We start from the raw sequence: 70569 nt of genomic DNA, 5'->3' as shown, positions 1-70569 counted from the left end.
AGCCTCCTGAGTAGCTGGGATTACAGGCACCCACCACCATGCCCAGCTAATTTTTTTGGTTTTGGGATTTTGGGTTTTTTTGGTTTTTTGTTTTTTTTTTTTTTGAGATGGGATCTCACTCTGTCACCAGGATGGAGTGCAGTGGTGTGTTTTTGGCTCACTGCAACCTCCGTTTCCTGGGTTCAAGCGATTCTTCTGCCTCAGCCTCCTGAGTAGCTGGGATTACAGGTGTGTGCCACTGTGCCTGGCTAATTTTTGTATTTTTAGTAGAGACGGGGTTTCATCGTGTTGTCCAGGTGGGTCTTGAACTCCTGATCTCGTGATCTGCCTGCCTTGGCCTCCCAAAGTGCTGGGATTACAGGTGTGAGCCACCACACCTGGCCATTTGTTTGTATTTTTAATAGAGACGGGGTTTCACCATCTTGGCCAGGCTAGTCTTGAACTCCTGACCTTGTGATCCACCCACCTCAGCCTCCCAAAGTGCTGGAATTACAGGTGTGAGCCACTGCACCTGGCCTAAAATAACCAATTTCTCCAATTGTGTCCTGTTGCAAAAACAGACTCTTTTTTTGGAGGGGGGAGGGGCGGGGACAGAGTTTTGATCTTGTCACCAGGGTGGAGTGCAATGGCATGATCTCAGCTTACTGCAACCTCCTCCTCCCAGGTTCAAGCAATTCTGCCGCCTCAGCCTCCCGAGTAGCTGGGACAGCATACAGGTGCCCAGCACCATGCCTGACTCATTTTTGTATTTTTAGTAGAGATGAGGTTTCACCATGTTGGCCAGGGTGGTCTTGAACTCCTGACTTCAGGTGATCCACCCGCCTCGGCTTCCCAAAGTGCCGGGATTACAGGAGTGAGGCGCTGCGCCTGGCTAAAAACAGATTCTTATTGCACTTATGCCAATAACTACATTGCCATAAGTTAAGAATACTCACAACTAGTTTCCAAATTTTGGAGAAATCAGGTAGAGAGAAACAAATATGCTCTAAATTTTGTTCACTTTACTCAATTGTTAAAAGCTATAAATAGCTAAAAAGAAATTTTTTCTTAACTCTGAAAAACAAAGCAAAAGATTAGCAACATTTTAAGCAAATGTTAAAAAAGATTACTTCAGGCTTCTATTAGTTTAGTACATGCAGTTAACTCCTGTTTGATATTCATGAACATTTCAGCTCTTCATGAGAGTCCTGAAAGTTTTTTCCTCTACTCTAATGTCACAATCTCAAAAGTTATCAGAAAGCTGCATTTAAGAACATCTGTTAGAGTTCTATACTTGATTATAAACCACCTTCTAAAGAGGACCAAAGCAAGACAACAATTATTTATGGATGACAAAACGTCTTAGGACAGCCACAGTCAACAACACGATTAACAAAGAAATTTGGTTACCTCTGTGGCATACAATGACTTTATGTAACAATTATAATTATTAATAACATATACTAAGTCATATCCGAATTATGAGTTTCCCATTATTTTGGAACACATACCAAGAATATATTTATAAAAATACAGCCTCAAGAAAGCCAAATACCATTTCAATTTGACAATGCTTCCTGTATGATTTTTGTACCAAATAAGACAAACTTTCACCTTTACATTAGTGTATTATTAATGTTAAACCCAATTCTCAATAAAACCTTATAGACATACCTACCCAATGTCAATGTTTAACCATAAGGTAAGATTCTCATAAAACTTTTATAACGCTTTACAAATTTTTGTTAAAGAGCATATTATAAGCAGGTTTTTGCTTTAAGAAAAACATATTTTGCTTTTATTCCAATGTTTAATTTACAGAAAAACTGAATAATATCCCCTTAACTTTAGCCAATATATTCATACAGAGAATTTTTTTTTTTTAGACAGAGTCTCACTCTGTCATCCAGGCTAAAGTGCAGTGGCATGATCTCGGCTTACTACAACCTCCACCTCCTATGTTCAAGTGATTCTCATGTCTCAGTTCCCTGAGTAGCTGGGATTACAGGCTCATACCACCATGCTCAGCTAATTTTTTTTAATTTTTAGTAGAGACTGGGTTTTGCCATGTTGGCCAGGCTGGTCTTGAACTCCTGACCTCAAGTGATCCACCCAACTCAGCCTCCCAAAATGCTGGGATTACAGGCGTGAGCCACCTTGTCTGGCCCATACACTGAATTTTTTTAACAAAATTATTATTTTTTTCTGTTTTTTTTTTTTTCCAAGATGGAGTCTCGCTCTGTTGCCCAGGCTGGAGTGCAGTGGCACAATCTTGGCTCAGTACAATCTCCACTTCCCAGGTTCAAGCAATTCTCCTGCCTCAGCTTCCTGTGTAGCTGGGACTACAGGAATGTGCCACCACGCACAGCTAATTTTTTTTTTTTGTATTTTTAGTAGAGATGGGGTTTCACTATGTTGTCCAGGCTGGTCTCAAACTCCCGACCTCAAGTGATCTACCTGCCTTTGCCTCCCAAAGTGGTGGGATTATGGGAGTGAGCCACCATGCCCAGTCTACAAGATTAATTTTTTACAAACCTTCCACAATTTGCTTAAACCTTCAGCTTTATTCCATCTAACTTAATACAGTCATTTAACTCATTAATCTAGTCAAAAAAATTTACATTCCCATGACTTCTTATAATCTTTTACCAAAAACACATTTCACTTTTCTTACACACCTTGCATGTAAAACTGTTTCTTCAGTAGTCTCAATTACATGTTACAGTGTTAACGCTTAGTGACTTTTACTTTTAGTGCCAACCTTTGTAAGTTCAGGATTTTAATGATGTAGTAGGTGTGGAGCCTAGGACTCAGACAGAAGTGCAGATAAGGTCTGACTCTTTCCAGCATCTAACTCCATGTGTGCCAGGCCTTACCTAGCTGTAAGGCAGGCAAGTTGTACAGTTGAGAGTCGTAGTGGCTTTTTATGAAGCATTTAGGAGGCTTAATCACTTTTTTTTTCTTTTAGAGACAGAGTCTCACTCTGTCGCCAGTCTGGAGTGCAGTGGCGCGATCTTGGCTCACTGCAACCTCCTCCTCCCGGGTTCAAGCAATTCTCCTGCCTCACTGAGGAGCCGGGACAACAGGGGCGTGCCACCACGCCCAGCTAATTTTTGTATTTTTAGTAGAAACAGGGTTTCACCATGTTGGCCAGGAGGGCCTCAATCTCTTGACCTCGTGATCCGCCCCCTATTGGCCTCCCAAAGTGCTGGGATTACAGGCGTGAGCCACCGCGCCAGGCCGCCCCCCTCCCTTTTATAAGATAACTCTTTTTTATTTATTTTATTTATTTTTTTTTGAGGTGGAGTCTCGCTCTGTAGCCCAGGCTGGAGTGCAGTAGCACGATCTCGGCTCACTGCAAGCTCCGCCTCCCGGGTTCACGCCACTCTCCCGTCTCAGCCTCCAGAGTAGCTGAGACTACAGGCGCCTGCCACCAAGCCCGGCTAATTTTTTTTGTATTTTTTTTAGTAGAGACGGGGTTTCACAGTGTTAAGCCAGGATGGTCTTGATCTCCTGACCTCATGATTCACCCGCCTCGGCCTCCCAAAGTCCTGGGATTACAGGCATGAGCCACCGCGCCTGGCCGAGATAACTCTTTTTTAAATTTTTTTTATTTTTTTTTAGACAGCATCTCACTCTGTCACCCAGGCTGGTGTGCAGCGGCACAATCTTGGCTCACTGCAACCTCCGCCTCCCAGACTCAAGCAATCCTCCTGCCTCAGCCTCCCGAGTAACTGGGACTACAGATGCGTGCCACCACACCCGGTTAATTTTTGTATTTTTTGGTAAAGATGGGGTTTCACTGTGTTGGCTAGGCTGGTTCTGAACTCCTGGCCTCAAGTAATCCACCCACCTCGGCCTCCCAAATTGCTGGGGTTACAGGCATGAGACACTGCGCCCGCTCTATAAGAGAACCCTTAATCCTAAGGGTTGCAGACAGACGAAGATCCATTTTCTGCAACTTCTTCAGCTTGAATAGGGGCGATGACATTCCTGCCTAACTATTGGGTCTCCTGCATTTAGGATAGAGAGGAGCCCAGTCAGAAAGCATTGGTATGGTAAGGGTCATTCATAACTCCGAGTTCTGACAAAAGGTGATATCAGGAAGATTAATAAGTGTTTAATTTAAGAAAATGTTGAGTAAGCTTACTCTCAATCCTACACAAAAAGTACAACAACAAGATATTTTACAATAATAAAGCAAAGTACAATTATCCCAAGTAATCTAAATACGAAGATTTTCCATGAACTGGGCAACTACTGGAACGAAGCTGATATGGGGTTGCTGGCTGATTCCAGTGTGCCCAGAACTAGAATATTAATTCAGATTTCTACATTACCCATCCTTCTTGTTTTTTCTGAGCAGCAGTCAGAGATCACTGGTTAGTTCACAGTGCTGACCTCCTATCTCATCCTGTGACCAAGAATGCCTTAACTGTCTGGGAATGCAGCCCAGTAGGTCTCAGCCTCATTTAACCAGCCCCCTATTCAAGATGGAGTTGCTGTGGTTCAAACGTCTCTGAGAATTGTGTTTGTAGACATTTTGGTGCCTCAGTGTCAGCAAGGGTTGCTCAACGAGTTTTGGCATGACGTTCCGGAGATGTATAGAAATTCTAATTACTGGCCAGGTGTGGTGGCTCAAGCCTTTTGGGAGGCCAAGGCAGGCGGATCACCTGAGGTCAGGAGACCAGCCTGGCCAACAGGGTGAAACGCCATCTCGACTAAAAACTCAAAAAAATTAGCCATGCGTGGTGACGGGAGCGTGTAGTCCCAGCTACTCTGGAGGCTGAGGCAGGAGAATCTCTTGAACCTGGGAGGTGGATGTTGCAGTGAGCAGAGACCCAGCGACTGCACTCCAACCCGGGTGACAAAGTGAGACTCCACCTCTAAAAAAATTAAAAAAGGGAAGGCTAATTACTACTAATTTCCCCAGAGAAGGAGTTTTGCCTCTGGATGGCCTGTTAGATGGTCACCAGGTGGTCTTTGCTGTCCTCTAAATTCCTTAGATAAGGAGATTTTGCCTCCGGGGCCTATTCAGTTGTCACCAGGTGATTTTGTTCTCCTCAGTGTGAGATTACAGGAATAAGCCACCCTGCCTGTCTCCCTCTAAAATTTTTGAGGCCGGGCACGGTGGCTCACATCTGTAATCCCAGCACTTTGGGAGGCCAAGAAGGGCAGATCACCAGAGGCCAGGAGTTCGAGACCAGCCTGGCCAACATGGTAAAACCCCATCTCTACTAAAAATACAAACATTATCTGGGCATGGTGGCACAAGCCAGTAATCCCAGCTACTCCAGAGGCTGCGGCAGAAGAATCACTTGAATCTGGGAGGCGGAGGTTGCAGTGAGCTGAGATCACGACACTGCACTCCAGTCTGGGCAACAGAGTGGGACAACGTTTCAAAATAAAAAAAAAAAAATTCATTTGAGAGTGCAAAGTTGTCCTGATACCAAAAAATATGAGAACCATTGGCCTATATGAAATAAGAAAATAAATGTCCTAGCCAGGCACAGTTTCTTCTGCCTGTAATCCCAGCACTTTGGGAGGCTGAGGGGGGTGGATCACTTGAGGTCCGGAATTCGAGACCAGCCTGGCCCAACATGGTGAAACCCTGTCTTTATAAACAATACAAAAATTAGCCAGGTGTGGTGGTGCGTGCCTGTAACCCCAGCTACTTGGGAGGCTGAGGCAGGAGAATCGCTTGAACCCAGGAGGCAGGGGTTACAGTGAGCCAAGATTGCACCACTGCACTCCCTCCAGCCTGGGTGACAGAGCGAGACTCTGTCTCAAAAAAAAAAGAAAAGAAAGAAAATAAGTTTTCTAATCTCATTTTCTCAGATCGTGAATTTGTCTATTTGGCATCCATTAATAACAGGGCCACATCCATTAATAACAGGGCCAATTGTATTAACCATATTTTCTTTTCTTTTTTTTTTCTTTTTTTGAAACAGGGTTTCACTCTGTCACCCAGGATGAAGTGCAGTGGTGTGATCACTGCAACCTCCACCTCCCCTCCCGAATAGCTGGAACTACAGTCACTTGCCACCACGTCTGGTTAATTTCTGTATTTTTTTTTTTGTAGATACATGTTGCCCAGGCTGCTCTCAAACTCCTGGGTTCAAGCCCAAGCCCACCTAAGCCTCTGAAAGTGCTGGGATTACAGGCATGAGCCACCATGCCCAGCTTTATTTTCTGAATCCCACTTTTTTTTTTTTTTTGAGGTGGAGTCTCTCTCTGTTGCCCAGGCTGGAGTGCAGTGGTGTGATCTCGGCTCACTGTAACCTCTGCCTCCCAGGTTCAAGCAATTCTCCTGCTTCAGTCTCCCGAGTAGCTGCGATTACAGGCACCTGCCACCATGCCTGGCTAATTTTTGTATCTTTAGTAGAGACAGGGTTTCACCATGTTGGGCAGGCTGGTCTCAAACTCCTGACCTCGTGATCCGCCCACCTCGGCCTCCCAAAGTGCTAAGATTACAGGCTACTTTCTGTATTCTTAATGCTCCAGCATTTGTGACCTTGCTGGCTGGAGAAAGATTACCCTTCCTAGGGCCAGTCAATTCTTATAAAAGTGCTCCCTGAGAATATACCCTTTATATGAAAACTAATCAGTCTAGAGCCTATACACCCAACCATCTCCTTTATCAAACACTCATATACCAAGTGAATATTTCCCCTGCCCGAAATCAACACAGGGCCAAGTTCCAGACAACTTGGGACAGCCCCAATATCCCAAAGCCCACCAAAATTATTCAAGTGAGCAAATCCCAAACTGTTCACCTTTCTCTGCCTTGCCTGTGTGAACCCAAAATATCTGAGGAAGGTCTCAGTCAATGTAGAAAGTTTATTTTGCCATGATTAAGGACGTGCCCAAGATGCAGCCTCGGGAGGTACTGAGGACATGTGCCCAAGGTGGTCGTGGTACAGCTTGCTTTTATACATTTCAGGGAGACATGAGACATCAATCAATATGTGTTAGCTGTACATTGGTTGGATCCGGTAAGGCGGGACAACTGGAGGTGGGGGCTTCCGGGTCCTAAGTGGATAAGAAACAAACGGTTGCATTATTTTGAGTCCTTGATCAGCCTTCCACTGAATACACAATTTAGTCTGGCTCAGTGAATCTGCTTTTTTATATAAACAATAGGGCAAAGGAAGCAATCAGATATGCATTTGTCTTAGGTGAGCCTGAGAGAGGTGACTTTGAGTTCTGTCTGACCTTTGTCAGACAGAAATTTCCTTGTGGGCAAATTGTGAGGGAGGTATGTAGCTTCTTATTTTTGTAGCTGTCTTATCTAGGACTAAACTGGGAGGCAGGTTTGCCTGACATAGTTGCCAGCTTGACTTTTCCCTTGGCTTAATGATTTTGGGGTCCCGAGATTTATTTTTCTTTCACATCTATCCCACAGAAACCCCAATAAAGAATCTGAGGCCAGGCGTGGTGGCTCACACCTGTTAATCCCAGCACTCTGGGAGGCCGAGGCGGATGGATGGATCACCTGAGGTCAGAGACCAACCTGACCAACATGGTGAAACCCCGTCTCTACTAAAAATACAAAAATTAGCTGGGCGTGGTGGCGGGCGCCTATAATCCCAGCTACTCAGGAGGCCGAGGCAGGAGAATTGCTTGAACCTGGGAGCCAGAGGTTGCAGTGAGCCGAGATCGTGCCATTGCACTCCAGACTGGGTGACAGAACGAGACTCGGTTTGAAAAAAAAAGGAATCTGGCGTACGCTTTCCCCAGATCCTGCTTCTGCCTCCTGACCAAACTTGGTGCTTCTCCATGTGACATGGCATGGCATGCCTCTTGTTTCTAGAAAAACTGTGAGTTACATTAAACTTCCCTTTCAATGGCATTGGTCTCCTCACTTTGTCACTTAGTCACCTCCGTAAATTAAAATTACATGGGTACGAATGAGACAATGAGCCATATGGAAGTCTGGGAAAGGAGCAGCACAGGAAAGGGTATAGGAGGCCGGGCGTGGTGGCTCACGCCTGTAATCCCAGCACTTTGGGAGGCCAAGGCGGGTGGATCATGAGGTCAGGAGATTGAGACAATCCTGGCTAACACGATGAAACCCCGTTTCTACTAAAAATACAAAAAATTAGCCAGGCGTGGTGGTGGACACCTGTAGTCCCAGCTACTTGGGAGGCTGAGGCAGGAGAATGGCATGAACCCAGGAGGCAGAGCTTGCAGTGAGCTGAGATCGCGCCACTGCACTCCAGCCTGGGCAACAGAGCGAGACTCCATCTCAAAAAAAAAAAAAAAAAAGAAAGAAAGAAAGGGTATAGGAAATGGAAAGATAAGGAACTTGGAGAGGTCTGGGAGTCAGAAAGTCAGCCAGTGTGGCTGGAGCATAGTGAGCAAGGAGAGGAAGTAATAGGAGATGAAGGCAGGAAGACAGCTGGGCCAGAGCGTGTCAAACTTTAAAGGGACTGGGTCTTATTTGAGCGTGAGTGCAATGGGAAACCATTACAGGGTTCTGAGAGGAGTGTCATGTGCTGGCTTATGCTTTACAGGGCCCCCTTTGGCTGCTTTCTTTGAGGTAAGGGCAGAGGCAGGGAGACCAATCACTTTTCGTCACTTCTGTTCAACATTGCACTGAAGGTTCTACCCAGAGCAATTAGGCAAGAAAATGAAATATGGCCAGGAACAGTGGCTCACGCCTGTAATCTCAGCACTTTGGGAGGCTGCCGTGGGTGAATCACTTGAGCTCAGGAATTCAAGACCAGCCAGGAATTTGAGACCAGCCTGGGCAAGATGGCGAAACCTCGTCTCTACAAAAAATACAAAAATTAGCCAGGCATGGTGGTGTGTGCCTGTAGTCCCAGCTACTCAGGAGGATTGCTTGAGCCCAGGAGGTTGAGGTTGCAGTAAGCCTTGATCTGGCCACTGCACTCCAGCCTATCGAGTGCAGTCTGTAGGACGACAGAGCAAGATCCTGTCTCAAAAAAAAAAAAAAAAAAACAGAAAAGAAAAAGAAGATGAAATAAAAGGCATTCAGATTGGAAAAGAAAAAGTGAAATTATTTCTATTTGCAGATTATATTTTATATAGAGAATACTGGTTGGGTGCGATGGCTCACGCCTGCAATCCCAGAACTTTGGGAAGCAGAGGCAAGTTGAGCATCTGAGGTCAGGAGTTCAAGACCAGTCTGGTCAACATGGTGAAACCCCATCTCTACTAAAAATACAAAAATTAGCCAGGTGTGGTGGTGGGCACCCATAATCCCAGCTTCTCCGGAGACTGAGGCAGGAGAATCACTTGAACCAGGAGGCGGAGGTTGCAGTGAGCCAAGATTGCACCACTGCCCTCCTGGGTGACAGAGCGAGAAAAAGAAAAATAAAAAAGAATACTAAAGAACCTACTAAAAAAACTATTAGAATTAGTAAATGAGATCAGCTAGATTGCAGGATACAAAAATCAATGTACAAAAATTATTTGTATTTCTACACAGTAGCAGTGAACAAACTGAAAATAAAATTTTAAAAAGATTCCATTTGGGCTGGGCACAGTGGCTCATGCCTGTAATCCCAGCAGTTTAGGAGACCAAGGCAGGCAGATCACCTGAGGTCAGGCGTTCGAGATCAGCCTGGCTAACATGGTGAAACCCTATCTCTACTAAATATACACAGTTAGCTGGGCGTGGTGGCGGATGCCTGTAATCCCAGTTACTTGGGAGTCTGAGGCAGGAGAATCGCTTGAACCTAGGAGGCAGAGGTTGCAGTGAGCCAACATTGCGCTACTGCACTCCTGCCTGGGCGACAGAGTGAGACGCCGTCTCAAAAAAAAAAAAAAAAAAAGATTCCATTTTTGGCAGGGCATGGTGGCTCACGCCCATAATCCCAACACTTTGGGAGGCTGAGGCTGGAACATTACTTGGGCCCAGTAGTTTTACTCTAGCCTAGTTGACATAGTAAGACACCATTTCTACTCTAAAAAATTTTATTTATTTATTTATTTTTTTGAGATGGATTCTCATTCTGTCACCCAGGCTGGAGTGCAATGGCGCAATCTCGGCTCACTGCAACCTCTGCTTCCCAGGTTCAAGCGATTCTCCTGCCTCAGACTCCTGAGTAGCTGAGATTACAGGCACGCACCACCATGCCCAGCTAATTTTGTATTTTTAGTAGAGATGGGGTTCATCATGTTGGTCAGGCTGGTCTCAAACTCCTGACCTCGTGATCTGCCTGCCTCAGCCTCCCAAAGTGCTGTGATTACAGGCGTGAGCCACCACACACAGATATAAAAAAAAAATATTTTTAAAGAAAATATTTCATTTTGGTTGGGCCAGGTGGCACACGCCCAGTGATAGCAGCAGGATAGCTATCCCAGTGATAGCAGCAGGAGGCAGACAAATCACTAGGCAGACAAGGTCAGGTCCCTGGTGAAACCTGACCTTCAAGCCGAAGGCAGTTTAAAGCCTGAATACCATGCTATGAGTCTTGGATAAATCTACAGGCCAGATTGAGAACCTCTGTTCCCATATGGTGCACTTTCGTGATTCATCCCCACCCTTCACCTATTTTACATATACCTACCCTTTCCTGATTTTTTTTTTTTTTACAGTCATGTCCATCTTTGAGTGGTGCCTTTTTTTTTAGCCTTTTTTTTGCATACTCACAAACCAATCAGCATGCAATCCTCCATTATGAGCCCATAAAAAAGCCCCAGACTCAGCCGCACTTGTGGGTGGGGGACCACCCTCCCCAAGTCCCCTCTCAGCTGAGAGCTGTTCCATCGCTCAATAAAACTCTTCTCTGCCCTTCTCACCCTCTGGTTGTCCACGTAACCTCATTCTTCTTGGATGCAGGACAAGAACTCAGGACCCACTGAATGGCAGGTGCCAAAGGAGCTGCTCTAACACTGTTGCCCTCTGCCCTCCACTGGCTCCAGGCAGATGCCCCACGTGACAGGAAGCCACAGTGAGGCCAGGCCAGCCCTGGAGCCACGGGCCAGAGTGGGGCAGCGGGACTCAATGAGCTATAACACAAATTGGCTTAAACATGCCCCCAAACGCCCTGTTCGAAATGCTGTGGGCGATGGGAAGAAGAGAAGAGCTATGACCCTTCTGGGGGCCTAGACCTCAGGGCTCCCCAAGCCAAAGCTGTAGGATGCTGTAACACCTCCTGTGGTGGGCTTTGGGGTCGCTGGCATCTTGATTTTCTCAGGCACCACTGCATTCCCCTTGTCCAGGCACTGGTGCCCAAGGCAGAAGCAGGTCACAGCACCCCCGGCCCACCTGTGGGCTGAATGCAAGCCAAGGGCAGCCTCCGGGCCACGTGGGTGAGGTACCTCCAGATGCAAGCCCGGAGCCAAGCAAAGCCCTGTGAAGGGGGCTGCCAGCCACAGAGGTCTCCGGCTGGTGAAACAGCACCAAAAAATCCTGCATCACCAGCACTTTGAGAGGCTGAGGTGGGCGGATCACCTGAGGTCAGGAGTTCAAGACCAGTCTGGGCAACATGGTGAAACCTCATCTCTACCAAAAATACAAAAAAAATGCCAGATGTGGTGGTCCGTGCCTGTAGTTCCAGCTACTTGGGAGGCTGAGGTGGGAGGATCACTTGAATCTGGGAGGTCAAGGCTACAGGGAGCTGAGATCACACCATTGTACTCCACACTGGGTGACAAAGGGAGACACTGTCTCAAAAAAAAAAAAAAAGAAAAGAAAAGAAAGAAAAAGAAAAGAAAACATTCCATTTATTTATTTATTTATTTATTTATTTATTTATTTATTTTTGAAACGGAGTCTCACTCTGCCTCCAGGCTGGAGTGCAGTGATGCGATCTCAGCTCACGGCCAACCTCCTCCTCCCGGGTTCAAGCAATTCTCCTGCCTCAGCCTCCCAAGTAGCTGGGACTACAGGCGCGTTCCACCACACCCAGCTAATTTTGTATTTTTAGTAGAGACAGGGTTTTACCATATTGGCCAGGATGATCTCTATCTCTTAACCTTGTGATCTGCCCGCCTGAGACTCCCAAAGTACTGGGATTACAAGTGTGAGCCACTGCGCCCAGCCCACTCTCACCACTTCTATTCAATATAGTACTGCAAGTTCTACCAGAGCAATTAGGCAAGAGAAAAGAAATAAAAGCTATCAAAATAGAAAGGAAGAATTCAACGTGTCTTCATTTGCTGATAACATGAATACCCTAAAGACTTTGAAAAAACCTGTTAGAACTGCTAAACAAATTTAGTAAAGTTTAAAGTTTGCAGGATACTGGCTGGGCGTGGTGGCTCACACCTGTAATCCCAGCACTTTAGGAGGCTGAGGCAGGTGGATCACTTAAGGTCAGGAGTTCAAGACCAGCCTGGCCAACATAGTGAAACCCTGTCTCTACTAAAAATACAAAAATTAGTCGGACATGGTGGCACACTCCTGTAATCTCAGCTACTGAGGAGGCTGAGGCAGGAGAATCGCTTGAACCCAGGAGGTGGAGGTTGCAGTGAGTTGAGATTGTGCCACTGCACTCCAACCTGGGCAACAGAGTGAGACTCCATCACAAAAAAAACAGAAGTATAGAAATAGAGAGTAGAATGGTGGTTACCAGATGCAGGAGGAGGCAGGAGGTGGTGGCTGGGGAAAGGGTTGGTCTAAGGGTACATGCAAAGTTTCAGTTAGGAGAAATAAGTTCTAGTGATCTAGTGCACAGTATTATAGTTAATAATAATGGATTGTATATTCCAAAATTGCTTAAAGAGTCCATCTTAGATGTTCTTTCCACAAAGAAATAAGTATATGAGGTGACAGATAGATAGATATATAAGTTAACTTTTTTTTCTTTTTTTTTTTTTGAGAGAGACTTGCTCTGTCACCCAGGCTGGAGTACAGGGGGGCAATCATACAGAAGCTCACTGCAGCCTCCACTTCCCAGGTTCAAGTGATTCTTATGTCTCAGCCACCTAAGTAGCTGGGATTAAGGCATGCGCCACCACAGCTGACTAATTTTTGTGTTTCTTTTTTTTGAGACACAGTCTCGCTTTGTCACCCAGGCTGGAGTGCAGTGGTGCGATCTCAGCTCACTGCAACCTCTGCCTCCCGGGTTCAAGCCATTCTTCTGCCTCAGTCTCCTGAGTAGCTAAGATTACAGCCATGTGCCACCATGCCCAGCTAATTTTTTTTTTTTTTTTTTTTGAGAAGGAATCTCACCCTGTTGCCTAGGCTGGAGTGCAGTGGCATGATCTTGGCTTGCTGCAACCTCCACCTCCCGGGTTCAAGCAATTCTCCTGTCCCAGTCTCTGGAGTAGCTGGGGCTACCCACCACCATGGCGCCCACCGCCATGCCCAGCTAATTTTTGCATTTTTAGTAGAGACAGGGTTTCACCATATTGGTCAGGTTGGTCTCGAACTTCTGACCTCAGGTGATCCACCCACCTCTGCCTCTCAAAGTGCTGAGATTACAGGTGTGAGCCATAGTGCCCGGCTAATTTTTGTATTTTTAGTATTGATGGAGTTTTGCCATGTTAGCCAGGCTGGTCTCAAACTCCTGGCCTCAAGTGATTTGTCCGCTTTGGCCTCCCAAAGTTCTGGGATTACAGGCATGAGCCACTGCTCCTGACCTAGTTAACTTGATTTAATCATTCCACAGTGTATACATATAACAATACCTTTTACCCTATAACAATATACAATTATTATTTGTCAATTAGACATAAAGTTATAAAAAAATTCAAGTGACCCAGAATAGCCAAAACAACCTTGAAAAAAAGACAGCAAAGTTGGAAAACTCACACTTCCCAATTCCCTTCCCCTTTCCCCTCCCCTCCCCTCCCTTCCATCCCCCTCCCTTCCCCTCCCCTCTCTTCCCATCCTTTCCTCTCCCTTCCCTTTCCCCTTCCCCCTCCCCTCCCCTCTCCTCCCTTCCCCTCCCTTACTCTTCCCTCCCCTCCCCTTTCCTTTCTCCTTTCCTTTCCCCTTTCCTTTCCCCTTTCCTTTCTCCTTTCCTTTCTCCTTTCCTTGTTTGTTTTGTTTTTACAGACAGGATCTCTCTCCCAAGCTGGAGTGCAGTGGTGCAATTATAGCTCACTGCAACCTCAAACTCCTGAGCTAAAACAATCCTCCCATCTCAGCCTCCTGAATAGCTAGGGCTACAGGTGCATGCCACCAAGCCCAGCTAATTAACAAAAAATATTTTTTGGCTAGGTGTAATGGCTCACACCTGTAATCCCAGCACTTTGGGAGGCCGAGGCTGGCAGATCACCTGAGTTCAGGAGTTCGATGCCAGCCTGGCCAACATGGCGAAAGCCTGTCTCCACTAAAATACAAAAATTAGCCAGGCATGGTGGCGGGAGCCTATAATTCCAGCTACTCAGGAGGCTGAGGAAGGAGAATCGCTTGAACCCAGGAGGCAGTGGTTGCAGTGAGCCAAGATCATACCACTGCAATCCAGCCTGGGCAACAAGAGCAAAACTCCATCTCAAAAAAAAAATTCTTTTGTATAGACAGGATCTCGATGAGTTGGCCAGGCTGGTCTTGAACTCTTGGCCTCAAGGGATCCTCAGTCCTCAGTCTCCTACAACATTGGGATTATTCGTATGAGCCATGGAACCTGGGCCCCAATTTTAATTTATTACAAAGCTACAGTAATCAGATCAATGAGGTACTGGCGTAAGGAGAGATACATAAATCAATGGAATAGAATTGAAAGTCCAGACATAGGCTGGGCACAGTGGCTTACGCCTGTAATTCTAGCACTTTGGGAGGCTGAGGTGGGCAGATCACGAGGTCAGGAGTTCGAGACCAGCCTGACCAACATGGTGAAACCCCGTCTCTACTAAAAATACAAAAATTAGCCAGGCGTAGTGGCGGGCACCTGTAATTCATGCCACTGCACTCCAGCCTGGGTGACAGAGCAAGACTCCATCTCAAAAAAAAAAAAAAAAAAAAGAGGAAAAAAAATAAAGTGAAAGGACAATCCACAGAATAGGAGAAAATGTTTACAAATTATATATCTGATAAGGGACTTGTGTCTAGAATATACAAAGAATTCCAAGTTGGGAGCAGTGGCATGTGCCTCTAGTCCCAGCTACTCAGGAGGCTGAGGCAAGAGGATCACTTGAGCCCAGGTGTTAGACACCAGCCTGGGCAACACAGGGAGACCCTCATTTTCTTGAAAAGAAATCCAATTTAAGAACGGATAAAGGATCTGAATAGTCATTTCTCCAAGGAAGATATACAAATGGCAGTAAGTACGTGAAAAGATTCTCAACATCATGAATCATTAGGGAAATGCCAACAAAAGCCACAATGAGATGCCACGTCACACTTACTAGAATGACTAATAAAAAGACACAGGATGTAGAGAAGCTGGAACCCTCATACACTGCTGGTGGGAATGTCAAATAGTACAGCTGCTTTGGAGAACAGGAAGGTCATCTGGTAGTTTCTCCAAGTTTAAACATAGAGCTACCATTAAACCCATTAATTCCATTTACAAGTATGTACCCAGAGAAGTGAAAGCATGTCCACACAGAGACTTATACATGAATGTTCATAGCAGCATTATTCATAGTAGCCAAAAAGCTGAAATAACCAAAATGTCCATCAACTCATGAACAGGTAAACAGAATGTGGTGTATCCCTATGATGGAATATTATTCAGCAATGAAAAGGAATGAAGCGCTGATACATGCTACAACATGAATAAACCATGAAAGCATTATGCTCAGTGAAAGAAGCCAGATACGAACGATCACATATTTTATTATTCCATATATATTAACTGTCCAGAATAGGCAAACCATAGGAACAAAAAATAGATTATTGGTTGCCAGGGGCTGGGGAGGAGGTAATGCGGAAGGACTTCTAATGGATATAGGATCTCTTCTGACAGTGATAAAAATGCTCTAAAATTGATTATGTTCATATGCATAACACTGTTGAATTGTATACTTTATATAGGTGAATTTTTTTTTTTTGAGATGGCGTCTTGCTCTCTCGCCCAGGCTAGAGGGCAGTGGTGCAATCTCGGCTCACTGCAACCTCCACCTTCAGGGTTCAAGCGGTTCTCCTGCCTCAGCCTCCCAAGTAGCTGGGATTACAGGCATGTGCCACCACGCCTGGCTAATTTTTGTATTCTTAGTAGAGACGGGGTTTCACCATGTTGGCTAGGCTGTTCTTGAACTCCTGACCTCGTGATTTGCCCACCTCAGCCTCCCAAAGTGCTGGAATTACAGGCGTGAGCCACCAAGCCCACCCCAGGTGAATTGTATAAATGTGAATTTATAGCTCGAATAGGCTGTTATTAAGAGCAAAAAGAGGCTGATGGTAGTGGCTCACCCCTGTAATCCCAGGGCTCTGGGAGGCAGAGATGGCAGGATCACTTGAGCCCAGGAGTTTGAGACCAGCCTAGGCAAAGAGGGAGACCCCATCTCCACAAAAACTACAAAAATTAGCCGGGCATGGTGGCACGTATCTGTAGTCCCAGCTATTTTGGAGGCTGAGGTGGTAGGATCACTTCAGCCAGGGAGATTGAGGCTGCAGAGGGCTCTGTGTTCACGCCACTGCACTCCAGCCTGGGCTACAAAGAGACCCTGTCTCAAAAAATAAAAATTAAAAAAAAAAAAGAGAGAGAGAGAGCAAAAAGAGAGAGCTGGCAAAGGCTGGGGCAAGGGCAGCAGTGATTGGGTGTTGCGAAGTGCTTGGATGTGGCTCAGTAGTGGGTAGAGAAGATCAGGGGCCTGGAGTAGGGAGGAGCACCAGAGCCGGCTGAGCCCAGGCCAGAGGCAGCTGGGTGGGGTCCTGGGAAGAGGCACCTGTTGAGGCTCTCTCTCATCACTTTTATGGGCTCAGTGGACTCAGGAGGAAGGTCATCTGTGAAGAGTGAGCCAAGGAGGTGAGAAATTGTGGTCTGTGTCTGGAAGCACAGGGTGCATTGACTGGGAAGGAATCAGTCCAACCTGCCAGCACCCAGGGTCCACCGGAGGTCGGGGTCAGGAAGATCAACTGAAACTAGGCAGCAGGGCCTACACAACCATGGGCTGCTGGTGTCTGGGTATGGACATGGGTGGGGGTTAACAGGGCTTAGAAGGAGACACTTAGAAAATAATACAAATGTTAAATGGAAAACAGGCAACACAACTTCCACCTTAGAATCTCACCTCTGTTAGAGCATTATGCATGTGTGTTGTGTGTTGGGAGTTTTGGCGGACTGAGTTCCTCTGGACACTACCTCTTCTCTCCTCTCTGCCCACCTGCACCAACTTAGCCCATGAGAGCTGCTGGCCCACAGGAAGTTCTGGGGTGCAGACCGTGTCAGGTCTTGGGCATAGGAGCCCAGTGGCTAGAAGGGCCCAAAGGCAGCTAGAGGAGCATGGGTTGAAATTTATCCCTCCTGTGACCAGCCAGCAGGGTTTGGGGCATAGCTGATTTTTGTCCTCACTTTGCAGATGTTGGCACCTTGCTTGACTTGGGGTTCAGAAAGTTGGCACGGTGGCTCACGCCTGTAATCTCAGCACTTTGGGAGGCCGAGGCGGGTGATCACGAGGTCAGGGGTTTGAGACCAGCCTGGCCAACATGGTGAAAATTCGTCTCTACTAAAAATACAAAAATTAGCTGGGTGTGTGGCACACGCCTGTAGTCCCAGCTACTCAGGAGTCTGAGGCAGGAGAATCGCTTGAACCCGGGAGGCGGAGGTAGCAGTGAGCCTAGACTGTGCCATTGCACTCCAGCCTGGGTGACAGAGCAAGACTCCATCTCAAAAAAAAGAAACTCGGAAGTATCTGAATATGGTGCCCATGGCATGGACATGTCAGCTGGGGCCACGGCCTGCTGGTCATGGGCAGCTGGGAGACAGAGGCAGAGAGAGAAGTGTGGAGGGTCCTTCACAAGACTGTGCCTGTCAGGCTGAGGTAGCTCCTGTAAGCTCCCCAAGAATGCCAAGGAGCCAGGGGGAAGTGGCGTGGTGATCCTGGGTGGAGGGAGCATGGATGATGGAGCTGACCCAGTTCCATCTGTATAAACACATGCAGTGGGGGCCAGTGCTGCTGGAATGTTGCATGTGGAATAGCAGAAGAACATCAATACGCTAAAAGTAGTAGTTTTTTTTTTTTTTTTCTGGGAGACAGGATTACAGTAAATTTTATTTAATTCTCTTTACTTTAGCTTTTTGTTTTGTTTTTAAGAGACAAGGTCTCACTCTGTTGCCCAGGCAGTGGTGCAATCACAGCTCATGGCAGATGACCTCCTGGGCTCAAGCAATCCTCCCACCTCAGCCTCCTGAGTAGCTTGGACTACAGGCACGTGCTACCACACCCAGCTAATTTTTGTATTTTTAGTAGAGACGGGGTTTCACCATGTTGCCCAGGATGGTCTTGATCTCTTGGCCTCATGATCCGCCCGCCTCAGCCTCCCAAAGCGCTAGGATTACAGGCACGAGCCACCGCACCCAGCAGATTCTCCTAGAACTTTAAGAAGTATGAAAAGGTTGAGCCAGTTAGCAGGAGAGCGAAGGTAAGAAAATTGAATAGGGAACTTGACAAGCAGGACCGGGTGGGCCACCTAGAGCCAAAGCTCCAGGACAGCAGAAGCTCTCAGAAGGTAGAGCTATCTGAGCAGGTATGAAGAAGCAGAGAGGAAGGCTTTTCCATATACAACTCTGAGAAGATCTCCATGATCCTTGCAGCAAAGAAGACAAAACTATGGCAGGGGACCCTGGTGTAAAGCGACCATCCACTCCCACCTGGCTCTGCTGCCTGCTCCAGGGCAAGTCACCCTGCTGGGAAGGCACCAGCACTGTCAGACCAGCCCTGCCCCTTTCTCTCCAGACCTCACCCATGGCCAGGTAGACTCTTATGAAGAGATAGCTGTTGGCAGCTGTCCCACCCCCACCTCTGCTCAGCTGCCCAGTAAGATGGCAGGGAGAATGGCCGTAGCCACCCAGCCTGTTTCCAGCTCTCTCCCCCACCACATCTGCTCAAGTCACCATTTCAATAATGTGATTTTAGACATCTGTAGCCTCTCTAACCACTGTTAAACAAATTTCAGCACATTTAGTTTAGTTTAAAAATCAAATTCGGCTGGGCACAGTGGATCATGCCTGTAATCCCAACACTCTGGGAGGCAGAGACGGGTGGATCACTTGAGGTCAAGAGTTCAAGACCAGCCTGGCCAACATGGTGAAACCCCGTCTCTACTAAAAATACAAAATTTGCTGTGCATGGTGGTGAACGCCTGTAGTCTCAGCTACTTGGGAGGCTGAAGCAGGAAAATACCTTGAACCCGGGAAGCAGAGGTTGCAGTGAGCTGAGATCACGCCATTGCACTACAGCCTGGGCAACAAGAGTGAAACTCCATCTCAAAAATAAATAAATAAATAAATAAAGATTTTAACAAATGTTTTATTGAGACAGAGTCTCGCTCTGTTGCCTAGGCTGGAGTGCAGTGGTGCAATTTCGGTTCACTGCAACCTCTACCTCCTGGGTTTAAGCGATTCTTCTGCCTCAGCCTCCCAAGGAGCTGGGATTACAGGCACGCACCACCATGCCTGGCTAATTTTTGTATTTTTAGTAGAGACAGGGTTTCACTATGTTGCCCAGGCTGGTCTCAAACTCCTGGCCTCAAGTGATCCACCCACCTCGACCTCCCAAAGTGCTGGGATTACAGGCATGAGCCACTGCGCCCAGCTAATTTTGTATTTTTAGTAGAGACAGAGTTTCACCATGTTGGTCAGGCTGGTCTCTGACCTCAGGTGATCCACCCACTCGCCTCGGCCTCCCAAAGTGTTGGGATTACGGGTGTGAGCCACTGTGCCATCCTCAAATTGGTTTTTATTAGTGGTTCATGAGTTGGCCAGCATATCATCTAAGGATGTAGAAAATGCACTCCAAGGAGAGGAGCGGAGGAGATTGGTTTTGTTGAAAAGGGCTGAGGAAAGAAAAATAAAGAACAAAAAGGGAAAGGGTCATTTTAAATTACTTTCCTTACAGGGTTAAAACAAAGAGGACTTTCTTGTCAAGCCGGCTCAGGAAAACAGGGAACCTTCTGATTGGTTGCTGTGAATTTCCTGTTTTTTGGAAAACTGGCCCGTTTCAAAGTTCAGTTGGGCAATGTGGTACCTAGCATGAGTGATTCCATTCTGGTTTGCTCTGGTCCACTGGGGCCTAGTGCAGGATCTTACTCCAAAACAATGGTCTCCATACATTTCACTGAACTCCACCCCACTCAGCAGCCTGCTCGCTTTATGCCTCTAACAATAGCTCCTGTCTTTGGTCCCCCTCAGTCCAATGGGTCCCATACTCACCTCTAAGATTCATCTCCCTAAAGTGCGATAAGGCTATTCCATCCTGCTTTATTATTTTTTTTTTTTTTTGGTTTCCTATTGCTTACAATGTAAATCATGATACATCTATAAAACAGAGAGTCATGAAGACTATTTTAGGCTGGGCTGGGCTTGGTGGTTCACACCTGTAATCCCAGAACTTTGGGAGACCAAGGCTGGAGGATCACTTGAGGCCAGGAGTTTGAGGCCAGCCTGGGCAACATAACAAAACCCTGTCTGTACTAAAAATAAAAATAGCCAGGCGCGGTGGCTCACACCTGTAATCCCAGCACTTTGGGAGGTTGAGGTGGGCGGATCACGAGGTCAGGAGTTTGAGACCAGCCTGACCAACATGGTGAAACCCCGTCTCTACTAAAAATACAAAAAGTACCTGGGTGTGGTGGCACGTGCCTGTAGTCCCAGCTACTTGGGAGGCTAAGGCAGGAGAATCGCTTGAACCCGGGAGGCAGAGGTTACAGTGAGCTGAGATCGCACCACTGCACTCCAGCATGGGCAACAAAACAAGACTCCGTCTCAAAAATAAATAAATAAATAAAAACAAAAAGTAGCCAGACATGGTGGTTATGTGCCTATAGTCCCAGATGCTCAAGAAGCTGAGGTGGGACGATCCCTTGAGTGCAGGAGTTTGAGGTTGCAGTGAGTCATGATCATGCCACTGCACTCCAGCCTGGATGACAGAGAAAAAAATAAATTGTAAGATTTTTAAATAGTTTTTTTTTTTCTGATTCTACAAATAATGTATTCTTGTTTTGTTTTGTTTTATTTGAGGCTCTGTTACCCAGGTGGGAGTGCAGTGGTGTAATCACAGCTCACTGCAGCCTTAACCTCTCAGACTCAGGTGATATTCCTACCTCGGCCTCCCAAGTAGCTGGGACTTCAGGTGCAAGCCACCATGCCCGACTATTTTTGAAAAATTTTTTGTAGAGATGGAGTCTCACTATGTTGCCCAGGCTGGTCTCAAACTCCTAGGCTTGACCGATCCTCCAGCCTCAGCCTCCCAAAGTGCTGGATTATAGGTGTAAGCCACTGTGCCAGTCCCTGATTCTACAAAGAATGCATTCATGCATTCTTATTCATGGTTTGACACATTTCCTTCCTTTTTTTTTTTTTTTTTTGAGATGGAGTCTCACTCGGTGGCCCAAGCTGGAGTGCAATGGTGTGATCTCAGCTCACTGCAACCTCTGCCTCCTGGGCTCAAGTGATTCTTGTGCCTCAGCCTCCTGAGTGGCTGGGACTACAGGTGCGTGCCACCACACCTGGCTAATTTTTTGTATGTTAGTAGAGACGGGGTTTCACCATGTTGCCTAGGGTGGTCTTGAACTCCTGAGCTCAGGCGACCCGCCCACCTCGGCCTCCCAAAGTGCTGGGATTACAGCCGTGAGCCACCGCACCTGGCCCCTTCCTGTCCTTTTTTTTTTTAATGCCTTTCTAAATACTTTTTTAGATTTTAGTGCCCCTACAAACACTGTGCCATGTTTCTTTATTTCTGTCTACATACACACACACACACACACACACACACTTTGTTGTTTTGTTTTAACCTTATGAGCCTTAATTGCTGACCCGTGACTCCCAGTGGGCTATTTAACATTCATTCAATGCAATTTATTTATTTATTATTATTATTTTTAGGACAGAGTCTCACTCTGTCGCCCAGGCTGGAATGCAGTGGTGCAATCTCGGCTCACTGCAACCTCCACCTCCCAGGTTCAAATGATTCTCCTGCCTCAGCCTCCTGAGTAACTGGGATTACGGGACCCCCCAACCATGCCCAGCTAATTCTGTATTTTTAGTAGAGATGGGGTTTCACCATGTTGGCCAGACTGGTCTCGAACTCCTGACCTCAAGTTATCTGCCCGCCTCGGCCTCCCAAAGTGCTGGGATTACAGGCGTGCGCCATCATGCCCGCCCATTCAATGCAATTACCCTCTAGGCTATAATCAAATTTCCCCCATTGTCCCAATAGTGTCCCTGCCCCAGTCTAGTTAAGGAGCATGGCATTTTCTTCTCTCGTCTCTAGTCTCCCCTAATCCAGACCTGTGGAGGCTAAAGCAAGTCCATCTTTGATGCCGATCTGCCATGATGACCTCTGATTAACCCCTGTTCTGGGAAGGCCTCTAAGATTTCCAGTTTATCTATTGTTCCTTGTGTAAGAGGCCTTATTGTAATTCCTGCCCTTAGGTCATAACAGTCTTGATGTTATCTTACTTCATTTATCCTATACATCCCTTCAGGGTCACCCTTTCCCTATCACATGTAAGCTCCTGATACACAGACATGGCTTCAGCTCATGAGTTCCTATTAAATGTTTCTTTTGGAGAAACTGAATTTGTCAGCCTCTTTCTTTGACCTCTTAGCTTCCTCGGACTTTAGGGGCAGGCTTGCACAGACCTGCTTACTGAGAAACGAGACCATTTCCCCAGGACTGACGTTCTCTGAGAATCACAGCCAGTGCTGGAGACTGAGCCTCTGTGTATATCTGTCTTATTTTTTCATGATCAGATTCAGGTTGAATATTTCTGGCTGGAAATTCTTTTTTTTTTTTTTGAGATGGAGTCTCGCTCTGTCTCCCAGGCTGGAGTGCAGTAGCACGATCTCGGCTCATTGCAAGCTCCGTCTCCTGGGTTCACGTCATTCTCCTGCCTCAGCCTCCCGAGTAGCTGGGACTACAGGCACCCGCCACCATGCCCGGCTAATTTTTTGTATTTTTTTAGCAGAGACGGGGTTTCACTGTGTTAGCCAGGATGGTCTCGATCTCCTGACCTCGTGATCCACCTGCCTCGGCCTCCCAAAGTGCTGGGACTACAGGCGTGAGCCACCGCACCCGGTCTTCTGGCTGGAAATTCTACTTGAAGGAGTCTGTATCTTTTCTCTGAGTATCACATCAGGTACCCAGGATGTCAAATGGTCCCACTGTTGGTGGTGTTGACCTTCGTCATTTTGCTAAGGTGGTGTCTGACCAATGTTATTATAAAGGTTCCTTTCTCCCCGTGTAATGAATTAGAGGCCCGTGGGAAGACTGTGCTTTGTAAAGGCTTTTCAGGAAACAAAAACATTGGCATTGTGCAACTTTGTATGATGTTTTCAGTTAGCAAATTGTGACTGTCTGCTCATACCATTAAATATTCTTTAAAAACATGATTTCCAACCTGTGGGTGCGTTCTACTTAACTATTACCTACTAGGATGTAACTATTAGCTTGCTAACACAAGCTCCACGACAGTGCAGATTTTCATCAGTTTTACTTACTGCCATGTTTCCAGCACTGAGAGTGGCATACAGTAGAGGCTCAACAAAAAATTGTTGAATGAATGAATACAGCTTGTGTGTAATTTTTCAATATCCTAATGTCACAGCAAACATCCTTGTAAATAAATCTTTGAAGTATTTATTTTGTGAGAAACACAGATAATGCTTGTAAGGGAAATGTTTATGTTGACAATGTGAAAAAATAAGAATGCAAAATCATACATATGCCATATTCTCCACAACATCAAGATATGCAAAGAGAACCATCTGGGAAAAAACAGAGCAAACAATTGACTGGAATTATCTCTGAACAGTTTTAATGTATTTTGAACATTTCTCCGTATTTTCCACAATGAGAATATATTGCTTGTATGCAAAGGAGCAGCAGCACCTTTCTCTTTTTTTATTTTTTTGAGATGGAGTCTTGCTCTGTCGCCCAGGCTGCAGTGCAGTGGCGCAATCTTGGCTGACTGCAAGCTCCACCTCCCGGGTTCATGCCATTCTCCTACCTCAGCCTCCCAAGTAGCTGTGGCTACAGGGCCCACCACCATGCCTGGCTAATTTTTTGTATTTTTAGTAGAGACGGGGTTTCACCATGTTAGCCAGGATGGTCTCGATCTCCTGACCTCGTGATCCGCCCACCTCGGCCTCCCAAAGTGCTGGGATTACAGGCATGAGCCACTGCACCCAGCCTACCTTTTTCTTTTTAAAGTTAGTTTTGCAAGTCAAGAGTCATAGTAACTGGGGGTACCCAAACTGGTTAAAAACCAAATTCAGGTTTAGGCCACACCGACTGTAGGAGACTGTGGGCTCGCAGGAGCCCCTGGACGCTGGGCTAGGCTGATCACATTTAGAATATCAGGTTCCCTTTCTGGTGTCACATTTTAAAAGCCATATTGTCTAACTGGTGCCTGTCTAAAAGAGAGTGGCCAGTTGGTACAGGATCTGAAAACAGTGTTACTGTTAACACTTAAGGAACTGGGAGCATTTTTCCTCCAACAGGAGACTGGGGGATTGAGAAGTTGCTTTTAATATTTGAAGAGCTGTCAAATAACAAAGTGGTGATTATTTTATGCACTTTTAGAGAAAAAGCTTCAAGAAGGCAGCTTTTTTATTCTAGTAAATGAGGAAGACTTTTTTTTTTTTTTTTTTGAGACAGAGTCTTGCTCTGTCATCCAGGCTGGAGTGCAGTGGTGTGATCTCGGCTCACTGCAACCTCCACCTCCCGGGTTCAAGCGATTCTCCTGCCTCAGCCTCCCAAGTAGCTGGGACTACAGGTACACACCACCATGCCCGGCTAATTTTTGTACTTTTAGTAGAGACGGGGTTTCACCATGTTGGCCATGCTGGTCTTGAACTCCTGACCTCACGTGATCTGCCTGCCTCGGCCTCCCAAAGTGCTGAGATTACAGCCGTGAGCCACCGTGCCCGGCAACTTTTTTTTTTTTTTTTTGGGTGTGGGGGAGATAGAGTCTCGCTCTGTCACCCAGGGTGGAGTGCAGTGGTGCAATCTCAGCTCACTGCAACCTCTGCCTCTCGGGTTCAAGCGATTCTCCTGCCTCCACCTCCCAAATAGCTGGGAATACAGGTGCATGCCACCACACGTGGCTAATTTTTCTATTTTTAGTAGAGTAGGGTTTCACGCCACCATGCCTGGTTAATTTTTGTATTTTTTAGTAGAGACAGGGTTTCACCATGTTGGCCAGGCTGGTCTCGAACTCCTGATCTCAGGTGATCCACCCATCTTGGCCTCCAAAAGTGCTAGGATTACAGGCATGAGCCACTGTGCCAGGCCTCAAGGAAGACTTTCTTAACAATTCATCATATAGTAGAAAATGAAAACATTCCCTAGAAAGGAGTGGACAACAGGTGGCCTCTCCCAGGGGCGCAGGGCAGGAATTATTGAAGCAGTTAGGAGGTGAGAGAGATGCCTGCCCTGGGGGCACCTGGGATGCTTGGCGAGGCCACTTCCAGCATCCTCCACAAACCTGCCTGCAACTCCCCCATACATGCAGCCTCTTCCAAGACAGAGGAATGGTCAGGGTTCCCTGGTGCCTGCCTCCCCCTTCATTCGGGTCTCTTCTTCAGGGCCAGCTCCCCAGAGAATCCGTCCCTCATACCTCATCACTCCCTCCCCATTCTCTGGCCCTGCTTTAGTTTTCTTCCTAACAGTCTTTCTGACAGACACACTGTTACCTGTTAACTCATTTCCTTCTGTTTGTCCCCTCTAACATGCTTGCTGTATGGACGGAGGGGCCTTATTCTCCTGGTTCCTGGGACAGACCAGTGTTCACAGACCCCAGACCAGGGACTGTTGTACAGCAGGCCTGCCATATTTGTTCAATGAACGAATGATTCCTAAAAGAAATAGAGCACAGAGTTCAGAGGCGGCCTTCAGGGAAGAAATTTCAACAATGTCAAAAATTAATTGTGGAGTATCCATTGATGGATGAATGGATAACTTAAATGTGGAATATACATACAATGGAATATTATTCAGCCATAAGAAAGAAGGGGCTGGGCGCGGTGGCTCACGCCTGTAATCCCAACACTTTGGGAGGCCCAGGCAGGCGGATCACAAGGTCAGGAGATCGAGTCCATCTTGGCCAACATGATGAACCCCCGTCTCTACTAAAACACACACACACAAAAAAATTAGCCGGGCGTGGTGGCGTGCCTCTGTAGTCCCAGCTACTCAGGAGGCTGAGGCAGGGGAATAGCTTGAACCTGGGAGGCGGAGATTGCAGTGAGCCGAGATTGCACCACTGCACTCCAGCCTGGCGACAGAGTGAGACTCTGTCAAAAAAAAGAAGGGAAGGGAAGGGAAAGGAAGGGAAGGGGAGGGGAAAGGAGAGGAGGGAAGGGAAGGGAAGGGAAGGGAAGGAAGGAAGGAAGGAAGGAAGGAAGGAAGGAAGGAAGGAAAAGAAAGGAAGGAAAGAAAGATTCTGACACATGCCACAACATGGATGGAAGTGAGGACACTGTGCTAACTAAAGTAAGACTGTCACAAAAAGACATATAATGTATGATTCAACTTATACGCGGTCCTTAGAGTAGTCTAATTTAGAGACAAAGTAGAATAGTGAATGCCAAAGGCTAGGAGGAGGAAAGAATGGGGAGCTAGTGTTTACTGGGTATGGAGTTTCCATTTGAGAAGATGAAAAACTCCTGGAGACCGATGGTGGTTGCACAAGAATGCGAATGTACTTGGTGCCACAGAACTACACTTGGAAACAGTTAAGATGGTAAGTTTTACGTTACGTGTATTTTACCACAATTAAGAAAAATTAATTATGGGTAGTTGAGAGAATGTGGTCTCCCTCAACTTACGGTAGGAAAAGTCAAGAATAACTTAAAGGCTGATAATAGCATTTCAAAGGTGGAAACTGATCACAGAGGCTATTCCACCAGGCTAGACTAGCTCAATAGTGACTTTTTCCAGGAGGAGAACCACTGAGAAGAGAGAACTGAGCAGTGAGGAAAGAGAACTTGTTAAGTTTGGTTTTCTGCTTTAACGAGGGGGCTTCCGGAGTCCTTTAATAAGATCCCCTCCCAAAAGTGGCACCCTGGATCTCTCCGTCTCCCAGTCGCGTCCCCGCCCGCCGGGCCAGAGCAATGGACTCCCAGGAGGCAGGGGTGGCGCAGGCAGGGGAAGGGCAAGGACTCGCTCTTCCTTTCCTCCTCCGCCGGGGACCGCCCCGAGCCCTGGCCCCGCCCCGAGCCCTGGCCCCGCCCCGGCTCTCTGGCTCCGCCTCCTCCTCCCGATCCCGCCCCGGCACCTTGGCCCCGCCTTCCACTCAGCCCCGCCCCGGCGTCCTGGCCCCGCCTCCGCCGCCCGGCCCCGCCCCGCTCCCGGCGGACTGCGAGCAGGAAGCGCGCGGTGGCTCTGCCGACGCCGCGTTTGGAAAGGTGTGGAGGGGGCTGGGGGCGCAGGTCGCGATCAGGCTGCGTCTCCTGCCCGCGCAGCCACCTGCGGCCCTGGCCCCACCCTACCGCTTTGGGCCGCTCGGGCTCGCGGCCGTCCCCGCCCCGAGCGCCGGCTCGGGGCTCTGCTGCTCTGGCCTGGGAGGCGGGGCCGGCTGCGCGGCGTCATGCATATGCATGAGCGGCGCGGCGGCGGCTCCATTGTGCCCTCGGAGCGGGCGGCGGCGCGATGGCGCGGGTGGCGGCGGCCCCGGGGCGGCGGGCGGCGCGGAGGGCGGGCTGAGCGCATGGAGCGGCGCGGGCCGGGGGCCGCCACGGCGAGGGGCCGGGCCAGGCCGGGCGGAGGTGAGCGGGGCCCTGGGGGTGGCCCCTGGCAACGCCGCCCGCGGGCAGGTGCGGGCCGGCGGGGGCGGGCAGGTGCGGCAGGTGCGGGCCGGCAGGTGCGGGCGGGCAGGTGTAGCCGGTCGCCCGGGGCGCCCCAGTTCCGCTGCGGCGCCACGGTAGGGTTCGCAGCTGGGCTGGGGCTGGAGGCTCTGCCGCCCACCTGCCGGCACCTGCCACGCGTGCGTCGTGGTCTTGGGCAGGCTCGGCCCAGTGGGCGTCAGGGTCGTCCAGCCCTCCCCTAAGTCTTTGTTGGAGGCTGGCCGAGGGGTGTAAGCGGCGCTCGGGGTTCTCCTGAGCGATGAAGGCTGGCCAGGCCTTCGCTCCAACCTGATCGTTCCTAGCTCTGGGGCCAGGCAGTCTCACCTACATGGTACGCCCCTCCGCTCCCACTTACGTGCCCACCAGCAGGGCGATGTGGGGGCCCGCTGAGGCCGTCACCTGCTCGCGGAGGAGCTGTTCCGCTCTTGGGCTGAACGACGCTGAGCCGCCAGCCCCCAGCTGCCAGTTTTGATGGGGACACCCCTTTCCAAACTGGACATACTGAAGCTCAGGCGTGAGGATGCCCTGCTCCCCTGAGGTGCCTTGTCTTCCCTAGTGCCAGGTGTCCTTCACCGCGGCACCCCCACGCGGTGCCTTGTTTACCCCTCCACCTACCCTGTCTCTCCTCCCATTCCCTGGACCCTCTGTCCTGCAGTGTTCTGCAGCTCCTTCTCCCTAGGGTACCCTCTTTCCAGTATTACAGAACATCCATGGTGGTGTCTTTAATTTGTGTCATCGCAGGTTTCACAGGGACACACACAGAACATGTGACTTGGTCTGAGACCGTGGTGATTACGGATAGGATGGACACAGACTCACCACCAAGTTCTGGCAAGCTAGAACCAGAGGGCATCCCTTGATGCTTAGTGTGGAAACAGGAGAAGCGAAGGAATCTTAACTTCCAGGGGTACTGACCTCTAGCCCTTGTCATGCCCAGGGGATAGTTACAAGCTGGAAGTGTACATGAAGAGAACAAGCAGGTGACAGTTGCCGGTGTAGATTTCTGAAGGACAGGCCTAAGATGTTTGGGGAGCATCCTGATTATTGGGATTGAGCTCCCAAGGGCTGATGACATGAAGGTGGTCATGTGTCCTCAGTCCTAGGATGCCACCAGATATCCATCTTACACATTGTAAACTGATGCCAGGTTAAGGTCATCCCTTCAGCTGTTCACTGAAATGTCTCATGCCTGGGCCATTGCTTATTCCTGGACTTTTTGATAAACTCTGCACCCTGACTTAGCCCCACGCTTAGACAGTTCAGTACTGTGGCCTTACAGGTAGAGGGGGCAGGACTTTCAGCTGCCTGTACATGTGAGCACCCCACCTTTTGCTACCAAGGACCCCGCTCCTGCCCCATTCCAGAGCCATCATTTCCTCAAGACCCTTTGACTCCATTGTCACCTGGGTTGGATCCTGACCCTGCAATCTTGGAGACAGTGAGTCCTGATTTGTGACCTATTGAGAAGGGTTGCCTGTCACAGGGCCCACTTGCTGGTCCTGCTCCTAGCTGACTAGGCAGGCAGAGAGGTGGCATGGAACAAGGCTCAGGAGGTCAACCGGGAGACTTGGGGGTGCAGCTACTCTGGGACATTTGGGGAAGAGAGGTCTGGGTAGTGAGTTCTGTAACTCTGTCTAGAGGTAGATGTGATCTGACCCCCCAGAAAGCCTTGTGGCCCTCTCGACTGACCTTGTCCATCTCTCAATGGGGTCCTAGCTTCCAGCTGGAGTTAGTTTACAAGGAAAGCGCCAGGCACTAAGACCCTTGGTGGGCATGGGCCTTGCATGATCTGGGATCCAGATTCCAGGCTCCAGGCTTGTTCCCAGCCCAAACTCAAAGCCAGGAGATGGGAAGAGGATCTGCACACACACAACGCAGAACACTTCCCTATGATCAGGGGCACAGGGTCAAGGATACCAGACCTGGAGACTAGAAGTCTTGTCAGAGAGACTGTCCTCAGAGAGGAGACCAGAGGCATGAGTTCGGGTCGGCAGGAAATCCCCCTGTGCAGTGAAGAGTAAGCTCAGAGGGAACTGGAAATCTTTGTGGTCTCTGTCCACAGCAGAGAAGCATCGGGGGTGGAATTCCCCAGGCTCATGTGACATAGGAGCCTGCTGTGGGCTCCTCCCCTCCCTGTACCTGCCCTGTGCCCCTTCTCGCCAGCTCATTGCATTTCCTAGATCTGAGGCTCTCAAACTACAGTTCCTGGACCAGCAGCAGCAGTAGCTGCAAACTTGTTAGAAATTCTGGGCTTAGGCCCCAGCCCATCTTACTGACTTCAGGTGGGGCTGGGCAGCCTGTCATCACCAGCTGCAAGCTGGTTTTGATGTGCTGCAGTTGGGGAGCTGCTGCCCTAGGTGACCTAAAATGAGGCAGTGCTGCATAGAGTGCTGCCTGCACTTTGAGGCCTTTGACTGGGGCGGGGGAGGGGTCACATCTGCTTGCCTGCCAGATTCCCTCCCTGTTCTTCTTGGGACAGCAAAGTGGCCAGCCAACCCAACTAGCTTTCTAATGGGTAAGGATTGTCACAGCAGTCCTGCGGAGACAGAAGGCTGGTGGTAGCAGCTGTATTGTAATTAAACTTTTTATTTTGAAATTATTGGCTGGACACGGTGGTGCTCACCTCTAATCCCAGCACTTTGGGAGGCTGAGATGGGCGGATCACTTGAGGTCAAGAGTTCAAGACCAGCCTGGCCAACATGGCAAAACCTCATCTCCACTAAAAATACAAAACTTAGCCAGGCATGGTGGTGCACACCTGTAGTCCAGTTACTCGGGAGGCTGAGGCAGGAGAATCGCTTGAACCTGGGAGACGGAGGTTGCAGTGAGCCCAGATCATGCCACTGCACTCCAGCCTGGGTGACAGAGCAAGATTCCACCTCAAAAAAAAAAAAAAAACAAATTAAAGATTCATGTGCATTATAAGAAATGACACAGAGAGATTTATGACCAGTTTCCCCCAGTGGTAACATCTTGGAAAACCTTAGTGCAACATTGCACCAGGACACTACATTGATACAGTAAAGAGGTTACAGCCTGTTGCCCTTTTTTTTTTTTTTTTTTTTTTTCTGAGATGGAGTTTCACTCTTGCTGCCCAGGCTGGAGTGCAATGGTGCGATCGGCTCACTGCAAGTGAAGAATCACTGCAAGTGATTCTCCTGCCTCAGTCTCCTGAGAAGTAGCTGGGATTACAGGTGCCCTCCACTATGCCTGGTTAGTTTTTGCCCAGCTAATTCTTATGTTTTTAGTAGAGATGGGGTTTCACCATGTTGGCCAGGCTGGTTTCGAACTCCTGACCTCAAATGATCCACCCACCTCAGCCTCCCAAAGTGCTGGGATTAGAGGCATGAGCCACCCTGCCCAGCCTGTTGCCTTCTTATATTCACGCCCACCTTCCTCCTGCCAAAATTATAGAAATGGAGAAGAGATTAGTACCTTTCTGCTTTACCCCCACATTTAACCCCTGGCAATCACCAATCTGTTCTCCATTTCCCTAATTTTCGTGTGTCAAGAATGCTAAATAAAGGAATCATACACCGTGTAGCCTCTTGGGATTGGCTTTTTCCACTGAGCATTAATTCTCTGGGGATTCATCCAGGTTGTTGCATATATCAGTAGTTCATTCCTTTATATTGCATCCAGGCTATGGATGTACCACCGTTGATTTAACTATTCATCCATTGAAGGACATCTGGGCTGTTTCCATTCCATGGCTATTACAAATAAAGCAGTTATAAACATTTGTGTACAGGTTTTTATGTGAACATAAGTTTTCATTTCTCTGAGATAAATGCGTACAAGTGCAGTTGCTGGGTCATAGTAGGGTAGCTGCTTGCTTAGTTCCATATGATACGGCCAGACTATTTTCCAGAGTGGCTGTACATTTTACATTCCCACTAGTAATGTGTGAGAGATCCAGTTTCTCCTTGCCAGCATTTAGTGATGTCACTATTTTTTATTTCAGCCATTCTGATGGATGTATAGTGGTATCTCACTGTGGTTTTAATTTGCATTTCCCCACTGACTAGTGATGCTGAGCATCTTTTCTTATGCTTATTGGCCATCTGTATATTCTCTTTGGCAAAGGTCTCTGTTTTTTGCTTATTTTCTAATTGGAGTTTTTTATTTTAATTTTTTTTTTTTTCAGTTTTGAGAATTCTTTTATTTGTTTTGTTTTTTAAATCATGGTTCACTCTGTCATCCAGGCTGGAGTACAGTGGCATGATCATGTCTCACTCCAGCTTCTACCTTCTGGGGTCAAGTGATCCCCCCACTGCAGCCTCCTGGAAAGCTGGGACCACAGGTGCATGCCATCATACCCAGCTAATTTTTAAATTTCTTGAGGAGATGGGGGTCTCACTCTGTTGCCCAGACTGTTCTTGAACTCCTGGGCTCAAGCAGTCCTCCTGCCTCGGCCTCCCAAAGTGCTGGGATTATAAGTGTGAGCCACTGTGCCTGGCCGAGAATTCTTTATATGTTCTAGATACTAGTCCTTTGTTGGATACGCAGCTTGCAAATATTTCTCCTGGCCTGTAACTTATCTTTTCATCCTCTTAGCAGGGTCTTTCACGAAGGAAAAATTTTAATTTTGATGAAGTCCAGTTTATCAGTTTTTTTCTTTTATGGATCATGCCTTTGGTATCAGGTCTAAGAGCTCTTTGGCCTAGATCGCAAAGATTTTCTCCTATGTTTTTTCCTGAATATTTTATAGATTTATGTTTTACAGTTAAATCTATAAACCATTTTGAGTTCCTTTCTGTATAAGGTGTGAAGTTTAGGTGTTATTTGTTGTTTTGATGCCCAGTTGCTCCATTGTCCTAGCACCATTGGTTGGAAAGGCTGTCCTTCCTCCTTTGAATTGCTCTTGCCCTTTGTCAGACATCGTTTGGGCCTATCTGTGCAAATCAATTTCAGATTCTCTGGTCTTGGCTGTTGGCCCATGGTTCTGTTCCCCTGTTGGTACCACACAGTTTTGATTATCATGTCTATATTGTAAGTCCTCAAATCTGTGTATGGCTGCTCAAGGCCCCACCCAGCAGCTCTGGGGAGGAGTTTCTGGCTGTTGGCAGGTTCCTCTGTCCCCCAACATCACTATTCCTGAGTCAGGCTATGGGACTGGGATTGCCACCCCTACCTTGCCTGGCTGGGCCATCTCGGCTCCCAGGCCTGTCCTTGCCCAGAGTCCAGGTGCCTGGAGCCTTCTGGAGCCATCAGCCCCTGGTTTTCCTCACCCCTGCTTCCTGGGCAGGACTTGGTCTGGGGGAGCAAGGGGAGGAGCCTATGGGCCGGGAATCAAGTCTTGCCTCCCCTGAGGGTGTGAGGAAGTCCAGAACACTGCCCTCTCCCTCTTCCCTAATTGGTACCCCCCAGTCCCAGTGCTCGGTGATGGGAAGATCCAGTGAGAGGCCACATGCTTAGATTCCCCAGGCAGAGCTCAGCTCTACTTCTCACCTGCTCTGGGGCCCTGGGCACACAGCTTACCCTCAGAATCTCCAGGTCTGTATTTTCAGGGGTGAGGCTGTTCTACCTCCATTGGTGAGGTCCTCGGTCAGCACAAGAAATGGCAGCCTAGGTGAATGCGGGGCCACCCTCTCCTGGGGCAGGGAGAGGCCATGTGAGTGCTACGATGGGCAGGATGGCACCAGTGGTCAGCACACCTCAGGTGGCATGTCTGTGTGTGTGGCAGCCTTATAGGCCCTAAAAGGGAGTAGTATCCAAGGCGAGCATGCCTGGGGACTCCTGAGAAACAGCTGAAACGGCCTCTCACACACCCACTGCTTGGCCTGTGCTGCAGCCAGTATTCCTCTGTGGATAGCCCAGGCAGGCAGAGGTGGACATGGCAGGTGGTCCTGGGAGTGTCAGGACCCAGGGTAGTGCCAGTGAGGGCCCTTCAGGGACAGTCCAGGGGCAGGGCCCCAGGGGATGTCTGGGCCTGCTTTGGTTAAGGGGCTTGCTTGTGGCAGTGTTGGAAGGCGTGGCACTCGGAAGCAGCCTGAAGGTGTGGTCACTTCCGTGGCTTGTTTACTAAATGGGGAGAGCAAACTTAGCGTGGCACGTAGAAGTCCCATGGTGTCAGCACTGTGGTCCTGCAAGCGTCCTCCTGCTGCATCCTCCCTGACACACCCCCTCTGCTGCTCTGTCCTGAGCACCAGGTCCCTGGTATCCACTCAGCCCCATCTTGCAGAGTCGCTTCAGTGTCCCCCTAGCCCCTTGCTTAGAAACACTGGCCAAGTTGCAGTCCCTGCCAGGTCTGTGGGTGCCCACCCTCCATCTATTGTGCTGTGTGTCCCTGCCCTCTCCTGGGGGTGTCATGGATGGGCCATTGGGTCTGCCTGCCTGGCCCCTATGACCATATCAGCCTCAGGCAGCCCCCACTTGGTGGAATCTGGGTCAGGTCGGAGGTCCCCTGGCCTGGAGCCCTTCTACTACCCTAAGGAGGGCCTTCTTGTTGGGAGGGGCTGCTAGCCAGGGCCCAGGTTACTGGCCCCACACCCCATGTCCCTCCCCAAGGCCAGGATGGAAAGTTGTTGGTTGACCACTGCACTCTCCTCCTTGGCTTTCTCAGCCCCTGGCCTCCAGAACCGCCTACGCCCCTACCTGGGCTACTCAGGGTAGGCAAGACCTTGAGCAGGGAGTCCCCTCATCTCCACTGGCCCTCTGTCCTTCACCCCAGGGCCTTCTGTGGGGTTACTGGCTACTGGCTCCTCTCTAAACCCCAGTTTCCACGGGGTAGCTAGGATTGTCCCTGGCTTTATATGGATAGCCAGGCCTCGGTGTGGGCTGGAGAGTGGGGAAAGTATTTGGAATCAGGAAGTCCATCTCTAGGGTTGATCCAGGGACTCTGGGTGGCAGGGCCTGGGTCAGAAAGGGTTCATGCTGGCCTCCCTGCTGGATTTGTGGGGGCAGAGCCTCTCCAGAGTGGGTAGGGTGGGTCAGTACTAGGCCCCTCCACTGTCTTGCCTGCCATCAGAGCCCAGGGGTCCCTCACTGAGAAAGAGGTGGGGCCTGCTGGCACCAGGGTCCCTCTACCCTGCTGAAAGGGTCTCCTGGCTGCATCTCAGCTAACATCCCTTCCTTCCTGTCGGGCAGCCAGAGCAACTGAGTTCCAGATAAAAACTGTCAGACCCGGCCTGTAGGCTGCTCCATTGCCAATGAACTCCATGAACCCCATGAAACCTGCCCTGCCCCCCGCGCCACACAGGTGAGTGTGGGTGCCTCTGCCCACCCCTCAGGCCCTGGGGTTGGGGGTGGCATTTCTGGAAGATCCTGGACTCCTGGACACCAATGGCTTCCTGACCCAAGTCTCAGCAGCCTCTTTCCCTGCAGTGATGGTTCATTCGCATATGAGTCTGTGCCTTGGCAACAAAGCGCCACTCAGCCGGCTGGATCGCTGTCCGTGGTCACTACTGTGTGGGGAGTTGGCAACGCGACACAGAGCCAGGTAAGCACCCACTGGTGCCCCACCCCCAAGCAGATAGAGCCTCTCAGCACTTAGCAGTGCTTAGTGCCTCCTCAGAGCTCTGAGAGACGAAGAGGCTGAGAGGTGAGGACAGGCTGAGGCATGACATGAGGATGGGGCCTCCTGAGTCCCCTAAGTCTTTGGACACTGGTTCTCTTTCCACACCTGCTGTGGGATTTTCTTCTCCTGTCTTCACCTAGCCTTCATAAAATGCCCCAACCTACCTGTGGACAGCTGCTTTCCCTGCTTCCCGTGCTATACCCTGTCCCCGCCACCTCTCCCCCAACCCGCTTGCCAGGCCTGTTGGTTTCTAGCACTTTGGAGCTGCTGCATGAAGCACGTTGTTTGGCTGGTTCCCTTTGGTGATTCCTGCTTCCTCATAGGTTTTGGGGAACCCCATGGGCCCTGCAGGGAGTCCCTCTGGCAGCTCCATGATGCCTGGTGTGGCAGGGGGCAGCTCCGCCTTGACCTCCCCACAGTGCCTGGGACAGCAGGCGTTTGCTGAAGGCGGCGCCAACAAGGGCTACGTGCAGCAAGGCGTGTACAGCCGCGGGGGCTACCCTGGGGCCCCCAGCTTCACCACCGGGTAAGCAAGTCCCCTCACCTGGCAGGTATGCTAGGAGCCATAATCTGGCAGGCACTTCAGAACTGTGGCGCTGATCAGCTGGACGTTGCCTCTCTGCTTCCTGACAGCTGTAGTGGAGGGTCTAGAAGAATGGGCTCCCCCTGGGTGCTGCATGCCTCTGGGGTGAGCACGGTCCTGGCCCTCATGAGCCCACGCAGACAGCGTGGCAATCCTGTGTCTCCTGCAGGTATGCAGGCGGCCCGGGGGGCCTGGGCCTCCCCTCACATGCTCCAAGACCCTCCACTGACTTCACGCAAGCGGCAGCTGCTGCGGCTGTGGCTGCTGCAGCAGCCACTGCCACCGCCACAGCCACAGCCACAGTGGCTGCTCTCCAGGAGAAGCAGAGCCAGGAGCTGAGCCAGTATGGAGCGGTGAGCCCCCCTCAGCAGCTCCTCCCACATGGCAGCCAGCCTGAGGGCCTGGGAGGAGATACTCAGCCAGACAGTGGGCTCCAGGGACAAGCATGGAATATGCCAGGGCTCACGAAGCCAGTAAAAGAGAGATGTGTGGGAAGGAGTGAGGGTCTGAGGGGAGAGGTTTCTGGGGTGTCCTGAAAGGGTATGGTGCCCACATGGGTGGGTGGGTGGGTGGTATGCCTATCTTTTGGAGCCCTTTGTGGGTGGGACCTGGACCATTCTTCTTTTTTCTCTTCCTAGATGGGGGCCGGACAGTCTTTTAACAGCCAGTTTCTGCAGCATGGAGGTCCTCGGGGGCCTAGTGTCCCCACTGGCATGAACCCTACTGGCATAGGAGGGGTGATGGGCCCCTCTGGCCTCTCCCCCATGGCTATGAACCCCACCCGGGCAGCAGGAATGACACCCTTGTATGCAGGGCAGCGTCTGCCCCAACATGGGTATCCTGGGCCTCCCCAGGCCCAGCCACTGCCCCGACAGGGGGTCAAGAGAACCTACTCTGAGGTGAGTGTCCAGGTCACCTAGTTTGGGGCCTTGGGTACCAACTCCCTCACCCAGGCACTCTTTAGAGCTGTGGTAAAGAGCAGGCTTCTGGCCGGGCATGGTGGCTCACGCCTGTAGTCCCTGCACTTTGGGAAACCAAGGAGGGTGAATCCCTTGAGCTCAGTGGTTTGAGACCAGCCTGGGCAACATGGCGAAACCCTGTCTCTACAAAAATTAGCCTGGTGTGGTGGCATGTGCCTGTAGTCACAGCTACTTGGGAGGCAGAGGTGGGAGGATCACCTGAACCCAGAAAGTTGAGGGTGCAGTGAGCTGTGATCGCTCCCCTGCACTTCAGGCTGGGCAACAGGAGTGAGACCCTGTTTCAAAAAAGAAAAAAGCAAAAGCTGGGCGCGGTGGCTCACGCCTGTAATCCCAACACTTTGGGAGGCTGAGGCAGGTGAATCACTTGAGGTCAGGAGTTCAAGACCAGCCTGGCCAATGTGGTGAAACCCCATCTCTACTAACACTACAAAACCCCATCTCTACTAACAATACAAAAAATTAGGCCAGGTGCAGTGGCTCACACCTGTAATCCCAGCACTTTGGGAGGCCAAGGCGGGTGGATCATGAGGTCAGGAGTTCAAGACCAGCCTGGCCAGCATGGTGAAACCCCATCTCTAATAAAAATACAAAAAGCATTAGCCGGGTGTGGTGGCGGCCACCTGCAGTCCCAGCTACTCAGGAGGCTGAGGCAGGAGAATTGCTTGAACCCAGCAGGCAGAGGTTGCAGTGAGCTGAGATCACGCCACTGCACTCCAGCCTGGGTGACAGAGTGAGACTCCATCTCAAAAAAAAAAAAAAAAAATTAGCCAGGCGTGGTGGTGTGCACCTGTAATCCCAGCTACTTGGGAGGCTGAGGCAGGAGAATTGCTCAAACCCAGGAGGTGGAGGCTGCAGTGAGCCAAGATTGCACCACTGCACTTCAGCCTGGGTGACAGAGTGAGACTGTCTCAAATTAAAAAAAAAAAACAGGCTTCTGCATGTGAGAACTGTCTGTGCCTGACAGTGTCACAGCAGAATCTTCAAGGGGACCAGGAAATCTCCATTCCCCCAACTGTGCCACACATGAGACTCCGCTTTCCTTCTGGAACCAGCTCCCCTGATGCCTTTTTTCTCCCCTCGGGCATTTTGCCTCTTGTTCAGGTGTATCCAGGGCAGCAGTATCTGCAAGGAGGCCAGTACGCACCCAGCACCGCCCAGTTTGCGCCCAGCCCTGGGCAGCCCCCTGCCCCCTCCCCTTCCTACCCTGGGCACAGGTTGCCCCTGCAGCAGGGCATGACCCAGTCCCTGTCCGTGCCCGGCCCCACGGGACTGCACTACAAGGTAGGGCAGGCTCCTCTAGGCCCTGTGCCGGGCTCCATGCTGAGTGCTGTGGGACAGGGGACCTTGGGGCAGTCCTGTCCTCGAGAGCGACAGGGTGGCTAAAGGGGCCAGCAGGATGTGTAGGTCCATGTGTGCTCATGGACCACAGCTCTACAGGAGATGGGGAGTGGGGGGTGGGGGCATTCTGACCAGTGCAGGAGCAGCTCCTGGGGTTTGGGATCCAGTTCGAAAGGACCCTCTACAAGATTCATATATCTCGGGTATCCCGTGCAGGGAGCAGCAGGCAGGCACCCAAGACATTTGAATGTTCTGTATGGAAAAGTGTCTTCATTCCTTCTGCTTGCTGCAGAGAAATCCAGTGAGAGGACAGGCCCTCGCTGCTGGCCATGCACCCTTTCTGGGTGCATGGGCAGAGCGCACCTCCCTGGGAGCCTGGGTGCGCCAGGTGGTGCAGCTTGGAGGAGAGGAGGAGGGCTTAGCGTGCCTTTGTCTTTTCAGCCCCTCCGACCTGTTTGCTCATTTTCCTCTGTGGCTATGATTGCTTTAAGTAGTGTTACTTGTAGATTATTTGGAAAATACAAGAGAGTGTAAAGAAGACCGTGTATGGTGGGCTTCTAGGGTCAGGTCCAGGGGGCCCGGCAGGGGTCAGGCTGGAGCCCCAGGTGCATGCAGTTTTCTCTCCCGCAGCCCACAGAGCAGTTCAACGGGCAGGGTGCCAGCTTCAACGGGGGCAGCGTCAGCTACAGCCAACCTGGCCTGAGTGGGGTAGGGGGCCTGGCCGGGAGGATGGGCCGGGAGGCTCACGGGGTGGGCATATGGAGAGAGGGTGACAGGGCAGGCACCCCTGGGGCTGCCTCCTGTCCACCTCTGTTATCATGGTTCCCAGTGGGTGCTCCGTGAACAGACTCCACTCCCATCCACCCTGGCAATCTGCCTTGACTGTTTGTGCTCAACCCTACAGCCTACCCGTTCCATCCCGGGCTATCCCAGTTCCCCACTGCCAGGGAACCCCACGCCACCCATGACCCCAAGCAGCAGCGTCCCTTACATGTCACCAAGCCAAGAGGTCAAGTCTCCCTTCTTGCCTGATCTCAAGCCCAACCTCAACTCCTTGCACTCATCGCCCTCTGGTAAGTCTGTCCACTCTTGGGACAATGGAGTGACAAGGCCAGGGTGGGCATGGGGGAATCACAGGACTCCAGAGAGTCCTGTAGGAGCTTGGGGGACAGCGGGTGGCTGCCATATCCCTAAGAAAAGGGCTGGGTGTGGTGGCTCACACTTGTAATCCCAGCACCTCGCGAGGCTGAGCACAAGAGTTCAAGGTTACCGTGAGTATGATCTTGCCACTGCACTTCAACCTGGGTGACAAAGCAAGACCCTGTCTTAAAAAAAAAAAAAAAGGCCAAGGATTCCATCTTCTTAAAGACAAGTCGCTTAGTGCCAAGCCTTCACCTTTTTGTTCTGTTTGTGGCTTTCTTTGCAAAGGAGGCTGTGGCTCTTCTCTCTAGAAAAATACCCCTGTGCGCAAAATGTTGTATATAATTTCAGGGGATTTATGAACCCCGGAAGCCCATTCCAGGGAGCCCACAGCAGCAGAAGTTGGGATCGTAGAACTCTAAACGGAGCTGTAGGGCAATTGCAGGAGGCCCTCACACACCTTGGCCTCCCAGTCTCTCTGAAAGCACTGGAAACACTTTTTGTCTGGGTTGGGGACATGTTCCCCTATTACGGTTTAGGGGACACTGGGCTGGGCTGCTGAGGCAGGAGGCAAGACAGAACATCACGACCGAATGCCCAGGCCTCAGGAGAGATGCTGTCCGTGGCCCCAGCCCCAGGGCACCACTCAGGCCTGCCAAGCAGTGCCTGACAGGAGGGGCTCCCTTCGCCAAGGTCCCTGTGGGGAAGGTGGCTGGGGAGCCGCTGCCCTCCTTGAGTGGCACAAGACGCTCTGGCTGGGGCAACCCAGCTCACAGCCAGTGGCCTCTGCTCCCAGGAAGCGGGCCTTGTGACGAGTTGCGGCTGACCTTCCCTGTGCGCGATGGGGTGGTCCTGGAGCCCTTCCGCCTGCAGCACAACCTGGCTGTAAGCAACCACGTCTTCCAGCTGCGAGACTCAGTCTACAAGACCCTGATGCTGAGGTGAGCTCCGCCTGGCCCCCACCTGACCCCCACGAGGCTCTGTTCCTCCTCCCACACTCTCAGGGCCCCTTTTCTGGGTGTCCACCCATCTTCCTGAGCAGGCCTGACCTGGAGCTGCAGTTCAAGTGCTACCATCACGAGGACCGGCAGATGAACACCAACTGGCCAGCCTCGGTGCAGGTCAGCGTCAATGCCACGCCGCTCACCATCGAGCGTGGCGACAACAAGACCTCGCACAAGCCACTCTACCTGAAGCACGTGTGCCAGCCAGGCCGCAACACCATCCAGATCACCGTCACCGCCTGCTGCTGCGTGCGTGTCCTGCGCCGAGGGGGCGGTGCCGTGGGGTGGGGCGGGGTGTGGGCGGGGCCTGGCCCAGCGGCGCAGTGGGAACGGAGCCAGGACATGGGCGGGCCGGGCTGCAGCACCATCAGATCATGCCGCTGCCTGCTGTTTGATCATGCCGCCGCCTGCTGTTTTGCTGCCCGCCGCCTGCTGTAGCATATGTGCCCCCTTAGGGGTGGAGAGCAGGACCTGGGTATTATTTCAGAAAAATGCATTGCTTCTCTTTGTTACTGCCTTATATTTCCATTTTAATCTGTCATCCTTGCCCTTTAGGAAAGCGATCCAGTAATACACCCTAGCTGTTTTCCAGTTAGAATAAATTGACTAGATTTGATGCTCACATTAATTATGTAAGAGAAACCAGGATATGCAGAGAGCTCATGGAGCTCGGAGTCCCCGGCTGATCAAGCATTACCAGTTCTAGCAAGCATCAGGGTCACCCTTGGGCTAGAGGAGAAAGACATGGCTTATGAGTGCACTAGTCAGCCTGGGTGTGAGGACCTTGGGGACGCGTTGGCCACACACCACATTCTCTGGGATGTGGCAGATGTCAACACAGACCCAGCATCTGTGACTGTGGATGTGCGAGCAGGGGGAACGTTCAAGGGGACTTAAGATGATTCTCTTCGTGGAGAGGTGGTGACTGGGCAATGGTTAGACCGTCAGGATGCCCAGCACAGCTGTAGAGATGGGTACAAGTGTGGGCAGGGTGCTGAGGCCAGGAAAGGCAGCTGGATGGGGCCAAGCCACTGAGGAGTTTTGCTGGCTGACCCCCCACCCCCAGCTCACCCTGCCCTCAGCCTTGTCCCTCCCGCACCTGGCAGCCCCTGACACACACCCCCCAGCACACCCTTTACCTGGCCAGGGTGGCCCCTGGCCCAAGTCTCCCCGATGACATCCTCCCATTGTGTTGCAGTCCCACCTCTTCGTGCTGCAGCTAGTACACCGCCCGTCCGTCCGCTCAGTGCTGCAGGGCCTCCTCAAAAAACGCCTCCTGCCTGCTGAGCACTGCATCACCAAGAGTGAGTGGCCCCTGCCCCTCAGCTGCCAGGCAGCCATCCCCATTCTGTGTGGCCCATGCCCAATCCCAACCATCCTCCTTGTGGGCACCTCCTCATGTCACACCAGGTCATCTCCTTGGACAGGTAGCTCTGCAGTAGGGGCAGTGGTTAGCTCCAGGTGGCCCCTCAGAGCTGTCAGTGGGTCAGTGACTGGGTCCCTGCCTTGTTGGCATCCCCATTCACACCTCCCCATCATGGGGACCCTTTACTCAAGTCCTTTACCTTGTTGATGTCAGTAAAGCGGAACTTCAGCAGCGGCACCATCCCTGGCACCCCTGGGCCCAACGGAGAGGACGGAGTGGAGCAGACAGCTATCAAGGTGTCCCTGAAGTGCCCCATCACCTTCCGCAGGATCCAGCTCCCCGCCCGAGGTCATGACTGTCGCCACATACAGGTAGGTGGTTACTGCAGAGCCTTGCCGGAATTTGCTGCTGCTAAAATATCTTGAGTTGATACATCAGTGTCATTCTCTGGACAGATGTGAACTCCGAGTGCCTTGGCTGTCAGGCTGACAGGACAGGCCTCTCACGCCAAGGAGGCAGGTGGGCCTCGCTCCCCCAAGACTAGGCTATTTTTTCTTCCAAATATAATTATCATTTTACTGACTTTTTTACGCCTGCTTCATTCATGGGTTCAAGTTTTGAAAGGCATAAGATTTCAGGGTCCAGTCTTCCTGCCCTACCCCTGAGGGTGACCATCATTAGCATCTGTCTTTGCAGAAATACTCTGGGTATGGACAAGTAGACGCACAGCCCGCTGTCTCTGTGGTTACATAGTGGTCCCTATTGCACAAATTGCTCTGTGCTGCCGTTTTTCTTCTTAACACCATGTTCTGAGGCTGGGCGCGGTGGCTCGCGCCTGTAATCCTAGCACTTTGGGAGACCGAGGTGGGTGGATCGAGGTAAGGAGTTTGAGACCAGCCTGGCCAGCATGGTGAAACCCTGACTCTACTAAAAATACAACAATTAGCTGGGGCATGGTGGTGTGTGCCTGTAATCCCAGCTACTCAGGAGGCTGAGGTAGGAGAATCGCTTGAACCTGGGAGGCGGAGGTTGCAATGAGCTGAGATCGAGCCACTGCATTCCAGCCTGGGTGATAGAGCGAGACTCTGTCTCGAAACAAAACAAAAACACCATGTTCTGGAAGTGGGTCCCAGTCAGCACAGCTGCCCAATTCTTGCTTTGGCCACATGGCATTCCAGTCCCAGTGAGAGCTGTTTGGGCTGTTCCCAACCTTGATCCATTAGAATGATGTTGCAATGAAAACCTGGTACATGCAGTATCTCAGTTATGCATGAAATGGATTGCAGAGTGACCAGGTTTTCCTTGTCCTACCCACAATGAGAAACTGACTTTCTCCCCATCTCTCTACAGTGCTTTGACCTGGAGTCGTACCTGCAGCTCAACTGTGAGCGGGGGACTTGGAGGTGTCCTGTGTGCAAGTGAGTCTCAGATGCAGCATGTGATGGGGGAGGGGCTGGTGCTTTTAGAAGCTTTCATGGGTGAAACCTCCAACAGCATCATCAAAGACACGAGCCTGGTGGGAGAAGTCACCACATGGACTGGGATTGTGCAGCTCAGCGCAGAGAGCTCGTATAGGGTGGCCTTATGCAGGGTCATCTCATGCAGTCACCTTGTGCAGAGTCACTTCACACAGGGTCACCACATGCACAGGATCACCTCATATTTTCACCTCACACAAGGGTCAGTCACACAGGGTCACCTTGTACTGTCACCTCACGTAGGGTCAGCTCACACAGAGTTACCTTGTTCAGTTGCCTCACACAGGATTGCCTCATGCAGGGTCACAGCTGACAGGGCTGAGAAATGACAGGGCCTGTGCCCAGGACAAGGTTGTGCAAGGTCTCTGAGCTGTGTCCCTTTTTTTCCCCACAGCAAGACAGCTTTGCTGGAGGGCCTGGAGGTGGACCAGTACATGCTGGGCATCCTGATTTACATTCAGAAGTAAGCATCCTCTTCCTGTGATCCCCACATCTGTGGCCACTGGATGGCAGCCCCAGGACGTGTCAGGGGATGTCCCTTGCCAAGTGTAGCCTTCCAGCCTCTTTCCGGCATGGAGCAGGCTGGATTCCAGGCCAGAGACAGCGTGTGTGTCCTACCTGAGTGTTGGTGCTGGGCCCAGCGTCCTGCTCGATGTGGAAGGTGCTGGGTGGAAGCAAGCATTTGAGTGGGGGAACCTGCCTGGAAACTTAGCCCAGGGCTGGGAGGGGCTGTGGGTGCCGGGCCAGCAGCAGGCCAGGAGGTAACCATTCCCCACCTGTCCCTGCCCAGCTCTGACTATGAGGAGATCACCATCGACCCCACATGCAGCTGGAAGCCAGTGCCCGTGAAGCCTGACATGCACATCAAGGAGGAGCCGGACGGGCCGGCACTGAAGCGCTGCCGCACCGTGAGCCCCGCCCACGTGCTCATGCCCAGCGTGATGGAGATGATCGCCGCCCTGGGCCCCGGCGCTGCCCCCTTTGCCCCCCTGCAGCCCCCCTCAGTCCCTGCCCCCAGCGACTACCCTGGCCAGGGTAAGTACAGCAGGCTAGCCTTGAACCTCAGATGACCCTGGGCATATGGCTCCTCTCCCCAGATCAGTCTCCTCACCTGCAAGAATGTGGCTATGCAGGTCACACACCTAGGTTATCAGTGTTTCCACACAAAACATGCCGCGGGGCACCTCCAGCCCCTCCCATCTCAGGGACGTGGCGGTGAAGGCACAGTCTCGGCTATGGTCCCAGAAAACAGACAGTGGGGCCTCCACCCTTCCTTCCCCCTGTTTGGATTAAGGGGCTCCTGGCTGCAACACTTCACAGGACTGGCCCCATCTGGGGCCCCCCTCTGGGACCCACCTCACACGCGTGGTGCGTTTGTTTGTGGCTGCTCCCATTCCTATAACCTCCGAGACCTTCACTCCTAGGAATGTCCCAAGGCCAATTCCCTTGGCAGCAATGAGAAGAAATGCCCTTTTCCAAATAGCGACTTCTGCAAAACCCGCTGTTGTTTGTGGGTGAGCACTGCAAGTCCCACCCATGCCACAGCCAGCCTCCCTCCTGGCCCCTCTGCCAGCGGTGGCTTTCCCCAGCCCTCACCCAGGCCCCAACTCTCCTCTCACAGGTTCCAGCTTCCTGGGGCCTGGAACTTTCCCAGAGTCCTTCCCACCCACCACGCCCAGCACCCCAACCCTTGCTGAGTTCACCCCGGGGCCACCCCCCATCTCCTACCAGTCTGACATTCCCAGCAGCCTCCTGACTCCAGAGAAGTCTACCGCCTGCCTCCCAGGCCAGGTCAGTGCCATGCCGAGAGGCCAAGGGGGCCTGTCTCCCCAGGGGAGCCCCTGAGCTGTTTTAACAAGTTTTTCTCTCTGTTTTCAGATGGCACCAGCAGGTCACCTGGACCCCACTCACAATCCTGGGACACCAGGACTACACACCTCCAACCTTGGGGCCCCTCCAGGTCCCCAGCTGCACCATTCAAACCCTCCCCCAGCATCCCGGCAGTCCTTGGGCCAAGCGAGCTTAGGACCCACGGGCGAACTGGCCTTCAGTCCTGCCACAGGCGTGATGGGGCCCCCCAGCATATCTGGAGCTGGGGAGGCCCCGGAACCAGCTCTGGACGTGAGTACCAGGCCCCATGCTGGGGAGTGCGTGGGAGCCAGGGCTAGAGGTGGTATGTCTGTTCCGGGTGCTTTCTGGAAGGGAAGACAGTGACCCCTCAGAGAGCCGGTCAGATAAGGTCAGTTAAATGCAGCTTTTGTTCATGAGTTAGATACCTGGAGTAGCTGCGGGTGGGATGCGATGTACCACATTTGTGTTCATGAGGGGCCTGGATGCCATACGGGTGGACGCAGAGTCCTCAGAGGAGACTGCACTGGAAGCTGACAGCATGGTCCTTGGAGTCAAATTTCATCTGTCAATTTGCTCAGTAGCCCTGGGTCTTGACTCACAGGTGGAATGGGAGTGCAAACTCAGTACATGAAAGACAGAACTGACTGTCCCTGGACCATAATAGAAACTCATTGAAGTTCAACATGAAAAAAGTTAGGAAGAACAGCTCCAAGCAGAAAATCCTAGGGGCGTGGAATTCCACCACCAGCATTCACGTTGGGGCATCACAGTGGGGATCCCCACGCAGGCTGATGCACAGAGAGAGTGTGGAGTGGCTGCACTCCCTCACATCCCGTTTCCTGGTGGTATTGAACAGCATGTTGCGAGCTGTTCTGGCCCCAGAGCAACCTTGCAGGGAGGTCCCAGGGGGTGGCGTGTGCCTCTTTGAGCACATGCAGGCCTGTGGTGGGGCCCTGCACCCAGCCTTGGTGTGAGGAGGGGCTGCTCAGCATCCCCACTGCGCCTGGAGACAGGGCCGGGATGTGGTGACAGGATGGTCACTCAGGTGTGGCCAGTCAGCGACCAAAGCTGCTAACAGTTCACTTTGTCCTCAGCTGCTCCCAGAACTGACCAACCCTGATGAGCTACTGTCCTACTTGGGCCCACCTGACCTCCCTACGAACAACAATGATGACCTGCTCTCTCTGTTTGAGAACAACTGATCCTGTGTTTACCCCAAGCCCGGCGGGGACATGCTCACAGATGTCACCACAGCCCTGCCCTTATGCCCAGCCCCATGGGACACCCGGTGGTCTTTCCCAAACCTCCCCCAAAACACACCTGGAGCCACAGCCTTCTGCCACCAGCCCTGCCCCTGAATTGGAAGCAGCCCTGTGCTCGATTGGAGGGGCTCCCAGGCCGGCAGCCCTCGCCACCTCCCTCTACCAAGCCTGCTGCTGCAGAACGGTTTTTGCTGAGGTGCCCCTGCCCAGCCCTGTCCAGCCTTCACACACACATCTCACACCCCTGGTCTCACAGCCTCACACCTTGTCCTTCCACCCCTGCCTGCCCCCACCCAGCCTGCTTCTTGTCCAGCATTGATCCTTCTGTTTCAACAACTCCTCCACTGGGCAGAGCTGGGCATCTGGCAGGGCTGGCTCTGTCACCTGGGCCTTTGGCTCCAGTGGCCCCTGTGCCCAGCAGTCCAGCTCTTGGAACCTCGCTGAATGGCAGCCTCTTGGGGGCCTGGAGCTCTGGCAGCCCAGCCGTGTGTGGTGTCAGGTTCCTCTCCCCACTCCAGCTTCAAGCAGAGGCCTCGGGGTGGGGGAGCTACAAAGCACAACAATGTACATAGTGTAGAAACACTAACAGCTGGGAGAGGGCAGCCAGCTGTCCAGCCAGCATGTTCCTGTTGTACAGCCCGGTCTCCCTGTGCTCTCTGCTCCTTCCCGTGTGCAGACAGATCAGGGAGGAACCTCCAGTGGGTGGGGGACAGTGAGCTTCGGCCCGGCCAAGGTGGGTGGGTGGGCTCTCAGATTCAGCTCTGTGTAAAGATTCTCTAGCGGGCTGCGCTCCCAAGTTCCCCTTCTCTGTGAAAGTGAAGAATTAGTACAGCTGTGTTTTTTAAAGCCACCTCTCCGTCCCCACCCCATGGCCCCACACCCAGGTGGGGGAGGAGGAAGCCACTGCATCTGTTGGCTCAGGGCCCCAGCCTGTGCGAGCAGGGCGCCTGGGCTGTTGTGTCTCCTGTCTGTGCCGATCTCTATTAAAGGACTCCCTCTTGGTGGGCCTGGCCGAGTCCCTCCTTCATGCTCCCAGGGACTATTTTCTCCCCTGTAAGCCAGCGACCTGCCTAAGGCTTGGGCGTCTGTGCCTGCAAAACTTGTGCAGGACCTAGGGGCCAGGTCGACCTTCAAGTGGCTTTTGGGGCCCCAGGTTGAGCTCTGGACGTTTCAAGCCAAGGCTCAGCTATTCCCGCCCCATAGTAAATTTCCTTTTCCCTGGAATTTTCCAAGTTGGCTTCAGCTGAAGAGCTGTTTTGTGAAGCGTCCCAGGCTTGCCCAGGAGAGACATTTGCCACTATGTCACCTTACCTGGGCTTTCCCTGGGGCACTGAGACAGTTGTTTGGCCGCCCCAGCCCAGCCAGGGGCTCATCCTTCTCAGCTCTTGTCCCTGGGAGGCCTCTGCTTGTCACTTCCCAGAGATTGCAGAGGTGTGTCCTGCCTACCATCTGCCTGCCCAGCTTGGTGGGGGTCCGGGTCACCCTTTCCTCCAGTCCTGGACCCCATCCTTGAGGGCCTTCCCAGCCAGCCAGCAGGAGAGGCAAGAACTGGGGGAACAGAAACCTAGGGGAGGAGGGGAGCTCTGGGCATCCTCAGGCTGGTGGCCAAGGCCTGCCCCTTGAGGCACTAGAGGAGGGCATCTGTCTGTGGGAGCCCAGAGGCTGCAGGGAGGAGAAGGAGGGAGGTATCTGGTGTGAGCGTTGCCCCTGCGACATTTGGGACCACAAAGGTGGGCTTCCTTATTCCCTGGCAAAGCCTCTGTTTCCAGCTCTTCTGCCCTCTCTGGATGAGGGAACAGAAGTGGAGGAAACAAAAGAAGCAGCAGCGCACACAATCCTGTCGCTGGGTGCAGAGACAGCCTGGCAAAGTCCCACTCAGCCATGGCCTGATCCTGGCCCCGGGTCCTCCTTTCTTGGGTGTCAAATGACTGTGTCCTTTACATCTGATGCACCACCTGCCCTGCCTGTTGCAAACGTGATGCTCCTGGATGGAGTGGAGAAGCCAGGAGACTGGGACAAGCAAAAGGCTGCAAACAACCCAGAAGCCCATCCTCAGAAGGCTGGAGAAATGATTGAGGAATGCATGGGCACCGTGGCCCTGTGCTCCATCACAAACGCCTCTCAGAAACAACGTGGGATGAAAAAGCAAGACAGTTCATACAGTATGATGCCATTTTTATAAAGCTCAAAACCAAATATGTATGGAATTCATACCCAGGTGCTAAAGTCATCAAGGAGGGCAGGGAGTCATCACAACACAGTGCTCACCCGTGGGGAGGGGACAGAGCCGTGCTTAGGGAAGAGCAGAGATGCTGGAGGTTCTGAACCTCAGGGTCAGTGGTAGCTTCGTGGGTTTCACTTTATTGTACTTTGTTTCACACATTTTCTTGTGAATGTGCCAAGTATTACATAACCAAAAGGCTGACCAGACCTAACAGAATGCTCCACCCGATAGCAGCAGAACACACATTTCTAAGTGCACAGGGAACATTCTCCAGGACAGACCACACGTTAGTGCACAAAGCAAGTCTCAGTAAATTAGAGATCGGAATCCTGCAAACTACCTTTTCCAATCACAATGGAATAAAACCAGAAATCTATAGCAGAAGGAAAATGAAAATTCACACATACATAGAAATTGAACACACTTTTTAATAGCCAAAGGGTCAAAAGAGAAATTGCGAGGAAAATTAGAAAATAGAGATGGATGAAAACACAACATACCAGAACTTAAGGAATGTGGCAAAAACTGCTCTGAGGGAAATTTATAGCTGCAAATGCCAACATTTAAAAAGATGCGACATCTTGGCTGGGTGTGGTGGCTCATGCCTGTAATCCCAACACTTTGGGAGGCCGAGGCAGGCAGATCACCTGAGGTCACGAGTTCGAGACCAACCTGGCCAACGTGGTGAAACCCTGTCTCTACTAAAAATACAAAAATCAGCCAGGCATGGTGGCTCACACCTGTAATCCCAGCTATTCACGAGGCTGAAGCAGGAAAATCACTTGAACCCAGGAGGCAGAGGTTGCAGTGAGCTGAGATCATGCCATTGCACTCCAGCCTGGGCGACAGAGTGAGACTCTGTCTCAAAAAAAAAAAAAAAAAAAAAAAAAAAAAAATTCCTAGAAAGATACAAATGACCAAAACTGTCCCAGGAAAAATAGAAAATCTGAACAGGGCCAGGTGCAGTGGCTCACACCCGTGATTCCAGCACTTGGGGAGAACTAGTTAGGAGGATGGCCTGAGGCCAGGAGTTCGAGACCAGCCTGGGCAACAGAGACCCCGCCTCGACAAAAACTTTAAAAATCAGCCGGGTGTTATGGCACGTGCCTGTAGCCCCAGCTACTTGGGAGGCTGAAGCAGGAGGATAGCTAGAGCCCAGGAGTTCAAAGCTGCAATGACCTATGACAATACCACTGCACTCCAGCCAGGAATGAGGAAGAGACAGAGACCTTACCTCAAAAAAAGAAGAAAAAGGAAAATATCTGAATCAACCTAAAACACACAGGTAGAACCAGTCATCAAAAGCTTCCCAACAAAGAAAAGCCCAGGACCAGATGGTGAATTCTACCAAATGCTAAAGAATGGACATAAATCCCCAAATTCTCCCAAACATTGCAGAGGAGAAAACATTTCCTAACTCCCCGTACTCATGTGAGGGGCCAGCTTCCCTCCCACTCTGCCCCAGCTCCCTCCAGTGGCCCTCCCCAGGAGGCAGTGGCCCCCACCTCTGCCCCCTGTAACTCTACCCACTGTGGGTCTCCTCCTTGCCACCCTTCCAACCTTCCAGGCTTTGGGGGCCATTGAGACAGCCCATCCTGCCTGTCCTGGATGGGAGGGCAAGACATGACTGGCTCAGGATGGCCTGTCACCCAAGTTGCTTCAAAGAGAAAAGCCAGGGATGTCATTGCAGTCGGATGCATAGTGCAGTAGGTTTTGGTAAGTGCACATGCCTGTGTACCTGCCCTTCCAAACCTGACAGAAGAGACCAGCCCACGCTTCACCCCAGGTCATCACTGTTCTGGCCCCTGTCACCAGAGATTAATTTTGCCCTTTCTGAAACTTCATGTCAGTGAATATTAGAGTCTGTGTCCTGTTGTTAACTGATCCTTAAAGCGTCTGTGTTTATTTTCTTCTTTTTCTTTTTTTTTTTTAAGACGGAGTCTTGCTCCGTTGCCCAGGCTGGAGTGCAGTGGTATGATCTCAGGTCACTGCAACCTCCACCTCCCGGGTTCAAGTGATTCTCCTGCCTCAGCCTCCTGAGTAGCTGGGATTACAGGTGCATGCCATCACGCTTGGCTAATTCTTGTAATTTTAGTAGAGATGGGGTTTCACCATGTTGGTCAGGCTGGTCTCGAACTCCTGACCTTGTGATCTGCCTGCCTTGGCCTCTCAAAGTGCTAGGATTATAGGCTTCAGCCACTGTGCCTGGCCTTTTTATTTTCATTTAACTGTATATGTTCTTGTTCATTCTCTCAGTTACCACTTAGAAGGGAGGATTAATGGGTACCCTTCCCCAGCGTCCTATACCCCAGCTCTTCTCTGACCAAGTCTTGAACACTGTCATGGTACATTAGCCAGGACTCGATAGGTTGCAAGTGATGGTGACCAATTCAAACCAGCTAAGGAAGGAAGGGGCTCAAAATAGCAGTCCTGAAATGGTCCTGGGGCAGCTGGACATGGGTAGGCATCCTTCCTTGGGCTCTGTGTGCAAGCTTCACCCTCAACCAGCTGCTTCTGTGAACTTGAGATCCAAGCTTCGGAGCCTCACTTCTCATTGATTCACCCTAGAAAAGAGGTGATGATCACTCTCCTTCTGGTTCCAAGTTTAAAATCCCAGGGATGGGATCTGGTTGACTCAACCAGGTAGGGACCCACCCACACAGCTAGAGTGGGGTCAGGAGCACTGCCCGAAAGAAGGGAAGCAGTTATCACAAGAGGGAGTACAGAGGGCCTCCCACTGCCTTGGGATGAAGTCCTTGCCTGCTCCCAGCAGTCTCCACATTACCCCGTTCCTGCCCGTCTACCTTCTGGGTCAGGCTTCAGCTAAGACGCCATTCCTGGGAGAACCCTCTGCCTCCAGGACAAGTCAGGGCCTCCTCCTGAATCCTCGATTCACTCTGTGGAATGCCTTTCACAGTTCCCGTCATAGCTGATCCGTTAAACAGTGGTGTGATTGTTCTTCTGACTTTTTTTATTTTTTTATTTTTTAGAGATGGGGGGGTTGTCACTTTGTCACCAGGTGGAGTGCAGTGGTGCAATCACAGCTCACTGCAGCCTTGACCTCCAGGGCATAAGCATTCCTCGCATCTCAGCCTCCCAAGTGGCTAGGGCCACAGGCTTACACCACCACGCCTGGCTAATTTTTTTTTTTTTTTTTTTAAGCAGAGTCTCACTCTGTCGTCCAGGCGGGAGTGCAGTGACGCGATCTCGGCTCACTGCAACCTCTGCCTCCTGGATTCAAGCGATTATCCTGCCTCAGCCTCCTGAGTACTGGGATTACAGGCGTGTGCCACCAAGCCCTGCTAATTTTTGTATTTTTAGTAGAGATGGGGTTTCACCATGTTGGCCAGGCTGGTTATAAACTCCTGACCTCAAGTGATCTACCCGCCTAGGCCTCCCAAAGTGCTGGGATTACAGGAGTGAGCCACCGCACCTGGCCCCGGCCCCAACTCTTTATTTTAATAGTTAAAAAGTAATGCAATGGCAAGTGCAGTGGCTCACACCTGTAATCCGAGCACTTTGTGAAGTCAAGGCAGGGGGATTGCCTAAATCCAGAAGTTCAAGACCAGCTTGGACAACAAAGTGAGACCCTGTCTCTACAAAAAATTTTTTTAATTAGCCAGGTATGGTGGAGCACACCTGTGTAGTCCCAGCTACTTGGGAGGCTGAGAAGGGAGGATCACTTGAGCCCAGGAGTTTGAGGCTGCAGGGAGCTATCTTGGTGCCATTACACTCTAGTCTGGGTGACAGAGTGAGACCCTGTCTCTAAAAAACAAGAAAAATAAAAATAAATTTAAAAGAATAGTGCAGTGAGCACCCACATAACCTTGAGATTCACCAATTGTTAACATCTTGCCACGTTTGCTCACATGCTCTCTCTCTCTCTCCATATATATATATTTTTTATGCACACACTCTATTTTTGTTGCCAACTTTGGAAAGTAAGTTGCAGACAAAATAAATATCTCTAAATACTTCGGTATGCATGTTGGAAAAAAATTTAAGTTTTATTTTTCCTTTGCTCTGTCATGAAGGCTGGGGTGCAGTGGTGCAATCACAGCTCACTGAAGTCTCCACCTCAATCCTCCTACCTCAGCCTACCAAGTAGCTGGGACTACAGGCACGCGCCCCAACACCTGGCTTTTTTTTTTCTTTTCTTTTTTTTTTGTAAAGACAGAGTTTCACTCTGCTGCCCAAGCTGGTCTCGAACTTCTGGGTTCGAGCAATCTGCCCACCTCAGCCTCCCAAAGTGCTGGGATCACAGACATGAACCACCACATCCAGCCAGCAAGTTTTCATTTATAACCACATTACCATTGTCACAGCTAAGAAAATTAACAATACTATCATCCCTTGGTATCCATGGGGGATTAGTTCCAGGACCTCCTGTGGATACCAAAATACACGAATGCTCAAGTCCTGTATATAAAGTGCCATAGTATTTCCATATCTCTCTATGCCTTATTTACATTTTTTCTTTTATTTTCTTAATTGATATAAACAACTACACATTTATAGGGTGCATAGTGATGTTTTGACACATATAATGTATAGTGATGAGATCAGGGTAATTAGCATATTTATCTGGAACATTTATCATTTTTTTTTGTTGGGAACATTCAATATTCTCTTTCTAGCTATTTGAAATGATGTAATACAGTCATCCTAAAATGCTATAGATCACTAGAAATTAGCCCACTTATCTAGCTGTAATTTTATATCCTTTAACAAATCTCTACCCACTTCCTACCCTTTCTACCCCTGCTGTATGCTTTAAATCATCTCTAGGCCAGGCACAGCAGCTCACACCTGTAATCCTGGGACTTTGGGAGGCCAAGGCAGGCAGATTGCTTGAGCTCAGGAGTTCAAGACCAGCCTGGGCAACATGGTGAAACCTCGTCTCTACAAAAAATACAAAAATTAGCCGGGTGTGGTGGTGTGTACCTGTCGTCTCAGCTACCCAGGAGGCTGAGGTAGGAGGATCACTTGAGCCCCAGAGGCAGAAGTTGTAGTGAGCCAAGATTGCCCCACTGCACACTCCAGCCTGGGTGACAGAGTGAGACCTTGTCTCAAAAAAAAGTAAAATTTTAAAAAACATTAAAATTAAAATAATATCTAGATTACTTATAATACCTAACACAATGTAAATAGTTGTTATACTATATTGTTTTCATTTGTATTATCTTTATTGTCATATTATTTTTATTTTCCCCCAAAATATTTTTGATCTGAAGTTGGTTGAATCTATGGATGCAGAATCGGTGGATACTGAGAGTAATTCCATAGCATCATTTATTATATTCATATGTTCCAGTTATAACTTTTTTCAACAGAATCCAATCAACACTCACATTTTGCACCTGGTTGTTATGTCGCTGTAGTCTCTTTTAATCTAAAACAGTCTTTTTTTCATTACATTGATCTTTTTGCACAGTTCAGGAGTTTCTTATAGAATGTCCCCTATGCATTCCCTCCTGGTGTCATTTACTCTTTCCTTTATTACCGTATTTCCTGTCACTTGAAAGATAAGGCTGGAGCCTGATTAAACATTTTTGGCCTGAGGAGACTCTCATTTTTTCACCTGTTTTCCTGGCTAGACTGTAAGCTCAATGAGGGCAGTGTCATCCTGATATGCTCCAGTGCTAGCAATATTTGTCAAAGAAATTAACCCTGGAACAAAGGGAGCAAACACACCTTCTGCTTGTCTTGTCTGGGTGTTATCATGTCCACTCAGCCTGTGAATGTCCTGGCTAAGGAAGCGCACCCTGCAGGGTGAAGTGGGACATGGAGGTATCCAGTGAACATGTGCTGGTTTGGTTAAGGAAGTGCCTGCCAGTCTACTGTGATAGGATTGGTAATTGAGTGGGACTGATAGGTGGCCCAGGAGTCACAGCTTGGGGTCAGGGGTCCACTGCTGAAAGAACCCTCAATCACAGCATAGCAAGGAATGCCAAGCACCACCCAGACACCTGCCTGCTCCCCCTGCCTTGGTGGCAGGAACCCTCATTTTTAGCTGGACACTTCGCTGACCAGGAGAACAGACTCCCTCTCCAGATGCTTCTGTAGCTCTGTGCGGCCACTGCCTGTGGCCAGGCAGTGGGATATCGAAGGATGTCTCCTTAGAGGGTGGGATGTGCCCCCTCTGCGCTGCTTTTCCTTCCTGCAGCTGGAATGTGGATGTGCCACTCAGCACCAACCTCCAAGTAGACACCAAATGCTGAGAGTGTTGGAGGGAAAAGACAAGGGCCTGGGTGCCAGTGCTTGTGCAGCCATAATGCTGGCCTGGGCTGAGACTGGAGGAAGAGAAATAGGTGTCTGCGCTGTTTGAGCCTGTGTTGTTGGGGTTTTCTGTCTCAAAGCCAAACCTCATCCTGATGGAAGCCGCACAGGACCACAGAGCCTTGGAGGTGAAGCAGAAGGATTCTTAGGCCTCCTGGCTCCTGGTCCCTAAGTCAACCTGCTCTTCCAGTTTCTCTTTGCAGAGAGATCTGGATCATGGCCTGCTCTTTTGTGTTTTCCCTTGGCATTTTTCCCAGCTGTCCCCACAAAAGCCCAAAGTAAGAACAGAAAGACCACCCTCATTAGCAGTGGAGTTAGCCAGGATGCCCAGGCCATCACCTCATAATGAAGTGTCACATTCAACCTTCAGTTGCTTGCAACCTGCAGGGAAATGCTGCTTCTATATAGTAAATACACGCTCATGGTAAAAACAAACAAAAAGCAAATAAAAATTTAAAATAGGCCAGGCAAGGTTGCTCACACCTTTAATCCCAGCACTTAGGAGGCTGAGGCAGGAGGATTGCTTGAACCCAGGAAGTGACAACATAGTGAGACCTCATCTCTATAACAACAACAACAAAACAAATGGGCCAGGCGTGGTGGCTCACACCTGTAATCCCAGCACTTTGGGAGGCCGAGGCAGGCAGATTACCTGAGGTCAGGAGTTCAAGACCAGCCTGGCCAACATGGTGAAACCCCGTCTCTACTAAAAATACAAAAATTAGCCAGGCGTGGTGGCACATGCCTGTAATCCCAGCTACTTGGGAGACTGAGGCAGGAGAATTAAGCCTGGGAGATGGAGATTGCTATGAGCCAAGATTATGCCACTGTACTCCAGCCTGGCCAAGAGAGCAAGACTCTGTCTCAAAAAAAAAAAATTAAAACTTAGCTAGCTGTGTGCAGTGGCTCACGTCTGTAATCCCAGTACTTTGGGAGGCCGAGACAGGCAGATCATGAGGTCAAGAGATCGAGACCATCCTGACCAACATGGAGAAACTCCATCTCCACTAAAAATACAAAAATTAGCTGGGCGTGGTGGCACATGCCTATAGTCCCAGCTACTCGGGAGGCTGGGGCAGGAGAATCACTTGAATTCGGGAGGCGGAGGTTGCAGTGAGCCGAGATCACGCCACTGCACTCCTGGCAACAGAGCGAAACTCCGTCTCAAAAAAAAAAAAAAAAAAAAAAAAAAACATAGCCAGGCATGGTGGGCACACACCTGTAGTCCCAGCTCAGGAGGCTGAGGCAGGAGAATCCTTTAAGCCTGGGAGGTCAAGGCTGCAGTGAGCCATGTTTGCACCACTATACTCTGGCCTAGGCAACAAAGCAAGACCCTGTCTCTCACACCACACAAATTAAATAAATAAATAAATAAATAGATAAAACAGCAGTGCAACAGGAAATCATTGCTGGTGGGAATGCAAAATGGTACAGCCACTTTGGAAGACAGTTTGGCAGTTTCTTTTTCTTTTCTTTTCTTTTTTTTGAGTGCAAGAAAAAAAGCATGGGAGTGCAACGGCGCAATCTCAGCTCACCGCAACCTCTGCCTCCCAGGTTCAAGCGATTCTCCTGCCTCAGTCCCCTGAGTAGCTAGGATTATAGGCATGCGCCACCACACCCGGCTAATTTTGTATTTTTAGTAGCAATGCGGTTTCTCCATGTTGGTCAGGCTGGTCTCAAACTCCTGACCTCAGGTGATCTGTCCGCCTCGGCCTCCCAAAGTGCTGGGATCACAGGAGTGAGCCACCGTGCCTGGCTGGCAGTTTCTTATAAAACTAAGCATACAATCCAGCAATCACGCTCCTTATATTTACCCAAATGAGTTTAAAACTTACATTCACACAAAAACCTGTATGCAGTTGTTTATGGCAGATTTATTCATGATTGCCAAAACTTGGAACAACCAAGATGCCCTTCAGTAGGTGAATGGATAAATAAACTCTGGTACCTCCAGACGATGGAATATTTCAGCACCATAAAGAAATGAGCTACCAAGCTGTGAAAAGACATGGAGGAGGAATGCTAAATGCATTTTACTAAGTGGAAGAAGCCTATCTGAACAGGCTACATACTGTGTGATTCCAACTCTATGCATACTGGAAAAGGCAAAACTTTGGAGACAGTAAAAAGATCAGCAGTTGCCAGGGGTTAGTGGGGAGGGAGGGAGGGATAGGTGGAACACAGAGGATATTTAGGGCAGTGAAGCCACTCTGAATGATATTATAATGGTAAAATTATACATACAAAATTCAAAACTGCTCTAGAAAATACAGTTTTGGCCGGGCATGGTGGCTCATGCCTGTAATCCCAGCACTCTGGAAGGCTGAAGCAGGCGGATCACCTGAGGTCAGAAGTTCAAGACCAGTCTGACCATGGTGAAACCCCGTCTCTACTAGAAATACAAACAATTAGCTAAGCGTGGTGGTGCGCGCCTGTAATTCCAGCTACTTGGGAGGCTGAGGCAGGAGAATCACTTGAACCCGGGAGGCGAAGGTTGCAGTGAGCCAAGATCGCGCCATTGCACTCCAGCCTGAGCAACAAGAGCAAAACTCCGTCTCAAAAATAAAAAACAGTTTTTAAAATCAGCATCTGTATTAGGGTTCTCCAGAGGGACAGAACTAATAGGATAGATGTATATATGAAGGGCAGTTTATTAAGGAGTATTGACTCACATGATCACAAGGTGAAGTCCCACAATAGGCCATCTGCAAGCTGAGGAGAAAGAAGACAGTCTGAGTCTCAAAACCTCAAAAGTATATAACCTGACAGTGCAGCCTTCAGTCTGTGGCCGAAGGCCTGAGAGCCCCTGACAAACCACTGGTGTAAGTCCAAGAGTCCAAAAGCCAAAGATGTTTGAGGGCAGGAAGCATCCAGCATGGGAGAAAGATGAAGGAGGGAAGACTCAGCAAGTCTGCTCTTCCCACCTTCTTCTGCCTGCTTTATTCTAGCCACACTGGCAGCTGATTGCATGGTACCCACCCAGATTGAGGGTGGGTCTGCCTCTCCCAGTCCACTGACTCAAACATTAATCTCCTTTGGCAACACCCTCACAGACACACCCAGGAATAATTGCATCCTTCTATCCAATCGAGTTGGCATTCAACATTAACCATCACTGCATCTTACATAGTATTTGTAAATATCAAATAACATCCATAATTATTTTTATTGATTAAAAAAAAAAAAAAAAAAACAAGGCTGGACACAGTGACTCATGCCTGTAATCCCAGCACTTTGGGAGGCCGAGGCAGGTGGATCGCCTAAGGTCAGGAATTTGAGACCAGGCTGGCCAACATGCAGAAACCCCGTCTCTACTAAAAATACAAAAATTAGTCAGGTGTGGCAGCTCACACGTGTAATCCCAGCTACTCGGGAGGCCGAGGCAGTAGAATTACTTGAACCTGGGAGGCAGAGGTTGCAGTGAGCCAAGATTGTGCCATTGCACTCCAACCTGAGTGACAGAACGAGACTGTCTCAACAGAGGCCGGGCGCGGTGGCTCACACCTGTAACTCTAGCACTTTGGGAGGCCAAGGCAGGCAGATCATGAGGTCAGGAGATCGAGACCATCCTGGCTAACACGGTGTAACCCTATCTGTGCTAAAAAAAATACAAAAAAAAAAAATTAGCCAGGCGTGGTGGTGGGCGCCTGTAGTCCCAGCTACTCCGGAGGCTGAGGCAGGACAATGGCGTGAACCCAGGAGGCGGAGCTTGCAGTGAGTCGAGATCGCACCACTGCACTCCAGCCTGGGCGACAGAGCGAGACTCCATCTCAAACAAACAAACAAACAAACAAACAAAGAAACCAAAAAGCACATACGTAAGTCTAGAAAGACATTTGCCATATGTAAGTCTTCTTCTGCCTGGACCCCTGTCCACATAGACACCTCCAGTGTGAGAGGACTGGGGCTCGGCCTTCCCATGACAGCAGCTATGGCAGGCACGTGGCCTGGGCTCAGGTGTAGTGAGGTGGGGATGCTGCAGCTGCGGGCCAGTCGGGTGGTGAACGGGGCTGTAGGATGTCCGGAACAGGGGACCTCATCCATCCCACGCTGATCACCAGGATAATGCCACCAATTCCTTGTGTGTATGTTCCCTTAGTTCCCGCCCATTTTCTAAGTGTGAGTCTCCTGGCTTCCCACTGTATTTGTGAGTTATGAGAGAGAGCCTTCCAACAAATTCCTTTTTGGTCTAATTTAGCTAGAGTTGATTTCTGTTGATTACAACCAAAATTTTTTACGAGTACAGAACCCTACATCTTTTTTTAATTTTTATTTATTTATTTATTTATTTTTGAGATGGAGTCTCACTCTGTCCCTCAGGCTGAAGTGCAGCGGCATCATCTCGGCTTACTACAACCTCCGCCTCCCAGGTTCAAGCCATTCTCCTGCCTCAGCCTCCCGAGTAGCTGGGATTACAGGTATGTGCCACCATGCCCAGCTAATTTTTGCATTTTTAGTAGAGACAGGGTTTCACCACGTTGGCCAGGCTGGTCTCGAACTCCTGACCTCAGATAATCTGCCCATCTCGGCCTCCCAAAGTGCTGGGATTACAGACATGAGCCACTGTGCCCAGCCCCTACATCTTTCAAAAGGACACATGGATTCCAATTCTGGTCATGACAGAGTGACTGATTGGAAACTTGCCCTCTTGTCAACACTGGACTTTGGAAACAACAGCTTTCAGCCACTGGTCAGCCGGAGCTGTGGTCTCTGGGAGAGGCAAGGGCTTGGGGCAGGCCCCACATTCCCTCTGGCCTCAGCCAAGCACAGTGCTGAGAGGTGGAACCCAGACAGCGGGGACCTCATGGGGCCAAGGAAAGGCTGTGGCCAGGGGCTCCCAGACAGTTGGGACTTGGGGGGCAGGGTCCCAGAGACAAGAGGGCTGCAGAGAAGCACCACCAGCCCTGGGTGGTGGTTCCTCTTGGATCTTCAGCTGCACCTCAGGTTGCACATGTGTGGGATGCAGGCCCAACTTCAGACAGGCGATTCTTGCAGTCACATAGGACTCTCTCTCAGAAGGACTGGGCTCAGGTTAAGCTCTGCCATTGCTGTTGTGAAATTCTTCATAACACTTGAACAAGTGAGGTCTTGGGAGAGGTGCCACAGCCCAGGGGAGAAGTGCCATTGCACCAGGGTGAGGTGGCACAGCCCAGGCAGCCCCAGAGAGAGGTGGCACAGCACCAGGAGAGGTTGGCACACCAACCCAGCCAGGGAAAAGGCCTTTGAACACTTTGGAGTGAGGACCACATCCAGCAATCTCAGGAGAAACGGGGTCTCTTTCCCAATATTTTCAGCAGAAGTCCTGAGAAGGTTCACCTTGTCAGGATTTGGGGTTTGTGCCCATCCTGAACCGAACACCAAAGTTTTTACAGGCCAAAGCCAAGTGACTGCTCCATTCTGGAGCTGGAAATGAGGTCAGCTCCACCCAGACCACATACACCAGGCACGGGGTTCCCTAAAGGGAATTAAGGTATTGTTAGCAAAAACAGAGAGCAGTGCTGCCAATCTGGCAGAAGACATAGGCATCCCATCCATGTGATCACTGACTCTTCATTGTGTTTAGATGCCTTGTGTTTTGTTGTTGTTGTTGTTGTTTTTTGAGACGAAGCCTCGCTCTTGTCCCCCAGGCTGAAGTACAATGGTGCAATCTCGGCTCACTGCAACCTCCGCTTCCCAAGTTCAAGCGATTCTCCTGCCTCAGCCTCCCGAGTAGCTGGGACTACAGGTGCACCCCACCACACCTGGCTAATTTTTTTGTATTTTTTGGAGAGGTGGGGTTTTGCCGTGTTAGCCAGGATGGTCTCAATCTCCTGACCTCGTGATCTGCCCGCCTTGGCCTCCCAAAGTGCTGGGAGATGTGAGCCACCACACCTGGCACCCTGTGTTTTTTTACACACCCCTACCCTGAGTCTCAGAGCAGGCTTGGCACTTGGGAGAGGGGTGCCCCTCTCTCTCGGCCTGCCAGCACCGGGCTTTGGAGGAAGCAGGAAGGTGTACCCAGGCTCATAGATATCCACTGAATGAACAGAGGTTTGAAATGTGGTAACAAATTGTACAGCAGGACACCCCTTCCCTCCCAGCCTGACCAGGCCACTCACATTGACTGTCTTGGAGGGACGCTTTCTGGTTAACTGGCTGGAGTGGGGTTATTTCCCCTAATCACTGTTTTGTTGTGGGATGGGGTTTCGGGGATTCATCTATGGCATCCCTGCTGTGAGTCTCCACTGGCAGTTGGATAGGACTAAGGAGGGAAGAGACCCATGGAGATTTCCACTGAAATCAGAAGAGAGAGACCTTTTAGGGAATGGGGAACCTCAGGTTTTGCTTTACTCCAAGGCAGAGAAGAGTTACATTCAGCACCTCCGGGAGAGGTGTGAGCCATGGCCCAGTGTGTTCTCCCAGCCAAGAATCAATGATGATTCAGCTGAGGGCCTTGCTGGACAGGGCTGGTGGTAGCTGGGAGACCAACACAATGAGCCCAGCCCAAGGTAAGGAAAGGAAAGGGAGACATTTGTTGAGTTTGAGTCTTGTCTCAGGAACTTGTCTTGAGCTCCAGTGAAACAGCAGGTAACATAGAACTTCGCCTGTCAAACACCAATAAATGAATCAAATGAAGCAGTGAGGGCAGATGGCAGAGGGGTCCAAGCAGGGAGAGCAACTGCTAGAGGCCAGGAGGCAACTGCTACCGCTTTGCAGCCCCAGCCTTTCGGGAATAGCCAGGTCTGAAGGACACCCCCGAGAGCCAGGGCGCCTTTCTGGGATTCCAAGTAAGGCTTAGACAGGGTTCTTGGTTCTGAATCGGGTCTCACCAGATGATATGCTGGCCCAACTTGTCCCAACCACCCAGAAACACACTCATAACCCGTGGTGAACATTTGTGGCTCCAGGGGGATATCAGCTCTGCCTTTTTTTTTTTTTTTTTGAGACAGTCTTGCTCTGTCGCCCAGGCTGGAGTATAGTGGTGTGATCTCTGCTCACTGCATCCTCTGCCTCCTGTGTTCAAGCGATTCTCCTGCCTCAGCCTTTTGAGTAGCTGGGACTACAGGCATGTGCCACCATGCCCAGCTAATTTTTTTTTTTTTTGTATTTTTAGCAGAGACAGGGTTTCATCATGTTAGCCAGGATGGTCTTCATCTCCTGACCTTGTGATCTGACTGCCTCGGCTTCCCAAAGTGCTTTAATCACAGGCATGAGCCACTGTGCGTGGCCACATCAGCTCTGCTTTTCTAAGGATCATGCCCATTGTAGATCAGTGAGTATCCTCATAGAGGCAGTGCCTTCTCATTGCGTCCACACATGGCAAACAGGCAAACGGGCTCCCCGCTTTTCATGCATGTTGTACACTCTTTGCACTGCATCCTGTTAAACATTTCTCATGGCCAATGTCTCTCTGAGAATGTAGGCCATCTCTAGGTCTGCTTCTATTGACTGTTGCCTCTCTGGATGATGGATCACATTATCTTGTTTTTTGGGGTGTCTGGATTAGGGTTCTCCAGAGAAAGAGAATATATAGGGATCTATAGGGTGAGCTAGCAAGCTGGAGACCCAGGAGAGCAGAAGGCACGAGTTCCAGTCCAAAGGCCAGCAAGCTGAAGACATGGGGAGAACAAATGTTTCAGTTTCAATCTGAAGGCAGGGAAAAGTTGATGACCCAGTTTGAAGGCAGCCAGGCTGGAGGAATTTGTCATTAAATGCTAGACATTGTGTGTAAAAGAATATCAGAGGCCAGGCGTGGTGGCTCACACCTGTAATCCCAGCACTTTGGGAGGCCGAGGCAGGCAGATCATGTGAGGTCAGGAGTTCAAGACCAGCCTGGCCAATATGGTGAACCCCTGTCTCTACTAAAAAATAAAAAATTAGCCGGGTGTGGTGGCAAACATCTGTAGTCCCAGCTACTTGAGAGACTGAGGCAGAAGAATTGCTTAATCCTGGGAGGCCAAGATTGCAGTGAGCCGAGATTATACCACTGCACTCTAGCTTGGGCAACACAGTGAGACTCCATCTCAAAAAAAAAAAAGGAATAGCAGAGACTGAAGTAAATAGCAGTTCTGCTTGGAGAATTGCATACACCTTCCTCTGGCAGGCTGTTAGTGTTGGGGTCAAGCCCATCTAGTCTTCAGGGAGCTGGGTCTGGACTTTGCTGTGGAATGCAGTTCACCACAGGCTTCACATTATTTGAGGGCAGACACCTTCCTTTATTGGTTTGGCATCTCCGTGTTTTTTTAGGGTTTGTTGCAGTCAGCCCTGTGCACCTGCACCCTAGCAGGGTAGCCTACTGCTGCTCTCCCTTCCCTCTCCAGTGAGGGATGGCTGCTGCCTGGCAATCAGTGCAACCCCTGGGAACACCTGTGGTGTTTCTCACACTGCTCCTTGCTTGCAGAATGTACTCACCCTGACAGGCCTCAGTTCTCTTGTCACAGCCCCCATGGTGGCCAGTGTAGGACATGTCCAGCAAGTTCCCACTAGAACTCTGGCTCTGCCCCCAGGTCTCACTCATGCCCCTCCCCAGGGGCACTCTCAGGCTGTCACTGCAAGTCCCCTTGTGTTAGGAGGGCTCCTCTCAGCACTCCTTCTCCACCTTCAGACTCCAGCATCTGTACCTCACGTAGGCTTCTTCAGTCTCTGGACTGACCTCCACTCTCCCCCTTGAGCAGTGGGCGATGGCTCTTAGGAAAGAGTGGGTGAGTGGGTACAAACTCTCGTGCATCTGGCGCACCTAGAGGTTGACTGCAGTGGCAGGGCCAACGTCCTGGGTGTGAGTGTGCAGCTGCACAGACCCCATGCTCAGAAGGGCTTTGTGTTTGGTTTAATGCTTTGCTGTTATGGTCTTGAAATTCAATTCTTGTTAATTTTTGGATGAGGAGCCCCACATTTCATTTTGCTCTGGGCCTGGGCACAGGGTTCATCTTCAGCTGCCACTGTTTCCCCTCCTGCTTCATCCTCACCTCCTGCAATTCTGCCTTCGGCATCAGAAGCCAAGATGGTCACCTCAGGGACCAAAATCACCCCAGGAGCCTGGAGAACTGGGCCTTGTGGGAAATGTTGACCTTACATTTGGTGGTAGGACCCAAACCCATACTAGAGCTAAATTTGAGTTATTATGCAGTTGAATATAGGACATGGCCAAATGAACACAAAGTGTGCACTCAAAAAAAATCAGGAGAGGCCGAGTGTGGTGTGGCTCATGCCTGCAATCCCAGGACTTTGGGAGGCCGAGGTGGGTGGATTGCTTGAGCCCAGGAGTTTGAGACAAGCCTGGGCAACATGGTGAAATCCTGTCTCTACTAAAAATGCAAAAATCAGCTGGGCGTAGTGGCACACACCTGTAGTCCAAGCTACTTCGGAGGCTGAGGCAGGAGGATCGCTTGAGCCTGGGAGGTGGAGGCTGCAGTGAGCCGAGATTGTGCCACTGCACTCCAAACTGGGCGACAGAGCAAGACTCTGTCTCAGAAAAAAAGAATAACAATAGTAAAAATAAATATTTAAGCTGGGCGCGGTGGCTCACGCCTGTAATCCCAGCACTTTGGGAGGCCAAAGTGGGTGGATCACCTGAGGTCAGGAGTTCGAGACCAGCCTGGCCAATGGTTTTTTTTTTTTTTTTTTTTTTTTGAGATGGAGTCTCACTCTGTTGCCCAGGTTGGAGTGCAGTGGCGCTATCTCAGCTCACTGCAAACTCCGCCTCCCAGGTTCACGCCATTCTCCTGCCTCAGCCTCCCGAGTAGCTGAGACTACAGGCACCCGCCACCATGCCCGGCTAATTTTTTGTATTTTTAGTAGAGACGGGGTTTCACCGTGGTCTCGATCTCCTGACCTCGTGATCCGCCCGCCTCGGCCTCCCAAAGTGCTGGGATTACAAGCGTGAGACACCGCGCCCGGCCTAAACTACAATTTTAAAACCTACTTCTTTCCTGGGTTTTAAGTTTACCTTAGAAATAATATTAGTCTCTTTATAAGCGGAGCAAATTTGAACTCTTTGAACATATTTGCAAACTTTTTTTTTTTTTTTGAGACAGAGTCTCAAATTCTTGACGGAGTCTCAAATGCTTAAAACAAGTGAATTTGAGGGTGTGTAAACAACACCTCAACAAAGCTGTTGAAAATGGATACATAAACCAAAGTGAGAAAAAACTACTATATGTTTTAATTAAAATTAAATAACTATCCCTTTTAAAATGGAATTATAGGTTGTTGCTGTAAAAAAACAAATTCACTTAAGTATTACAACTCCTGAACACATGCCTGAGGTATGCAACACACCTGCCTGATGTGTGTGACAGCTAGACTCTGGCCTGGCTGTGGACAGTGTCCTTTTGGCTGCCCCTGGGTGCCTGCCATAGAAAGACCTCTATGCTTGAGGACAGCACAGACCTGTTTTCCTTCCACTCATTATTCTTTCTCCATGCCTTCCCTGGGTGGAATGTGCGGGTCTCTTTTGCTTCTTCTAAACGCTTTTACATTTGATGAAATCCTTATTTATATTAATATAAATGTCTTTTCTGGGCCAGGTGCCGTGACTCACACCTATAATCTCAACAGTTTGGGAGGCCGAGGCAAGATTACTTGAACCCAGGAGTTTGAGACCAGCCTGACAACATAGCAAATAAAAAAAATTTTTTTTAATTAACTGGTGTAGTGGTACATGCCTGTGGTCCTGGCTGCTCAGGAGGCTGCTCAGGAGGCTGAGGTGGGAGGCTCATTTGAACCTTGGCAGTGGAGGCTACAGTGAGCCCTGATGGAAAAACTGCACTCCAGCCTGGGCAACAGGGTAAGACCCTGTTTCAAAAAGAAAAAAAAAAAAAAAAAGATTAATGTCTCTAACCATTTCTGTGCTTGACAGGCATTTAGGAATCTTTTTTTTTTTTTTGAGACAGAGTCTCACTCTGTCACCCAGGCTGGAGTGCAGTGGCGCCATCTCGGCTCACTGCAAGCTCCACCTCCCGGGTTCATGCCATTCTCCTGCCTCAGCCTCCCAAGTAGCTGGGACTACAGGCGCCCGCCACCACATCCAGCTAATTTTTTTGTATTTTTAGTAGAGACGGGGTTTCACCGTGTTAGCCAGGATGGTCTCGATCTCCTGACCTCGTGATCCACCTGCCTCGGCCTCCCAAAGTACTGGGATTACTGGCTTGAGTCACCGCACCCGGCCAGGAATCTTTCACATACTTCAGGGCCTGCACAACTCTTAGGGCTAATAATGTGATACTTATTTGAATTTCTGTTATTCCACATTGCTTTTCTGACTTCTGATCACCACTTAGTAGGTCCATTCTACTAAGAGCAACTTTGAGTTGCTCTCTGCCTCTGGATTTTTTATTGTATGAGACAAATAAATTCCTGTCTAAGCCAGTATTAATGAAGTTTTCTACTGCTTGCAGGAAAACTTGGTTGTTTTTGTTTGTTTGTTTTGAGACAGTTTCGCTATGTTGCCCAGGCTGGAGTGCAGTGGCTTGATCTTGGCTCACTGCAACCTCAACCTTCCAGGTTTAAGAGATTCTCATGCCTCAACCTCCCAAGTAGCTGGGAATACAGGTGCACACCACCACGCCCAGCTAATTTTTGTATTCTTAGTAGAGATGGAGTTGGCCATGTTGGCCAGGCTGGTCTTGAACTCCTGACCTCAGGTGATCCGACTGCCTCGGCCTCCCAAAGTGCTGGGATTACAGGTGTGAGCCACTGTGCCTGGCTGAAAACTTGGTTTAAAATCATCTGAGAGGCCGGGCGCGGTGGCTCATGCCTGTAATCCCAGCACTTTGGGAGGCTGAGGTGGGCGGATCACAAGGTCAGGAGATCGAGACCATCCTGGCTAACACGGTGAAACCCCGTCTCTACTAAAAATACAAAAAATTAGCTGGGCGTGGTGGCGGCACCTGTAGTCCCAGCTACTTGGGAGGCTGAGGCAGGAGAATGGTGTGAACCCGGGAGGTGGAGCTTGCAGTGAGCCGAGATCGCGCCACTGCACTCCAGCCTGGGCGACAGAGCGAGAATCCGCCTCAAAAAAAAAAAAAAAAATCATCTGAGAATTTGAGCCATGGGAAAGGATGAGGTTGATCTCGGAGGGCGTGTAAGGAAACAAAACAAGATCAAATGCTTAATTCTGACAGAGGAGAAATTTGTGAAAGAGTTAAAGGGGAAATGGTAAAGGAAACATGAGAGAAAAGTCAAAGCCATCAAGGAGAGGAAGCTTTCCAATCAAGGAGGTGATGAAACCTGTCTGACGCAGGCAGTGTCAGACCTGCAAAAAGCACCTGGGTTTGTGGGCTGAGAGGTCACTGATGGTCTCAGCAGAAGGGGTTTCCTTTCAGCCGGAAGAGCAGAGGCACCAAGCTAGGCCTTGGGCAAGAGGCACAGAAAAGACAAGTTACTACCCAGTCGTCTGTTTTCATAATTTTGAATACCCTAATTTTTTCCCTGGTTACCTTCTCTCTTGCTCAGGCACATTTTTGAGATAAGCATTCGTTTATAACATGCTATATGATCAGGAGCTACAGTTGAGTTTCAGAGTTCTGCTTGCTGGCATAGAACACCTCCAGCTAGCCAGATCAGGGCACTGTCGAGTTCAGCTGGATTTGCTTTTGGTCTGATTCATCCAAATAAGGCATGGACAGCCCCACATTCCTGAGGTTCTGTGTCTGCTGATAGTTTCCACAGTTAGACAGTCCCACTCAACAGATAATGTCAGAAAAGGAACCCCCACAATATCAGCTCCCCACTTAACAAAACATGAACATTTATATTCTTGAGTGTACATACCCTATGCCTGTGTAGATGAAATGACAAGAACTAGGACTTTGCTGTGACAATGCTGACGGTGACAAAAAAGGCAGGACTTCAAATAGTAGTGAGAGGGAGGACAAGTCACAAGGATGTATTCATTTATTTATTTTGAGATGAAGTCTCAGTCTGTCACCCAGGCTGGAGTGCAGTGGCTGGATCTTGGCTCACTACAACCTCCACCTCCCAGGTTCAAGCGATTCCCCTGCCTTAGCCTCCCGAGCAGCTGGACTACAGGAGCCCGCCACCACACCAGGCTAATATTTGTATTTTTAGTAGAGACGGGGTTTCGCCATGTTGGCCAGGCTGGTCTCGAACTCCTGACCTCAAGTGATCCACCCGCCTCGGCCTCCCAAAGTTCTGGGATTACAGGTATGAGCCACTGCACCCAGCCGGATGTATTTATTTTTATTTTTATTTTTGAGACAGGGTCTTGCTCTGTTACCCAGGCTGGAGTGTAGTGGCACCATCATGGCTCACTGCAGCCTCAACCTCCTCGGCTCAAGTGATCCTCCCATCTCAGCCTCCCGAGTAGCTGGGACTATAGGTATGCACCACCTTGATTGGCTAATTTTTATTTTTAAAAATGTTTTGACCGGGCACAGTGGCTCATGCCTATAATCCCAGCACTTTGGGAGGCTGAGGTGGGCGGATCACCTGAGGTCAGGAGTTCAAGACCAGCCTGACCAACATGATGAATCCCATCTCTACTAAAAATATAAAATTAGCTGGGCGTGGTGGTGCATGCCTGTAATCCCAGCTACTTGGGAGGCTGAGGCAGGAGAATTGCTTGAACCCAGGAGGTGGAGGTTGCAGTGAGCCAAGATCGTGCCATTCATTGAACTTCAGCCTGGGCTACAAGAGTAAAACTCACTCTGTCTCAATAAATAAATAAATAAATAAAAATAAAATAGGCTGGGCACGGTGGCTCACGCCTGTAATCCCGGCACTTTGGGAGGCCGAGGTGGGCGGATCTCCTGAGGCTGGGAGTTCGAGACCAGCCTGACCAACATGGAGAAACCCCGTCTCTACTAAAAATACAAAATTAGCTGGGCGTGATGGCGCATGCCTGTAATCCCAGCTACTTGTGAGGCTGAGGCAGGAGAACTGCTTGAACCCAGGAGGTGGAGGTTGCAGTGAGCCGAGATCAAGCCATGCACTCCAGCCTGGGCAACAAAAGTGAAACTCTGTCTCAAATAAAAATAAACAATAAAAGAAAATATATATTTTTTTGTAGAAGCAGGGTTTCCCTCTGTTGCCCAGGCTGGTGTCGAACTCCTGGGCTCAACCGATCCTCCTGCCTTGGCCTCCCAAAGCATTGGCATTACAGGCGTGAGCCACCACGCCCAGCCTATTTATTATTCATTCATGCATTCATTTACTTTTTTTTTTTTTTTGAGATGGAATCTTACCCCATCCCCCAGACTGGAGTGCAGTGGTACGATCTCGGCTCACTGCCACCTCCACCTCCCAAGCTTAAGCAATTCTCCTGCCTCAGCTTCCCAAGTAGCTGGGGTTACAGATGTGTACCACCATGCCCGGCTAATTTTTGTACTTTTAGTAGAGACGGGGTTTCACCATATTGGTCAGGCTGGTCTTGAACTCCTGACCTCATGATCCGCCTGCCTCAGTCTCCCAAAGTGCTGGGATTACAGGCGTGAGCCACTGTGCCCGGCCCTAATTTTTGTACTTTGTAGTAGAGATGGATTTTCCCTGTGTTGGCCCAGGCTAGTTTTGAACTCCTGGCCTCAAGTGACCCACTTATCTCGGCCTCCCGAAGTGCTGCAATTACAGTGTGAGCCACCATGCCCAGCTCTGCCCAGTTAATTTTTGTATATTTAGTAGAGACAGGGTTTCACTATGTTGTCCAAGCTGGTATTGAACTCCTGACCTCAAATGATCCACCCGCCTCTGCCTCCCAAAGTGCTAGGATTACAGGCATGAGCCACCTCACCCGGCCTCATTCATTTACTTCTTTGGAGGAGTTCCTAACTGCTCTAGGTTTTAGGATGGAGAGAGAAATTGAAAGAATTTATGCCTGAAGGCCTTGGGCAATTTTTTTTAGTGTCAGATGAGGACAAGTGGCTTCCTTAAGATCACAAAGCAACAAGTGATGTGGAGTGGGGGGTAAAAAAGCAGTTTCCAGTTTGGCTTTGCTAACACTCATAGGCCATTACTATGAACAAGAAGCCAGAGCCTTACTTTACACATCTGTAAAATGGGGATAATAGGATGGTGGTGAGAACAAAACAACATAGTCTAAATTTCCAACACAGGCTGAGCATGGCGGTTCACACCTGTAATGCTGGAACTTTGGGAGGCCAAGGTGGGAGAATCCTTTAAGCCCTGGAGTTTGAGACCAGCCCTGACAACAGAGCCAGAACCAGTTTCTGTAAAAAAATTTAAATTAGCTGGCACAGTGGCTTGTGCCTTTAGTCCCAGACACTTGGGAGGTTGAGGAGGGAGGAATGCTTGAGTCCAAGAGTTCGAGGTTACAGTGAGCTAGGATTGCACCACTGCACTCCCGACTAGCAACAGAGTGAGACTCTATTCTCGAATAAATAAATTCCTCATGGTTATTAACAATGGCAAGAGGCCAGAAACTGTACTTCATCCATCAGATGAATTCTCATTTTTGTCTCACCACAACCCTGCCCTGGTTGTGCACATGAAGAAACTGAGTTTTAGAAACATTAAATAACGTCCAGGTGCAGCAGCTCACGCCTATAATCCCAGCACTTTCGGGAGGGTGAGGTGGGCGGATCGCTTGAGTCCAGGAGTTTGAGACCAGCCTGGGCAATGTGGCGAAACCCCATCTTTACAAAACACACACACACAAAATGAGCTGGGTGTGGGTGCATGCCTGTAGTCCCAGCTACTTGGGAGGCTAAGGTGGGACGCTCGCTTGAGCATGGGAAGGAGA

General features: G+C 50.2%; 1 protein-coding gene across 8 annotated transcripts; it reads left to right on the top strand.

Annotated features, from left to right (window-relative positions):
• Positions 1–27347: 27347 nt before the first annotated feature.
• Positions 27348–48568, top strand: ZMIZ2 (zinc finger MIZ-type containing 2). Of its 8 annotated transcripts, none has more exons than XM_030796888.1 (19): positions 27358–27413; positions 34941–35052; positions 35178–35292; positions 35694–35896; positions 36123–36306; positions 36592–36852; positions 38035–38214; positions 38902–38979; positions 39176–39344; positions 40208–40352; positions 40454–40664; positions 41614–41719; positions 41995–42152; positions 43132–43199; positions 43654–43722; positions 44050–44294; positions 44881–45050; positions 45138–45380; positions 46205–47373. In XM_030796888.1, exons 2-19 carry the CDS (start codon positions 35003–35005, stop codon positions 46310–46312), a joined length of 2763 nt encoding a protein of 920 aa, XP_030652748.1. In that variant the 5' UTR covers positions 27358–27413; positions 34941–35002; the 3' UTR covers positions 46313–47373. The 8 variants fall into 8 exon arrangements, with proteins under 8 accessions (XP_030652754.1, XP_030652748.1, XP_030652749.1 ...); XM_030796887.1 differs by lacking the exon at positions 27358–27413 and adding an exon at positions 27629–27773 and having other exon boundaries at positions 46205–48568; XM_030796891.1 differs by lacking the exon at positions 27358–27413 and adding an exon at positions 27696–27773 and having other exon boundaries at positions 35790–35896.
• Positions 48569–70569: the final 22001 nt, after the last annotated feature.

The sequence above is a fragment of the Nomascus leucogenys genome, chromosome 17 (genome assembly GCF_006542625.1).
Source record: "Nomascus leucogenys isolate Asia chromosome 17, Asia_NLE_v1, whole genome shotgun sequence".
NCBI classification, from domain to species: Eukaryota; Metazoa; Chordata; class Mammalia; order Primates; family Hylobatidae; genus Nomascus; species Nomascus leucogenys.
Note: the sequence above shows the minus strand (reverse complement) of the source record. Positions and strands in the feature narration are given on the sequence as shown.

Bases quoted from the DNA above. Each gene is read 5' to 3' on its own strand.
- ZMIZ2 (XM_030796887.1), top strand. From the start codon at position 35,003: ATGAACTCCATGAACCCCATGAAACCTGCCCTGCCCCCCGCGCCACAC. The intron at 35,053-35,177 runs GTGAGTGTGGGT...CTTTCCCTGCAG, and splicing joins CTGCCCCCCGCGCCACACAG to TGATGGTTCATTCGCATATG. The intron at 35,897-36,122 runs GTAAGCAAGTCC...TGTCTCCTGCAG, and splicing joins GCCCCCAGCTTCACCACCGG to GTATGCAGGCGGCCCGGGGG.